At 41.8% G+C, this 72,089-nt stretch overlaps 1 protein-coding gene across 1 annotated transcript; it reads right to left on the bottom strand.

The window, feature by feature from the left end:
- Positions 1-25,157: 25,157 nt before the first annotated feature.
- On the bottom strand, positions 25,158-57,805 carry LOC138802769 (G-protein coupled receptor 83-like). Its single transcript, XM_069986402.1, has 4 exons — positions 57,425-57,805; positions 38,019-38,144; positions 31,937-32,070; positions 25,158-25,779 (listed from the first exon to the last, which is right to left on the bottom strand). Exons 1-4 carry the CDS (start codon positions 57,803-57,805, stop codon positions 25,158-25,160), a joined length of 1,263 nt encoding a protein of 420 aa, XP_069842503.1.
- Between the last annotated feature and the right edge of the window lie 14,284 nt (positions 57,806-72,089).

Genomic DNA, 72,089 nt, shown 5'->3' with positions numbered 1-72,089 from the left:
TCCTTACACAGATGGACACTAATTTCTCCCAATAGAAGAGGGAAATCATCCTTGATGGACACTGGAACACACCAATGAATGGAATTTTTTAGATTGATGGACACTGTTTATCACCAATGATGTATATTTGTAAATAGAGCACTTATGTATAAAGTTGTATAGATTGCACTTAATCACTGAGCTTGAGAAAGACCGTGTGAGACGGTTGAAACGTCGCTTTACTTTGCTGTTCTGCACAATATGAATAAATTGCACGTTTGATTTAAAGTCTCCTGGAGTGCCGTTGGAATTTGTTTGGATAACTACACTGACCCATGGTCTAGGTCCTCTAGCTGGCACCCACCCCCACCTTGAGCTTCGAAGCTGTGCTGCCTACTATCCTTGTGGCTAGAGAGAGAGACAGATAGATAGATAGATAGATATCTTCACTTAATGTATCCGTTCGGAATGGAATGTGAATAACTGTTATAGATTGAACAATATGAAACTATTACACTATAAACTTATTTACCTTTTTCTTTTTCTTTATCTCTTTAGTGATGACTTTTGTAAACAGAAGGGGACTCAAGCAAGCAGTGGTACCAAGATAGACCTGTAGACAACAAAGTTCATTGGATGCTTTACACACTAAGCGGCACATTGCGGTTTTTACAAGGTGAAGTCCAGAGTGGTCCAAGTGGTCTGGAGAGGCCCGGTGAACAGATCAGGGTGTAAAGTGAGTGCGGCAGTTTCTGCTGCATAAACTGAACACCTAGATCACCTAATGAACCCGATTGGTCTTATCACCAAGTTATGTAGTAACTCCGCATATTTTTCTAACAGCCGCGGACGTTCCCCGATTGGGTTATACGTCACCAGGGGTACACCCCCTATGATGTCATTGTGCATCTTTATGAATGAACTTCTTACGCTGGCGCACTGGTCTCAGGTCTGGAGTCCCCAAATTGTCTAGTGAAGTTCCTCTCCTGTGTACTTTCAATGTACTAATGTACTAATTTGTACACCTGTTATAAAAGGAAATAATGTTATTCACGTATTTGTGCTTGAAAATGACAGTGAGAGACTGTCGAAACGTCGCATACTGATTTGCTGTGCTGCACTTTTGATTTGATACACCATATGATGGAATAAATTTGAATCACGTTTGACACGCATTGGAGTTGCCGTGGAGTATTTTTCTGAACTGTAGATAGATAGATAGATAGATAGGAGATAGATAGCGGCCCGCCATTGAGGGTGAGGGCCTGGGTGCAGAGAGCCGCCGGTCCTCACCCGCAATGGGGCGGGCTCAGCTCGTAAGCCCGCTCCATAGACCGGGACCGCGCCGGGGCGTACATTTACATCCTCCTGCCTTAAGACCCAGGCAGCGGGGGCGTAAATGTACGCCCGCGGTCCTTACGGGGTTAATGAGCACCTATCAACATAGTAGATTCCCTAGCGTCCCATTGGCATCACAACGATAGGGGTATTTTCGCCCCTGGGACGAAGGAATATTTAATGAAAACATATAAACTTTAATAATTTTTTCAATAAACCCCTCCCACAGGAAGTATAAATAGATCCTCCTCCCCACAATCATCAGTCTCTTTTTCTTCGTCTCCTCTTAGCCCCAGGGGACCTTACTCCCTCCCTCTCTTATGAGACTATTGTTTTTAGGTGGTTTCTTTAAACTACCTAGGTTTTTCTTGTATGTGGGGATACTCCCTCTTGGGGATATGTATATGTCTCTCTCTTTCTTTACCTTATTTCCTTACAGTTTTTCAGGCTGGATGTTATGGATATGTTCAGCGCGCGTTCCGGGCGCCATCTTGGTGACGCGGTTTGCGTCATCATCGGGGGCGTCGTCTTCTGATGACGCGATTTGAGTCACCTATGGGGCGGCGTAGTTTCGGTGACGCGATTTGCGTCATCATCCTCTAAGCCGGCCCCAGATTGCTATTGGGTGAGGGCGTCATGTGATTGTGATGACGTCACACCCGGAAGTACGGCTGCCGGACACTCCCGGAAGCAAGGTATCTACATTTAAAGGACCTGGGAAGCGAGGTAAGACTAGGTCTGACTTCTGTGAGGTCCTGACACCTGAAGCTGCTGCTGCTGCTACTGCTGTATACTGCTGCTGAATACTGCTGTGCTGGATACTGTGTTATACACAGGCTGTGTGCTGCAAACTGTACCTCTTACAATATGTCTGCTATGGAAACCAGTGATTCAGGGAAAAGAGGAGCTAAGCGTAAACACTTTGCTTGTGCGGAATGTGAAACTCCACTTCCAGATGGCTATGAATATCGTACGAGATTTCTTCTAGCAAATACTAAGGTTTCATCTTGTGTGTATGATATATCTTATATGTGATATATATTTCAGTACGTTGTGCCTCTTGCCGTCCTAAGAACACTGGGGAACCAGATACACAAGATGTCGTGATTTGGGTAAAGGATTTTGTAGAAAAATCACTTGCTGCCAGAGAAAGCCAACTTTCACGTCATAAAAAGAAAAATAAGCGTAGTATTTCTCCTTCTGTTTCCCATCGTGTGAGTATCTATAGTCTAGGGCTGCATTGTTTTTATATGCACTATGCTAAGTATAGTTCTTCTTTAACCCTAGGGGTCTGAATACAAGGTGATTGATGAGGTTGGATCTTCTTCTGATTCAGACTCATCTTCTACTTCCTAAGATGATAATGAAGTGTTTAAAGGCTATTTCCCTGTGGATAGCATTAATAAATTACGTAAAGCCGTTCAGGCTGAAATTCATCCGGAAGAAGTAGAAGATGGTCCCTCTGCAAAAAAGCCTAAGGCTTTTTCGGTGGGGGAAACATCTATGTCTATGCTTCAAATAGAATGGAAGAAACCGGAAAAAGCTCCGGTATTAAGTAAAAGATTTAAAACCTTGTATGTCCTCAAGGAGGAACAATCCAAGGATTGGGCTGAGCCGCCAAAGGTAGATACGGCTATAGGTAAAATACCTAAGAACACTGTTCTTCCTGCAGAGGATGGGTCTAATCTAAAAGACCCTATGGATAGAAGAATAGAAGTTGCATTTAAAAGATCCTATGCAGCAGCAGCAGCCCAAGGGGCAGTTGCTATATCTTCTTTTGAGGTAGCAAGGAGTCTAAGAAGATGGTTGGCAAAAGCTCAAGAGAATCTTGAATCTGGAGTGAACAGGGACAAGGTCCTACGTTCATTCAAGAAAATCAATATGGGAATTGATTTTCTGTGCGATGCAGCATCCCAAGAGACTAGACTGGCTTCCAAGTCTATGGCCTTATCAACAGCAGGTCGTCGTGCACTTTGGCTGAAACCTTGGGCTGGGGATGCTAACTCAAAATTCCAACTATGTAACATGGAATTTCAGCCAGGAAGACTATTCGGTTCGGAATTGGATAAACTAATGGAGGAAGTTTCGGACAAAAAAGGGAAGTAGTTACCTCTAACTTCTGCTAGTGGGTCTTACACAAGAAATCGTGGATCCTTTCGTAGAGGAAGATCTCCTCAACGAGGTAAAACCAGGTATCAGCTCAAAGGGAGAGGCAGATATTATAATAAAAAAGGGTCTGGTAAGCAACAAAAGGATGCAAATAAAAAGCCAGACTTCTGACGCCAGAAGTACTCCAGTAGGAGGGCGTCTTACCGAGTTTCTCCCTACCTGGATAAAATTAATAAAAGACCGGTGGGTCATAAGCATTATCCAATATGGTTACGTGCTTCCTTTTTCGGCGATTCCTCCACCAAGATTTCTTCTCTCCCGTCTTCTAGGTTCAGCAAGACAGCCAATATTAGAAGAAGAAGTCCTTCACCTCCTGGACATAAAGGCTCTGGAAGAGGTTCCTCCCGAAGAAGTCGGATTAGGGATCTACTCTCCGATATTTCTCGTGCCCAAGCCGTCAGGAAGGTGGAGGACTATTATAGATCTGCGATACTTAAACAAGTATATGATAAAGAAAAAATTTCGGATGGAAAATATAAAGTCCGTAAAGAACATCCTCCAGGAGGAAGACTTTATGGCCTCAATAGATCTGCAGGACGCCTATTTTCACATTCCAATTCTGCCTGCACACAGAAAGTATTTGAAGATTGCGGTCCATCTACAGGGAAGGGTAAGTCACCTTCAATTCAGAGTTCTCCCATTCGGCATAACATCAGCCCCTTTTGTGTTCACAAAGGTTGTTTCGTCTATGATGGTCCTCTTCAGACTTCAGGGAATAAAGATCATTCCCTATCTAGACGATTGGTTGATTATGGCCCAGACTCAGACTCTTCTGAGCTCTCAACTGAACTATGTCTTGGACATTCTTCAGCAATTGGGTTGGATAATCAATCCAGAAAAATCAGATCTGACACCATCCAAGAGAAAAAAAAATTTGGGATTCATAATAGACTCATCACAGATGAAGCTGTTTCTCTCACCACCCAGAGTAATGCGCATACAGAGAGGCGCTCAATTTCTGATCCCTCCACGTCAAGTCTCGATTCGGACCTTGATGAGATATCTAGGTCTTCTCTCTTCAGCCGCAGACGCAGTCCCGTGGGCATTGTGGCACATGCGATATCTCCAGAGGGTAGTTCTGACAGTCTGGAATCGCCAGATAGAACATCTAGACACACTCCACGTACTGTCCACAAAAACCCGCCAATCTTTAACCTGGTGGAGACAGGTCAAGCATGGAACAGACATATTAGAACCACAATGGATAACGATCACCACGGATGCGTCAGGCTCAGGGTGGGGAGCGCATCTAGAAGAGATGACGATATCGGGTACCTGGAACAGCCAAGAAGCGGCTCTCCCATCCAATGTACGGGAGCTAAGGGCTATATATCTAGCCCTTCTTCATTTTTCTCAGAAGCTAATACAGATGCCTGTCAGATTCCGTACGGACAACATTGCATGTGTTGCATATATAAACAAACAGGGAGGCACCAAATCTCCCCTACTTCTCAGGGAAGTAGAACACATATTCAATTGGGCGGAACCCAGAATAATGAAATTGGCCGCACTACACATAAGAGGGATCCACAATACATTAGCAGACCGTCTGAGCCGAGGAATGACGATACCAGGGGAGTGGTCGCTTTCAAGGAAAGTGCTTTTCCAATTAACCCAAAGATGGGGACATCCTCAGATAGACCTTATGGCAACGAAAAGCAATGCCAAACTGAGGAATTTTTGTTCCCTATACTCAGCGGACAATCCGACGGTGGTGGATGCGATGTCTATCCAGTGGAAATTCCAGCTGGCATACATCTTTCCTCCGATCTCCATGATCCCCAGGGTCATAATGAAGATCAGGCAGGATCAAGCGTCGGTAATCATGATCACGCCATTTTGGCCCAAAAGATCGTGGTTTGCCCTACTCATGATGATGAGCAGGGGAGAATTTTGGAAGCTTCCAATGATACCAGACTTAATATCCCAGGGTCATCATCTTTGCCAGGATCTTCCCAGCCTCAACCTAACGGCCTGGAGGCTGAAGGGTCTTTATTAAGACCTGAAGAATTCTCGGATAGATTCTTACAGACCTTATCTCATGCCCGCAGCCATGCAACCAACCTATCATATGCCCGTGTATGGAGAATTTTCCAATCCTGGTGCAATTCTAAAGGCTTGAATGAAGAGAAACCTTCTACTCCTCAACTCCTGGAATTTTTCCAGGAAGGCTTTGATAAGGGACTAACTCCAAGTTCCATCAAGGTTCAGATTGCGGCCTTATCAGCCCATCTGAAGCGCAGGCTGTTCCAGATATCGGAGGTAAAAAGCTTTGTCAAAGCCATTACGAGACTAAGGCCAAGATTGAATAGGCATATTGATTCCTGGGATCTCTCTTTAGTTCTACAACAGTTATGTCTTCCCCCATTTGAACCACTAGAGACAGTGGATTTGAAATTCCTCACTCTAAAATGCATTCTTCTTCTGGCGGTGACGTCGGCTAAACGTGTGGGAGAGCTTCAGGCTCTCGGATCTACATCTCCGTACATTTTATTCACGGAAGACAAGGTCACACTTAGGTTCTTGCCAGGATTTATTCCAAAAGTGGCTTCATTTGTAAACATAAATGAGCCCATTATCCTTCCGGCATACTCACCTTCGGATCCATCTCAAGAGATGGATCTTTCTCTATTAGATGTCACTAGAACACTAAAAATTTATTTAAACAGAATGGATCCTTTGAGGAAGGAAGAAAATCTGCTGATCCTTTTCTCGGGAAAAAACAAAGGGAAAAAGGCCTCAAAACCATCTATTTCCAGATGGATCTGTGAAGCTATTGAGGTATGCTATTCTACAGCGGGTAAATCGCCACCATCCTTCACTAGAGCCCACTCGACTAGAGCTGTGGCTTCTACCTGGGCAGAAAGATCTTTGGTCTCCTTAGAAGACATCTGTCAGGCTGCTTCATGGTCATCTACCTCTACGTTTGTTAGGCATTACAGGCTGGATGCTAAACTTTCGATAAGAACAGCGTTTGCTAGATCGGTGCTTAATGCCGCTGTTCCAGATGTCCCGCCCTAGGGGATGATACTTGCTAGTTCCCCTATCGTTGTGATGCCAATGGGACGCTAGGGAAGCAAAAATTATAATGTTAATTTGTTTTCCCTGAGACCCATTGGCATCACAAGACTCCCTACCCTTCATTGTTCTTGTTGATTGACTGATGATTGTGGGGAGGAGGATCTATTTATACTTCCTGTGGGAGGGGTTTATTGAAAAAATTATTAAAGTTTATATGTTTTCATTAAATATTCCTTCGTCCCAGGGGCTCGCAGGGGTGAAAATACCCCTATCGTTGTGATGCCAATGGGTCTCAGGGAAAACAAATTAACATTATAATTTTTGCTTGGCTCTTATATTGGGCAATTATTCATATGGTGTTTTTTGATGAGTATTTTGTAATACACCTAAAAACCACATGTCATTGATTTCAATGGGAAATACACACCATCATTTATTACAACGTATGCTTCTTCTACTTTACACTATGTAAAGCCAGCTTTAGTGAAGAACTTTTTGGCTTTACTAGCCTTCACACATGATTATGTTTCGCAGATCTAGGGACGCAGAATTGGTTATCCAGTGTTTCATATGGGAATGTTTTGCCACGAATGTGTTTCTTTAAAATCTCTAAAGTTAATGACTATCCCACACATTAGGATAGAGATGGAAGTCTAACTAGTAGAGTAGATAACAGGAATTTGCATTAACACAACTAGGTCACAATCTTTAGATTTATATGTAGAAATGATGTGGCAATTAGAAAGGGATCTAATTTTAATTTAGAATCCGCTTATTTCATGTGCACGGCAGAAAAAAAGATCTGGTTATGCGTCACTGATGCAGAGCAGGGAGTCTTCATGTTGCTTAGTGAGAAGCTATACTTAGATGATCAACCATTGCAATTAGACCTAAATAAAATGATAATGTTTTAATGTCTTTTCCCCTCACACTAAGCATATTCACATATATGAGTCACATATACAAATATTCAAATAGAAATGTGGATAAGACAAGTGACATTTTGACTTACTACTTGGCATTTTTATGTAATCTGGCTTTTTAGTTCATTTAGCAAAAACCCTTAACCAGCTAAATGAGAATTGTAGAATTAACAGATTGTGTGTGGGTTTTCTTGCCTTTTTGACGTACGTCTTTATGTCTCTATAGTAATCCATCAAGTGTGAGCCATAGTCGGATTTGTCAGATTCAGAGAGGAGGGCATTTCATTACCAGTGGCTGCAAAAGTTGGATACGGCCCAAGGGAGTCCATAGGAAACTGGCTGCTAATTAAGCATGAGGCTGGAGGCATTGTGATGCTGCAGCTTCATCTCTTGCCTAGTTAACAGGGAAGGAGGATTTTGAAATTGCTGCCCACTGGAGTCTGCTGGACATGATCTAGCAAATTTTAACCAAAATTCTCTGACTCATTAATCAATTTCTCATTCATGTTAAAGTGGTTTTTCCCATATAAGGGTTTTTTTTTCACTCTAGGCCTTCAGGCCTAGGAGTTCGAGTTTTCTCTTTGGGATTTATTTTGTCATACAAGCTGTACACTGACTAATTTACATTGTATCAAAGTGTCATATCTTTAGCATTGTCCCATGAAAAATTTATATTGAAAATTTACAAAAATATGGGGGGTGTTCTCACTACTGTAAGATATATCTGTAATAATGGGTGGAAGTTAGAATGCAAGAATGCCACAGTGACAGTTCTATTGTGATTTTGATAAGGAGTAGGTAAACATGGTTCAGGCAGTGCATTTTCATAAGGCCCTGTTAGGGTGCTTTTACGTGGCCTGATATGGCTGAATGTAGGAGTGCAAACGAGCACTGATCGGCGAGATTGGCATTCACTTGTAGTGTGATAAATCATGCAGAGACGTTTACCCAATAAAGTGAACTGAAGTTGCCGAACAGGGATTGGTTACAAACTTTTCAAAAAGTTTGGTTCACAAATTGACCACATTTATTGAAAATCTTGTATGAACTGACAGATTTCACAACTTCAACCAGGAGAGCTGTTAAAAGTGGTTAAACACTGGAAACCAGTGGATTACTCATTGTACATCACAGTTCTCCTGGGAGAAGTTAAATCTGTCAGGCCTGTTCCTAAACAGTGTCTGGCAGCAGGCACTTATTCTGCTGTCAAACATGGCTTTACAACAGGCCACCTGACGTAACCTGGCAGGTGCTTTACAGGATTAACTTAACTCAGGAGAGCTGTGGACAGTGATAAATCACTAGTGTACACCAGTGATCCATCAATGTCCACAGCTCTCCTGGGTGAAGTTAACCCTGTTCACATGGAGAGAGTATGTTGAAGCAATAATAAAGTTTTGTCATAGGCCAGTTCTTGTAACTCTCTATCTCCTGCAGTGATCTGCCACAGAGGTTGGGGGGGGGGGGGTTAAGTGTAATTGACAGTGTAATTGACAATAATATTTTTTCTGCTGCCAAAGTTTTAGGACAGGCCATCTGAAGTAAACTGGCAAGTGGGACGGATAAGACCCTTTATCTGTCCCTGATACCTAATCAACCTTTTATAACCCTCTCTATGGGTACTATAACATGGAACGATAATCGGCTGAATCGGCCCTATCCGGCCATTTATCGCTCGGTGTAATAAACACAACAATCAGCCGATGACAATGATCAATGGTTGATCGTTGATATAGGTTTGGACCTATAATTGACGGGTGCCGACCGCGCATTGCTACATGTAATAGCAGTGCGCGGAAAGCGGCTGTCGATATGCAAAGTGCATACATTACCTGTCCATGCTGCAGGGCTCCTCTTGCACTCTCCTTCTCCCCGGGTCCCATGCGCTCCAGCTTCTGCCGTGGCCAGTGATTGGCTGAGCAGCCTGTCAGCTGAGACGGACCGCTCTGAAGCTGGAGCGCGTTACCTGGGGGAAGCAGAGCACAAGAAGAGCCCTGCAAAATGGACAGGTAATGTACAGAGTTTAATCAAGGGCTGCAAGGACATCGGTAACGATGTCCATGCAGCCCTTCTCAAACAATTATTGGGCTATGTAATAGGCCCAGTAAACAAGCACTGATCTAGCAGATTGGCACTAGTTTACAGTTATTATCGGAGCCCCATCAGCCCGTGTAATACTACCTTAACCCTGCCTCTACTTATCTCTCTCTCTGTAAATGTATGTGCTCAGTTTAGTGTGCAGGTGTTGAATTGCTCCAATTCACATAGTGAAGGAGTAAATGAGAAAGTGTGAAGTTGTACGCGGATTGGGGGGGTTGCTTTGTAGCAGATTGCCTCGGCTTTTGATGAAATGTAATGTACAGTGTGCAGGCGCCATTTTGTCCAGAATCCATAGAAACTCTTCAAAAAATGTGGTTTATTCACTAACCATACTTTTTGCAAAGTTTGCAATAAATCTCAGTTCGGAAAGTTTCATTAGCTCATCTCTATTAAAAATGTTTAAATTGCCCCATTTTGACCTCTAAAACTTTCATAACTTTTCATATGCAGAGCTGTGTGAGAGCTAATTATTGTGTCATGAACCATACTTAGAGCAGAAATATTGATCGATTTTATTTTCCTTTTTTGTTGAACAGTACACGATTTGAGCATAAAATCATAATTGAAGCATTTGTATTTTTTCCTTTTACACTTGTAGATAGTATTAGGCTATGTTCACACTGCGTATGTTTCCGGGCCGTAGTGCGAACCGCGAATATACGCACGTAGTTTTGAGGTTGATGCGTTCGCTTGAAAGTATACGATATACGCCCGCACAATGCACACTACGTATGCTTACGGCGGGATCTTATACGCCACCGTGAAAAATGAACAAGACCATTGTTTGAGGACGGAAATGTTGAAACTCACAGCCGTGGATTTCCTTGCGATCCCACACGGAGTACTTATTTCAGCCAAGTTGAACTTGATTTTCCGATCCAAAAGGTTCTGTGTGTTTTATTGGGCTGGGTGAAGATTTCCAGGTAAATGACCTGCTTCAGATCGCTTCGAAACAAGCTAGGGAAGCATAACTATACTACGGGCGTATGTTCGCGGTTCATACGCATCCGGCCGCATGTCTATTTTTCCCACGCCCGTAGTTTCAGCCCCACATGTACGGCGGCGTACAAAATGCGGCCGAACTCGTACGTAGTGTGAACATAGCCTTATATTGTATTAGGACATATTTACTGGTGGTGATACAAATTATGTTCACTGTTTTTTTGGTTAGTTTTTTATTGTATAATTGGAAATAGGGGAGTGGGGGTGATTAGAATTTTTTATTATGGGGAGAATTTGTATAGTTTAACCTCTTAAGGACCCATGACGTACCGGCACGTCATGGATCACTGTCACTTAAGGACCCATGACGTACCGGTACGTCAGCCCTTTAAACGGGCGCTGCGGCCGGCCGGGTCCCGATCGGGGGAGATAGCCTGCTATAATACATAGCAGGCCATCTCTCCCTGTCGGCATGGAGGGTTGTTAACCCTTCCCATGCCGACGATCGCCGCTATTGGCTGATAAGCCTATAGCGGCGATCGGAACCTTTCCGGGCCATCGGTGGCCCGATGACCCGGAAAAAAAATGGCGGTCGGTGCTGTCCGAGGACGGCACTGACCGCCATTACTGTAAAAAGTAATGGTGGTCACGGTACCACCGTCCCGATCGCCGTGAACGGCCGGCCAGCCGGCCGGCCGTTCACGGCGATCAAAGTCCCCACAAGTAATAAATACCTGCTCCGGACCCCTCAGCTAGATAGCTGAGGGGTCCGGAGCAGGTATTTGTACATTACTCACCTGTCCCGGGGTCCTGATCGGCGTCTTCCGGGTTCCCGGCGTCCTCTTCATCTTGTCGGGACTTCAGCTTCTTCCGTGAGTCCCGATCGGCTTTTTCCGGCTCCAGCGTCGTCTTTTTTCGTATTTTTCCGGCTCCAGCGTCGTCTATTTTCGGATCTTGCGCTCTGCTGCCCCCTAGCGGCTCATAAGTGTAATACACGTATCAGCCACTACAGGGATGTTCAGAATGTAGTAAAAAAAAATTTTTTTTTCCCAATTTTTTTTTTTTTCTATTTTCCGCACCCTATCGCCGCTGAGTGTTGATCAGCATCGCACGAAAGTGCGCTGCTAATCAGCAACTCCTCCTTTTTGGCGTAGGGTGGTTTTTTTTTATATCCTACTGCCACGGTCTGCTGATAAGTGCCGAAAAAAGTGCGGCATTCATCAGCAACACCATTTTTGGCGTAGGTTTTTTTTTGTATACTTACTGTAAAAAACACGTAAAAAAACACTACATTACACCACACTACATTGAATAAAGTTTTACACTACACCACTACATACCCCATATATCAATCCCTATATAAAAGTGGCCCCCAGGGTGTTTTCGGTGTCGGACGCATACGTTATTATTGCCTCCGACACCGAAACAGCCAGTGAGGATGAATGGGGGGATCCTTCTTTCCTCCATTCATCCTCATCCTCCTCATCATCCAGTGACGTGTCTGGGAGTAGCGTAGTGTACGCTGCCCCCCAGACACGTCTTTTCCGCCAGTACCGTCCCAATAAGAGATGACGGTATGGCGTGAAATTCTACAAACTCTGTGAGAGTACCTCAGGGTACACTTACAGATTTAGGGTACGTGCACACTGCGGAATGGCGAAGGATAACCCTTCGTGCATTCCGCAGCTGGCACCCGCCGGCGGACTGATGCAGGGGCGCGTCTCCGCCCGTGTCATAGACTCTATCCTATGCATGGGCGGATTCCATCATCCGTCATTCCATCAACACGTTGGACGCAGAGCGGAATCCGCCCGTGCATAGAATGGAGTCTACGACACGGACGGAGACGTGCGCCTGCATCAGTCCGCCGGCGGGTGCCAACTGCGGAATGCACAAAGGGTTATCCTTCGCGATTCCGCAGTGTGCACGTACCCTTAGAGTGTATGAAGGAAGGGACACTCAAATCCAGCCCCCAGATGCCCACTCCCCCCCCCCCATCCTCGGAGTTAGTGGGGACATCGTCCGGGAACTGATCTTCCCACTGCTGGATAAAGGTCACCACCTGTATGGGGATAACTTTTATACCAGCACCCCCTCTTCCGGTCCCTCGCTGCCCGAGCTACTGTAGCTTGCGGCACGATCCGAACATATCAGAAGTAGTAATAGAACCCTAATATTTAGCAGCCATGGAGCGGACCCAGCGCTTCTGGATATGAGGGACCCCGTATCGCACCAGGACAACATTTTCCAGGTGACGTCCCCCACACTGGAGAAAGGGAGACCCCAGAAGAAGTGCAGAGTGTGGGGTAACAGGGGGATCAGGAAGGACAACATTTTCCAGTGTGACACCTGTCCTGATCACCCCGGCCTCTGTATACTGGATCGCTCCAAGGCGCACCACACGTCACTGGGGTTCTACATTATCTAAATTCTGTCCCTTATTCCTATTTCAGGGGTCACGTTGATCCAGGGATTATTCTGATCGCCAATATGGAGTCGGGAAGGAATTTTTCCCCTGTGATGAGGCTACTGTCGTCAACACAGGTTGAGTTTGATGGACACCTGTCATTTTCCAACCTTATAAACTAATAATTGCCCTAATACCCCCAAAATAAATTAGAATTGTCCCTTTTCCCCAGCCAAATAGGTATGGCCGCCATTCCCATTAGAGGATGCCATGATGCAATTACAAAGCCTCTGTGCGGCCAGGACAGTAGAAACCCCCCACAAGTGACCCCATTCTGGAAACTACACCCCATAAGGAATCTAACAAGTGGGGCAGCGGGTATATGGCCCCCTGGTGACGGCCACATTTGGGACGTGAAAATGAAAAAAATGGTATTTTTTATTTTCACGGCACATGTTCTACACATGTGCCCATCACTAGTGGGGTCCATATGCTCACTGCACCCCTTGTTAGATTCCTTATGGGGTGTAGTTTCCAGAATTGGGTCACTTGTCGGGGGTTTCTACTGTTCTGGCAGCACAGGAGCTTTGTAATTGCGACATGGCCTCCATCCCCCATTCCAGCCTCTAAATGGCGCTCTGTCCTTTTGGTGACTTGCCCTGTGCCCATATGGCAAATTATGTCCACATGTGGGGTATTTTCGTACTCAGGGGAAACTACCCTACACGTTTTGTGTTCATTTTCTTTTTTAACCCCTTGTGGAAATGGAAAAAAATCAAGGCTAGACCAACATTTAGTGTAATTTTTTTTTAATTTTTACTCTAAATCATTGATCTTGTCTTGATTTTTTCATTTTCACAAGGGGTTAAAAGATAAAAAAAAACACAATGTGTAGAGCAATTTCCCCTGAGTACGGAAATACCCCACATGTGGACATAAAGCGCCATGCGGGTGCAGGGTAAGCCTCCAAAGGGAAGGTGCGCCATTTGGTTTTTGAAGGCTGGATTTGGATGGAATGGATTTCGAGGGCCATGTTGCATTCAAAAGGCCCCTGTGTTGCCAAGACAGTTAAACCCCCCACAAGTGACCCTATTATGGAAACTACACCCCTCAAGGAATGTAACAAGGGGTGTAGTCAGCATATGGACCCCACTGGTGACGGGCACAAATGTGGAACAATGTGGCGTGAAAATGAAATATTAAATTTTTTACACTATAATGTTGGTCTAGCCTTGAATTTATCATTTTCACAAGGGGTTAAAAGAGAAAAAAAAACACAAAATGTGTAGAGCAATTTCCCCCGAGTCCGTAAATACCCCACATGTGGACATAAAGCGCCATGTGGGTGCAGGGCAAGCCTCTGAAGGGAAGGAGCGCCATTTGGATTTTAGAGGTTGGATTTGGCTAGAATGGATGATGAACGCCATGTCGCATTTACAGAGCCCTTGTGCTGCCAAAACACTGTAAACCCCCCACAAGTGACCCCATTCTGGAAACTGCACCCCTCAAGGAATCTAACAAGGGGTGCAGTGAGGATATGGACCCCTGGATGACGGGCACATTTGTGCCATGAAAGTGAAAAAATGAAAATTTTCACTTTCACGTCACATTTTTCCACATTTGTGCCCGTCACCAGTGGGGTCCATATGCTCACTGCACCCCTTGTTAGATTCCTTGAGGGGTGTAGTTTCCAGAATGGGGTCACTTGTGGGGGGTTTCCAGTGTCTTGCCAGCACGAGGGCTCTGTAAATGCGACATGGCCCTTGAAATCCATTCCAGTGAAATCCAGCTTCCAAAAGCCAATTGGCGCTCCTTCCCTTTGGAGGCTCGTCCTGCGCCCGATTGGCACTTTATGTCCACATGTGGGGTATTTCCGTACTCGGGAGAAACTGCGCTACATGTTTTGTGTTTTTTTTTTTCCTTTTATCCCTTTGTGAAAATGAAAAATTGAAGGCTAGAACAACATTTTAGTGTAAAAAATACTTTAGTCTTTTTTCAAGCCATATTGTTTGGAAAATCCGTGAAGCACCTGTGGGGTCTAAATGCTCACCGCACCCCTTGTTACATTCCTTGAGGGGTGTAGTTTTCTAAATGGTGTCCCTTTAGGGGTGTTTTTTATGTTTTGGCACCCCAGAGCCTCTGCCAACCTGAAGTGGTACAGTCAAAAATGACCAAAAATAACGGAGCCATTGAAATTCACTAGGCGCTCCCTTATATCTGAGGCTTGTGGTTGCGTCAAATAGCGCAATAGGGCCACATATGGGGTATTTCTATAAACTGCAGAAATGGGGCAATCAATATTGGGGTGCATTTCTCTGGTAATAGGTTTATAATTATGAAAAATATTGGATTACAATAAAATCTCTGCACAGAAAATTAAAATTTTCAAATTTCTTACACACTTAGCTTTTATTTCTGTGACTCCCCTAAAGGGTTAAAAACTTTCTGGATGTGCTTTTGCAGAGTTTAGGGGGTGCAGTTTCTGAAATGGGGTGCTTCGTGAGGCTTTCTAACACACAGTCCCCTCAAATACACTTTAAACCTGAACAGTTCCCTAAAAATATCTGATTTTGAAATTTTACTGAAAATTTGGAAATTTGCTGCTAATGTTTTAAGCTTCCTATTGTCTAAAAATAATGAAATATAGTTTAATAAATGCCGCCAACATAAGAGACATGTTGCTAATGCTATTTAATATATAATTTATGTGGTATAACCATTTTCTGTATAAGCAGAAAAGTTTTAAAGTTGGAAAAATGCATTTTTTCACAATTTTTCACGCTATTTTGGGTTTTTTCATAAAGATTCGTTATAAGTATCGACTCCAATTTACAAGAAATGTGAAGTACAATATGTCACGAGAAAACAATCTCAGAATCAGCCGGATAGGTAAAAGCATCCCGAAGTTATTAATGAATAAAGTGACACTGGTCAAATTCATAAAATTTGCTCCGGTCCTTAAGGCCATTTCAGGCCCGATCCTTAAAGTGTCACTGTCGTGAAATTTTTTTTTGCAGAAATCAATAGTCCAGGCGATTTTAAGAAACTTTGTAATTGGGTTTATTATCCGAAAAATGCATTTTTATCATGATAAAGCCGTTTGAAGCTCTCCCCACTGTCTTCATTGTTCTCCTATGGAGAGAGCTAAAGAAAAGACCAAAACAGGACAACAAAGAGTTAATCTACAAATCCCTCACGGGATATCTCATGTGACCATCACCAGTGACCTGTCTGAGCTCAGATTACAGCTGTCACCCAGCTCCGTGCCTGTAATCCTCTGTTATCTGCTTTCTGCTGCCGGCTAACTCCCTCCTTCCTCCTCCCCCCTCCCCTCTCCCTAGAACAGACAGGGTACGTCTCCTGCAACAAGTCACAATTTTCAGATTTTTCAGAGTGGATGAAAAAGAGGAAGGAGGGGGGGACCTGGGAAAAGGCTTTTTACATGCAGATAATGGCAGATTTGGCTAATAAACCCAATTACAAAGTTTCTTAAAATCGCCTGGACTATTGATTTCTGCAAAAAAAAAAAAATACGACAGTGACTCTTTAAGGGGTTAAAAGACATATTTGACTTTTTATTTAACTTTTTGGTCCCCGATACATTGCATTGAATTGAATCTACATTTAAAGGGGTTGCCTAAGAATAGAAACAGGAACCATGAACCAGCAGTAACAGGATAGATGACTAAAGCTTATATCCCCAGACAACATCTTTAAAGGGAAACTCCAGGTAGAGGTTAAAAAAAATGAAACTTCTGCAGAAGCATAAAGCATTACTTACCAATCTATTCCAGTTTTGAAACTACCAAAAATCTATTTGTTTGTTCTGTATTGTGTTTCTATTCTTCCTGGTTGAGCAGTTCCCAGAATGCAGTACTGGGTCCAGAATGCATTGCTTTTCCTCAGCTGTTCATTACAGTCCACAGTCCTTGCTGCACCTGCTTCTGACCGGTCAGAGATGGTGAATCACTCAGGGGATTGGAAGATCCAGCCAAGCCTCCTGTGACATTACGCCCTGCCCCCTTATACCACCAATAATGTGCACTGCTACTGTCTAAATGGTGCTGTCAACTTTGAAAATGTCTTTTAAATAGTGATGAGCGAATAGTGAAATATTCGAATATTCGATATCTCCCGAATATTCGACAATTCGATCGAATATTCGATCCCATTATAGTCAATAGGAACGAGTATTTGATTATTGAAAAAACATCTATTCGACCACTTGGAGGTAAAAACCTGAAGCTGGGGGATTTGAACGCTTATCAAACATTTATTGAATATTCGGCGAACTATTCAATAATATTCGATAGATCGAATACCTTTCTATTCGATCGAACAGTATTCGTTCATCACTACTTTTAAATACTTAATAGTCACATTGGTGATTGGCTGGAGCCTGCTTCATAATTGGTATCTTGTCATGGTAGCCCATGGAGTCAAGCATTCTATTTTTATTTCTAGACTTTATTTTTAAACTATAGTGTATTTTTTGCACATTTTCCAGGATAATTTGACTTATGACAAATAAGGATACACAAACATGGTGTGGATCCCGGTGAGGTACACATCTAAAATATATTATAAGGGCATACATTCTATCAGTTATACAGAGCTTTAGCAACAAAAAATATACACAATGATTTAAAATAAAAATATAACAGAAAGGTTCCAGTCACATGATCAGCAAAGGTGAACGCAGGCATACACACACACACACACACACACTTACATTCATATATAGATATGAAAATATGCATACATAAATAGATGAATAGAGAATACATCTAAAAAAAAAAGAAAAGAAAAAAGAAGAGTAAATGTAAGGAGTACTTGGTATATAGATGCAAGCTAATAAGATATCCTTTAAAGGAATCATGTAGCACAGTTTTTATAAATGGATTTTCTGGTCATTAGGTGTAAGTAATCTTTTTGTAATATGCACTTTTTCTGGCCTTACTTAGTGTCTATATCTGTTAAAGTCCATCTGTCGCCCTATAACTGCCCAATGTTTATTACAATTATTAAACAGGTCTGCTGTTAACCTACAGACCGCAAATGAGCCATTTATAATAATTATGTTCCATTGCATCATCATTATGATATCTCTAATGAATAGCTGGCACCTAGCTGTACCTATTTTTTATGTTTTTAACCTAAATGCATTTCCAATTTGTCTTTTATCTTTTGTGATTAATTATATATACTTTTTCCATGTACTGATATATATATATATATATATATATATATATATATATTATAATCTTTTTTGCTGGTCATGTGACTGGAACCCTGTGTATGTAATACTGTATACTTACATGGACTTTTAATAAATTGTGTCTATGTTTTGTTGCTGAAATTTGTATATAATTCACAGAATATATATCCTGATGATATATTTTAGACTTATGCATTTTAATGCCTTTTTCCCCTATGGAAGATGACTTTTTAATTTTTATCTGTCTGGCTTTCCAGGAATTTAAAGAAGTCTATGATTTTCAAAATTTGTCAGTCGGCAGGGGCAGGGGGGGCATAATAAACTACTTACCTCTCCCTGTGCCTCTGCAGCACTGGCTTGCCGCTTCAGGACTCTCACTAGGCTCTGCGGTTTCCTTTCACTGCAACACCATCACTTGGTTGATAGAGTTCCCATTCAGCCAGTCAGTTACTGGGGCGGGTCACCATTGCAGTCACTGATTGTGTTATGGGTCAATCAATCAGCCGTGTCTGAATTTTCCCCCAAAGTCATGACAAGGGTGTCCACAGCCTGTGACCAAGCACTTTGGGGGCGCAGGGAGAGGTAAGTAGTGATTGTTTAATATGCCCCCCCCTTGCCCCTGTTGGCTGATAACATTTAAAATTTGCCAGATTTCTCCTGTAAAAATGTCGGTCTGGTCCGAACTACTATAGCATTTCTCAAACTTGGAAAAGATCTTGAAACGCTTTTCATTGAGATGTCCAATAAATAGTCATGGTTTTTTACATATATGACTATTTTTTAATCCTGTACCTATTTTCTCCCTCTGCAGAACAGTACATCACTGGGATCCACACCGTATTCACCTTGCCTTAACCAGGAGTCTGGCTGGAAGCCCTGGAAGCTCACAAGTGGAATGGCTTGCATAAGCCTTTGGTTCACATGTGCTCCATGGTGTCGTGCCCTTCGAGCAACACGCAAAAGTGTCTTTATCCATTGTAATACTCACCTTACTGAAAAAATTCACCCTATGGTGCAGCAACCATATTTACTTCAGGCTCATACACTTCTACACATAGGATAGAATATCAATCATCAATCTGGGTAATGCTGACGCCTGGCACCCCTCAGATCAGCATTTTGGTGCCCTCACTACACAGTAAACAAGGCTTGAAATGAATGACTCTGTTTGCTGTGCAGGGGTGGTGTCTCATAACTGAGGTTATCACCAGTGGCGTAGCTACCATAGAGGCAGGGAAGGCGGTTGCTTTGGGGCCCGTGGAGGGGGCCCAGGGAAGATAAGAGCCTCCTTTGCACAAGAACAGTTGATGTAGAAAGAGGTTTTTGAGGGAAAAAACTATTGTCCCACAGAATATATAGATGATCGGCAGAGTGCCATCACCTGATTCCCTGCTGACCAACTGTCTGGCGCCCACATTATAGTAAGAATGGAGTCCCCTCCCCCCTTCCTCCCTCTCACCTAAGACCCTCTCTATATTTTATATCTAGAAAATACTGTTATGACTCTGTAACTTATATCTACATTATGTATTATAGTATGTACAGTTTTGAACTGAATCTATAATGGGGTCCTGACCCCTCCCCCCCCCCCCCTCTTTTCTCTCTGTATTCCCCAAAGTATTCTTGTAAAAAATAAAAAAAACTTAAATAAATAAAGATTGAAAAGAAAGCATGGAGTGAGAAAAAGTTGGTTTCTTGCCTTGTGTAGTGGTGGAGCCGTTGTACTGCAGCCTCAGACACTATTCACTTCAACAGAAGCCTAGGCTGCAGTACACCAAAGCTGCAACTACAAAGAAAAAAAGCAACTGCTTCTGGCTCTGTTACAATCATTTTTTAAACCACAAATCATGCACAAAATCTTCAAAAGTAGCCAAAAAACTAAACACTCAATGAAAACAGAAACATTTGAGCAGCAAGGCTGCAATATTTACTAAGAATGTTTCAAAGTACATCAATATATCAATTTTATGAGCACGTATTACATTTTACATGATGTTCATTTATAGATCAATAACTGTGGACTTTCTTCAGAAATAAGAAGTTCATGAGAATCAATCACCTACAACAATAACTGTAAAGTGGATGCCGTTAATAACAAATTACAGATCCAAAGCAGAATTGTCACCTTTAAATTGTCCCTTTAAATACCACCCACCAATAGTTTGTCATACATAATAGCGTGCTTGCATGTTTTCCTCTTATCCAGCTTTGCCCTTGTACCTGGCCTTTTGCTTAGTGTGTAACTGTTCATAAACGCTACACTGTGCATTGTACAACTCAATGTCTAGGTACACATAGAAACGCTACACTGTGCATTGTACAACTCAATGTCTAGGTACACATAGACTGTGTAAAAGAGGAAGGAGGAAAGAGAATGGACCCTGCCAACATGTTAGTATATGTGTACACGCACTTTTGCTAAACATATCTTCAAATATTGTACAAGAGTATAGGAGAAGAGCAATTTTTTAGTCCTTCTAGTGTAAAATCTTGTACATGCATACAGTATAATGTCATAGAAGTTTTGCTGTTCGTGTGCCAGTTTGTCGTTGGGTTCGCAGTCGCATCATAAGGACACCGATGGATCATAGTACTGAGATTGGCAGAACATTGAAAACTCACTCATGACACTGATCAGAGCCCTTTGTTAATTGCAGAGCTGTCAGCTGGGGACAACCTGCAGTATTCCTGAGTGTTGAGGTCAGGTAAATCTGTTTATTAGTAATAGAGTATCATACAAAAGAAAACTGCTGAAAAACATATGAATATCAACCATGTCATGGTAACAAATATAAATACCAAGGTATAAACATAACAATGTAGGCTCTGTTCACATACCATTAAAGGGGTTATCCTGTGTTAGAAAAGCACTGCTCATTTTCCTCCTTATGGTGCGTTTACACGAAACGATAATTGGCCCGATCGTACGATTAACGATGTCGGGGTAACGATTTTTTTTCATAACGATATATCGTACGGAAAATTCATTTTGCGATCCTTAAGCCTATCTCACACATTGGTTAAATCGGCTAATGACTGTTCACACAGAACGATCTGCGTTTTTTTTTGCGAACGACAAACAACGATTTGATAACATGTTGAAAGATCAAAATGAACGATTTCTTGTTCGTCATTTGATCGTTTGCTGCGTTTACACGTACGATTATCGTTCGAATACGATCGTTATTGCGCAAATTCGCACGATAATCGTTACGTGTAAACGCAACATTAGACAACACAACTCTTGTCTCCAGTTCAGGTGTGATTTGCAGTTGAGCTCCATTCATTTCAAAGGAACGGAGTTGCAAAACCATACCCAACCTGGAGACAATGCTAATGCTGGTTAACCCCTTTAAAGCCCTTCATTTGATGTCTTCCCTGTGCATAACATTTATTAACATTTGTGGTGTTATTAGCCAAATAATAGGCTAAACTCGAAGCCAACTCCGAGCTAGCATAGATTAGCCTGCCCCGCAGCATGTTATCTTTATCAGGAGGCGTGCGCCTCTAGATAAATCTAGTGGTGCAAACCAAGGGAAATTTAAAATGCCATGGCCTCAGAATGTTTCATTTATATACAGTAGCAATCACTGGGTGTCAACACATGAGCAAATACAACATACACATCTGCTCATACACAGAATGTCACCAATCCATGTCATACATCTCAGGTTATGGTGAGTTCAGAAATAAGAAAGAATACGATGAAAGGAGACGTGATGTGAACAGAGCTCTACCATGACAATTTACCTAGAATTGTGTGCTCCACGTCCCTGAGAATGTCATTACTAATCTATTTACCATAAATGTATTCCATCTGTTAACCTGTCACATTTATTTCTCATTTTTAATACTGAATAGTTTTATTCTTGTTTCATATTTGCATATCCATATGTAAAAATGTTCTGAAATCTTCTTAAAAACATATACTACATCCAGAAGAAGCTCCTTTTTGATGCTCTTTGTTTTGCTTTTTTTATGTTTAAAATGGGACAGATTTTTTATCTTTTTTTTTTTTGCTTGACTTTAGACCTTATCTAGTCCGAAATAAAAATGTTCCGATTGGCATTAATTCTGTAAAGCAAAGGAAGAAAATTAGTGTTAAAGAGAACCAATCATGGGCTGATATACAATTAATTAATTTTAAATTCTAAATATAAATCATTATTTTTGTGCCCCCATATATGAAGTATTTAAATTTTTCTCTATGGGCTCGCGCCTTCTCTTTTCAAAAGAGTCTTTGCAAGCCCGGAACTTGCCGACATGCTGAGTGGCGAGATGGGATGCTATGATCCCTTGCCTGCCGCTTAATCAACACATAGTGATCTCACGCTATCTAGCGTAAGATAACTGTGTAATACTGTGTCCCTATTATGTCACTATATGTGTCCCTAAATCTAACTTTGCAGTCTCTATCTAATACATAACCTAATCCTCTGTTCCCTGGCTGTTCTGTCAGACGTCGCTATCTTGGCGACGTCACTGTGTTCCAGCGCTGGAACGCACCGCTGGAACGCAGTGATGTCACCAAGAACGGCGCACCCAACAGAACAGCCAGGGAACAGAGGATAAGGTAAAGTATTACATACAGACTGCAAAGGCAGTCTGTTTCTTTAAAGTTAGATTTAGAGACACATGAAGTGACATAATAGGGGCAGCAGATAAATAGGTGATAGGTTCTCTTTAAGGCAAATGAAATGAACTCCGCTCCCTTGTATGAGCATGTTTCCATGGCACATATAGCTTCATGCAATTAAAACTATTAGATAAGGTTTAACACAATTAAAAGACTATACACAGTATAAATGAAATGCCTTTAGGGCATCCATGTGCATGGAGCTTGTGTGGTGTGATATGGGTTACTTTCTTTCTAGATTAGGTTTCTTTCTATTTTGGCTATTTAGTTTATTTTTCCATATTTTTTTCTGTGATACTCGGGCTTTATTTGATTTTTATGTTAGTACATTGAACTTTTTTATTGTGTGGATATTTAATTTATTAGGAACAAGTGCCTGGTTTTCATTTATTTTAGTATTTTTATTTTCTACTAAAAAAAAATTCCTAAAAATTGTGTGGCCTTTCTGTTATAGTTATTTCCATTTAAAGGGAAATGGACCCGTTGTTATTTGTTCTATTTTATTTTATTTATGGATTCTATGTATGTATATTATATATGAATAGTTTTACCGATGTGCCCCCTAAGGTCAAAAAAGATCTTTGGTGAAGAGAATGTTTAATGTAATAATGCATTTTATATACAGTCAAAAAAACATTTGAAAAGTTGTGGCGAAATATAAAAAGTTTTGATCATTTGTGGCCTGTATGTTCAGATTCCTTTTGATCTCTAGAGAAAGCCAGAAGAAGCAAGTAGTATAAATTCTGCACAAGAAGAGCTCCATAGACTTATAATAAAACTTGTCATGTGCACCAAGAGGTAGACTACAGCAAGCTGGGGAATGAATAGCATATTTTTAAGAAACTATGGAATAGTACCTCATATTATAACAAGTTTAAAAAAAAAAAAAGCTCATGCACATCCGGAATTCATAGCTTCTGGTTCAGTCAGGCATCTATAAGTACAGTTTTAGAGGTCACTGTTACGCCATGTGTATCCATATGAATTGCACTATAGTCTCCCAACTATAGATTCAATTCATATGGATACACATGGCATTACAGTGACGACTAAAACTGTATCTATAGATGCCTAACTGAACCAAGAGCTATGCATTCCGGATAAACTTGTTATAATATGATTTTGGTGTTGGGAACACTGTTTATTGGTGGATCTTAAATAACCAAATTGAAAGGTATATTTTAGGCACTATTCCATATTTTCATTAAGATTTGACTTGTGGGAATAGAATCTCATCTAGAGATGAGTGAATCGCTCATCTAAACAAAGCAAAGCACTTTGTTAGATCAGTGCTCCGCTCAAGCCGGCGGCCTTTCAGTGCTTCTCTGCTCCCTGCCACTCCACTCCAGGTGCCTGGGAAAAACCGGATCCAATCCTGGGAAAGTAAGAAAAGTTTGCCAGAATTGGATCCAGCTTTTCCCGGCATCCTGGGAGGAGTTGCAGGAAGCGGAGCAACACTGAAAGGCCGCCGGCTTGAGCGGAGCACTGATCAAATGAAGCACTTCATCTAGATGAGCACTTTGCTCATCTCTAATCGCATCCTTCTCCTGCCATATGTATATAGAGACTGATGGGGGGCAGAACATTCTTTTTTTTTTTTTATAATGACAGGGATGCTTTAGGGACCCCAATTTCTTATCATACAAATTGAAAACATGACCACGACATACTTGCCAAGCTGTGAGGAGACTTAAAACCACCTCATGACCATCGGAGGGCCACATATAGACACAATTAGCATAAACAACCCCTGACAAAGTATTGGGAATTCATGTTTTATTTTGAAAACTGATCTCATACCACTCATCCCAGGATAACTTGATCCAAGAGTAAAGGAAGGACACATTTGTATAGCTCTACTGGTCACTTGATAGCAAACAGTACTACAGTAACCAATATTTGCATACTGTACTATAATCTTCAATAGGCAAACAGTACAGGACTGATATTATAATAATATTCATTAAAAATAAGTGACAAATGTGAACACAAATGCATCTTGAACCATATTCATAAGCAAAAAGTAGGGATACACCTAATAAAGATAGAAGCACTGATATTAGACCTTTGTGTAATTAAAAAACAAAAAGTACAAAAACACTGGTAAATAGGAGTATCCCAATGGGGTAGGCACTTATCATCAGCTGCTATGTCCATCTATAGAGGTAAGTCATTTTAGCTGTAGGAATCTCTATTGGCCAATGACTTGTAAGCCAATTCAGCCATTATTGATATCTTATGGAAATATGTGATATCATATAGAAATGTTCACTGTCTTGGACAAACATTGGCCACCAAAAAAAAAAAAAATAATTCTAAGTGCTTTCTTTTCAGATAATTTAGAAAATAAGCTGAGAAGGGCCTACTCCTTCTGATCTATAATAAAGAGATGAACACAATGCAATAAAGACATCAAGTATGCCCTTAGCTGACTGTAACAATGGGCTCCACGCTAGAGATGTCGGTTCTCCCTGAGGTAATATTTGTAGCAGATTCGGCAGTCTGAGAGCTGTTACCTTGTTTAAAGTTACAGTTTTCAGTCCAGGCATGACGGAATGGGGGTGATATGGACTGTAAGGCATGGCTCTGGGCGGCACTTCTCCTCCGGCACACACAAAGCAGTGCCTTAAGTTCTGAGCGGAAACTCTCATTCAGCCAGCAGTAGATAAATGGATTGTAGCAGGTGCTGCTCATGGCAAACCAGTGGAAAGCAAAGTATAAAGCATTGTTGCTGCTGATGACTTTGCTGGACATCAGGACTAGGTAGCAGTTCAGTGGAAACCAACAAACTGCAAAGACCACAACAACCAGCATCAACATCTTGAGAGTCATCTTTTTCTTTCGTCGATGGGCATAATACTGTTCCATTGTAATGTCTCCTATGGCATTCCTCAGCCACAGTTTCTTTGCTACCATGGTATAGGTGATTGAAATAACAATCAAGGGCAGAACATACAAAAGCACAAATGTGGCCAAGTCCAGATACTTCCAAAAGAGATCAGCTGGATATGGGAAGCTGGGAAGGCACACCATTCTTACTGTGTTTCTGGAAAAAAAAAATATATAACTTAGTTATTGGGAAAACAAGTTTTTTTTTTCTCTCTAGAACAAACAATCCCACAAAATAAGTAAATGATTATTTTTTTTGTATAATATGGCCTTAAGTTCTAGCCTTACCACAGACGTAATCACCTGAACTAGCATTAGAGCCATGTTCTGATCAGGACTTGTGACACTATGGACACAAAAATGTGACTGTATTATGATTGTCCGAAAACGCCCTTAAAGTTTTACTGTTGTAATAACTTTTAAAATCTAAATCAACAGGGGGTGTGAATTAAAGCATGTTTACTGATCTGTGCCAGAAGTTTTATATTGTGCCATCGTAGTGAAACATACAGTAAAGATGATGCATTATGATAGCGATCATATCGTCATAGCGTCTCTGACTGGCTGAGCGGACCTGAGACGAACCGGGGACCGGAGCACTGCGATGTAGGGCCCACCGCTAGAACTGGGGGGTTGATTAGACGTTGTTTCCCTCATCCACCTCCTCCCCGATCCCAGGAAAAAATGCCCCCCCCCCTCTCGCTGGAGTACCCCTTTAATCTTTTGACTGTTGAATGAATTCTTCACATATTACATTTGAATATATAGTAGAAATTACATTCCGTAATTCAATACCAGTAGAAATCTCATTGAAATGAGTAGCATCTCAACTTTTTACTTAACTTTTTCCCAAAAAGTTGCATTGTGTTGTAAGGCTTGTGTCTCATAAGAGTATTTCAACTAATGAAAAGCATACAAGTGTCAGGATGGTATCTTTGCGGAGCGTTATGCGTCCCTCTGCTCGTGCTGTGCGGCCGAGAAGGCGCTGATATTCTCTTATTCTGTTCTGTGTTTTGTTTTGCTGTGTCTGAACACTGGTTTATTTGCTCTCTTTGGGAGACACACCCGACTTCACCTGCTGAGTTCTGTCTGGCCATGTCAGGGTTAATCTGTGTTCTGGTTCTGCTGTGACTGACAGGTCTTCCTGCCAGTGGATCTGTGTTGTTCTCAGCTGTCTGTGCTTGGAGATCAGGGAGATGGTCCAATTACGTTCTGGACCAGAGCCCTGGTCTCCTATATAACAACCTCAGTCTGTGCACTTATTGCTGGTTATTGACTTAGTCTCTGCCTGCTTGTGGATTCTGTTTCTTTGCATCTCCTGACTACTGCTTTGTACCTCTGACCTCCCTTGCTTGCTGCCTGCCCCTGATCATATTGCCTGTTTTCTGATTACGCCTTTGGATCCTGATTTTGTACTTTTGCTGCCCGACTGTTGTGACCCGGCTTGTGGACTATTCTTCATTGTGTTTGTCTGTCTGTTTTGTATTTGTGTTTCACCTAGGCAGTGCAGGGACTGCCGCCCAGTTGCTCGCCGCCATCTTAGGGCGGATAGTGGCAAGTAGGTAGAGGACAGTGGGCGGGGCTGAGCTTAGGGCTCACTGTCTTGTCTTGTCCTGCTGTCCGGTTCCTAACAGAATAACCAGCCCTACTTTTTTTTCTCTCTCTCCCCACCTGACTATGGACCCCGTGAAAGCTCTTGTGGAGCAAATGCAAAGTCTCAACCAGCTTGTTCTGGACCTTACGCAACGGGTGCAACAGGTAGAGTCTTTCCTGGGCCAAAATGCTATGCTATCTGCTGCTGCTCCCCCAGAACCTCTAGTGCAGCTTCCTGATAGGTTCAAAGGCGAGAGAAAGGCCTTTCGAATCTTCAGAGAGGGATGTAAGTTGTTTTTCAGACTTTGTCCCCGGTCCTCTGGGGATGAGAGCCAGAGAGTGGGCATAGTTATGTCGCTCTTACAAGGACCTCCGCAGGAGTGGGCCTTTTCTTTGCCTCCAGATGCCACTGAGTTATCTTCTGTGGATCAGTTTTTCTCTGCATTGGAGTAACTCTATGATGACCCTGACAGGGCAGCAGCAGCTGAGAGGCAGTTGACTACTTTGAGACAGGGCAAGCGACCGGTGGAGGAGTATTGTGCTGAGTTCCGCCAGTGGTGCGTTCCATCCGGATGGAATGATCCTGCACTTAGATGTAAGTTTAAGCAGGGGTTATCTGATGGCATTAAGGATGCCTGGACAGGACACCCAGATCCTTCCACCCTTAAGCAGGCCATGAATTTGGCTATTCGCATAGACCGCTGGCTCCGTGACAGACATAGGGAGAGAGTAGGCTCTGACTCTTCTAAAATATCTGTCTCCTATTCTGTCAAAACCCCTCTTGTTACCCCTACTATTCCTGAGGATGAACCCATTCAGCTGGGACTATTGGATGCCAGGACCAGGCGAGAACACCGGAGACACAATGGTCTATGTTACTACTGTGGTGACAGTGGCCATTACATCAGCTTCTGCCACAAGCGTCCCAAGCGGCAAGAAAACCTGCACCCAGATCATCGGCGTCCAGGTGACTCCCAGGAAGGTCACTTGGGCGCACAGGTACCCTCCGGCGAAATTAATATTTCTAGTTCTGTTGTACCTGATTTGCCTGTATCTGATGTGAATTTAACATGTTGTTCTGCTCGTCCTGTCAGTAAGCCTGTTCTCCATGCCATGGACTCTTCTTCTGATGAATGGGAGTCAGATGGCAATCTTCTAAGTGAGGTTGAGTCCTGTGAGGGTCCTGAGGCCCCTCATAAAAGGGGGGGTACTGTCAGGATGGTATCTTTGCGGAGCGTTATGCGTCCCTCTGCTCGTGCTGTGCGGCCGAGAAGGCGCTGATATTCTCTTATTCTGTTCTGTGTTTTGTTTTGCTGTGTCTGAACACTGGTTTATTTGCTCTCTTTGGGAGACACACCCGACTTCACCTGCTGAGTTCTGTCTGGCCATGTCAGGGTTAATCTGTGTTCTGGTTCTGCTGTGACTGACAGGTCTTCCTGCCAGTGGATCTGTTTTGTTCTCAGCTGTCTGTGCTTGGAGATCAGGGGGATGGTCCAATTACGTTCTGGACCAGAGCCCTGGTCTCCTATATAACAACCTCAGTCTGTGCACTTATTGCTGGTTATTGACTTAGTCTCTGCCTGCTTGTGGATTCTGTTTCTTTGCATCTCCTGACTACTGCTTTGTACCTCTGACCTCCCTTGCTTGCTGCCTGCCCCTGATCATATTGCCTGTTTTCTGATTACGCCTTTGGATTCTGATTTTGTACTTTTGCTGCCCGGCTTGTGGACTATTCTTCATTGTGTTTGTCTGTCTGTTTTGTATTTGTGTTTCACCTAGCCAGTGCAGGGACTGCCGCCCAGTTGCTCGTCGCCATCTTAGGGCGGATAGTGGCAAGTAGGTAGAGGACAGTGGGCGGGGCTGAGCTTAGGGCTCACTGTCTTGTCTTGTCCCGCTGTCCGGTTCCTGACAACAAGGCTGTATGACTTTCCACTACAGAATGAATGAAGTTCAGAAACCTTTAAAGTCAACACATAAAAGCTTAAAGACAAGATGAAACACAAGGATATTTAGTATACCATTTCTGCTCTTGCATACTAAAAGGCAAAAAAAATCATGAAATTACTTCCTTTAGATGATCAGCCAGCACTTTGTAGCAAAAGCATAAATCCTGTATATGAAATAATTCTAGCTGAAGGAAAAATATATAATTAAATTCACTGAATGTTGGGAACAAAATTCTGGAATCTTAAAGTCCTAATTTGTACTATGTTGCTCCTCCTCAATCTTTTATGACATCTGGAATACTTTAAGGCATGGACTTCCTCAACCATAAACAATATTCTGCAGGAAGCAGCTCCCAACATTCTTACAGAGCATATGGCAGGTACATTTTGCAGGATTGAGTCTTGTTATGAACCTTCACACCTTCACTAGGACACTATGGAAACTTTGCCCAGGCAAGGCAATTTCTATGTCCGGATGTGACCCATGTATTTCCTTATGGTAAAACACACACCAAAATATATGTCACAGATGACTAGTTTAGAAAAAAACATACGATTGCACTAGTGTGTATTGTAGTACAGTGTATTTACTATATAAATCCATGAACAGGCAAAATACACATGGCAGCACATCCATATGCCTAACACCTAACACTGATTGTTTGCTTCCCAGCACTATTAATACTAACTGTAGGAATAAGTTACAATTTGATACACTTTGTTAGTATAAAAAAATGGTGCTGAGAAGCAAATGACCAATGTTAGGCATATGGATGTGCTGCCATGTCTGTTTTTCCTCTTCCTCTTTTGTATTCTTTCCTCTTTACTTTTCTTGGGGTCCAGCACTCCTCCCACACCCAGGTGTTTTTAATTTAAAATTCTTCATAGGGTCTGTACCTACAGTAGCACAATCTGCTTCTGTTTGGTGTGGTGCCATGCGGCGACCATTATTGCTGCAGCCTAGTGCCTGTGGGGTAGTGGGGCCAAGGGTGTAATATAAATTGATGGGCATTGCAGACTGTTTAGAATTTTGCTAGCATAACACAATATTGTGTTGAATTTGTATTATAGAATCATTCAATTCAAGGAAAGGTAGGATTAGAGGCATATATATTTCTGTTTAGTGTCGTATGACATAAGAATTGTTATTTTCTCTATTTCTTTACTGAACATACAACCGCACATCGTAAATATGTAGGGAAATGTCATTGCTATCATTGGGCTGGAGGCATATATATACCTGTTTAGTTTCTGATGACATAAGAATTGCTATTTCCTCTACTTCTTTACTGAACATGCAACCACACATCATAAATATGTAGGGAATTGTGATCGCTATCATAATGCATCATCTTTACTGTATGTTTCACTATGATAGCACAATATAAAACTTCTGGCACAGATCAGTAATTCATCATTGAGTATCATTTTCTTACAATCCTCCACACTATGTGATCACTCGTGGTTATTCCCATGTAACCTTTTTTTCTTCCCTGTATTTAGTGCAGGTTTTTATTTGAAACGTGTAAATTTAAATATTGAAATCAGAATGGTTAAATTTCATCATTTTTGCCCGATCCCTTACCGCTCTGTCACAAACTTAGATTCCGGTTTCTGCCCTTCTTGGGTTGCTGCACGTTTTTGTTTATTTTAGGAAATATTGCTTTGAGGTTTCTATCCTGATACTTTGACATCTTCCATAGTCTATCCATATATTTTTTTTTTTTTTTCATTTATAATTTTCCAGTTTGTGTGTGATTGCACAAAGATTTATAACCAAACCTTTTTCAATACTCAATGCTGAATCTGCCCTGAAAGGTGTTTTATAATTGTTTCTTCTGACTACTCTCTCTTGTTGGGGCCATGTTTTCTATCTATTCGCCAAGTCTGGCAGCCTGGTAAGGGCTATAAGTATTGTTACATTCAACTGCAAGCTAATTTGCATTTTAAGACATGTGTTGGTATTTGTTTTAGAAATGCAAATTACAAGGTGATCCCATCCTTTACTTTATCGGGAGAACATATGGTATTAATTAAAAAAAATCCCTTTCATTTGTTTGAGGTATTCTTCACAAAGCCATGCCAGTAAGCTAATAAAATAGGTTTGTGTTTATTTTTGGGATTTGTGTATTTGTAATGAAGTATGAAAGTTTCATGGCCATTCTCTAAATATGGTGATAACGGAATTATTGCCAGAGTTGTATAACAGTATATTACGACACGGCTTCCAGGAAACTGATGCTTGTATCTTTGAAATACACTGAAAAATCAATTGAGATTAAATTATACATTTTATGTTAAATGCCATTTTTCTTACAAAGAAGTCATAGTGATCTAATTTAGCTGAAATGAATACCTGTCATCAAGCAGGTTTAGTCCTGATATTGTAGCTGTCATATACTGTATATACAAAGCAAAAATTAATGTACAGTTAGAGATGCCCCCAGGAAATAACTGCAGGTCTAGGTTAATATTCTGAAAAATTGAATCTTTTATTTCACATAACACTCTATAGAATTCAAACATTTCAATTGACATTCTCTTTAGTACAACTGTTTCTATTAAAGTTTACCATTATTCTACAGAAAGGTTTTTCCTTTTAGCTTTATTGGTAGCTGAAATTACTGTATATTGAACAATAATGTTTATTTTTTGGTTTTTTTTTTTAATGGAATACTAAACTACAGTATGGTGTTTTCTATATTATACAATCAGTGCAGCTCTGAAATGAATTATATCCTGCTCGATAAAAGAATAATGGTGGAGTACTCTTACCCGATATAAAACTGTTCTAGCTTCTGGTAGACAGCATGAGGTAATGAAAATCCACTTGCCATAAACCAAATAACAATAATACAAATGATTCCTTTCACAGTGGACATTCTGGGCTTCAGCGGGTGCATTATAACCTAGAACAAAAGATATATTTTATAATAGTAAATTATATAGAAATACCGGTATTACTAGCAGTTAAGATTTCACTTCAGTATTCCTTGCTTTTGTTGTTGTAGCTAATAGAGTAGTTATATGTTTGGGATGTAAATTGTTTTGTGTGAGATATGTTTGATGGTCGGTTCAATTCTGGTACAGTGTTTTTTTTTTAATTATTATTAATTATTATTATTATTATTATTATTATTATTATTATTATTATTATTATTATTATTTCACTGGTTTGTAATTTGGTTTCCAGAAATGTTATTTCAGTAAATTAATAGTTGTGTGTTACATTGTTACATATCACCACTGGTGAGATGCCAAACGTTTGCACATGAGAACCAAGACATTGGGGGGGATTTATCAAACATGGTGTAAAGTGAAACTGGCTCAGTTGCCCCTAGCAACCAATCAGATTTCACTTTTCATTCCTCACAGAATCTTTGGAAAATGAAAGGTGGAATCTGATTGGTTGCTAGGGGCAACTAAGACAGTTTCACTTTACACCATGTTTGATAAATCTCCCCCATTTTCTTTATTTACTGTGACTGCGTCTATATTAAATTAGAATTTTTTTCATAAACTAAAACCCTTTCAGACCAGTTGTACCTTTAAAAAGGAAGCATTCACTTTATGTGTCTCAGAGAATAAATAGCTAAGCATAACCAAGTTTCTGATGTATCTATATGTTATGAATAAGGAGTGGAGGAAATGCTTTGTACAGACAATGCAGCCTTATTGCCTTATAGAAAGCTACTTTTATGTTCAAACAGACTCAGGCCATTTCCCTTCAAACCATCTGGTCTAAGTTAACATGTATAACCTGAAAAGGCTTTGTCCTGCAGGCTAGAGTCTAATTATAAGAGACACATGGTCTGTCTCACAGGCTGCAGTCACATGATTAGGAACTTTCTCACAGGCTGCAGTCACATGATTAGGAACTTTCTCACAGGCTGCAGTCAAAATATTTTAGTCAAATTCGTACGAATATCGAATATTTCACTATTCGCTCATCACTAGCGCCATTGTAATGTTCATACAACTTTTTCAGGCTATGTGCACACTACATAAGTTTCCGGACGTAGCGTGTTCCGTGAATAAGCGGCCGGAGATTTACGTAGTTTGCGTACAATGGAAAGTATACGATCTACGGCTGCACAGTTCACACTACGTAAGAACTTACGCCAGGATTGTACGCGGCGCCGTAAAAAATGAACCAGACCATTGTTTGAGGACGAAAATGCCGTAACTTACGCCCATAGCATAACATGCGGTCCCGTACGTAGTGGTGATTTCTTCATTTTTGCACTTTTCTTTGCCGATCCAAAAGGTTCTATGGGGTGTCCGGGGCTAGCCGAAGATTTCCAAGAAAAAAGGCCACTGTCAGATCGCTACGTAGGGCGCTCGGGAAGCGTAAGTAGACTAGGGGGGTAAATTAGCGGACCATACGTAGCCGGCCGCAACTTGCGTAAATTCCCAGCCGGAGTTTAACACTCATATGTCCAGCCGCGAAAATATGCAGCCGGACATATACGTAGTGTGAACATAGCCTTATTCTGTTTTTGAAAGACAGGGTGTACAAAAACAGTACTAACTCTTTTTCTTAACAATATTCAATATGCATAATAGCAACACCATAAGGCTATGTTCACACATAGTATTTTGTTTGGTCTTTTTGGCCAAAAGCAGGTTGTCGATAAATATATCGTAAATTATAGAGATAATTCTCGTTAAATCCTTTTTTGCACTTCGATGGGAAGAGAAGATATGCAAAATTGTGAAATTATTCATATTTCTGAATAAGACACTTTAGTCCATCACCACCAGAATTGTTAAGTTAAAAAAAGAACCCTTAATAAAGACTGTACTGAGTAGAGAGGTTAGATTTTGCTTTATTATATATATGGTAGACCAAAGTAATCTTGAAAAGATTGCAAGGTACCTGCATGTAGCATGTCATAAAGGTTGAGTACATCTTGGGAAAAAGCAATATAGGTATTGTGATAACAGATGATTGAGGCTCTGTGGGTCCTGGGAGTAATTCCAAGAACATTTTTATTTGATATGCAGTGGGCAGTCCTCTGAGTATATTACTGAATTAGTGATTTGAATGGAAAGGTAATTGCATAACAAAAGTAAGTAATATAAAAACATTTTCTTATAATACCATCAATATATCAGCTTTGTCTCTACATGTTTTGTTATTTTGTGATTATTTGTAGTGCCTAGCGGGTATTGTAGAACATAGCGTGCCTGATGTTTTTTGGAACCACTTTAGCATCTGATTATTATTGTTTTTCCAAAGGCAGGTATTATAAATCCAAGAGCTCCTGGTCATGGCTGAGACATTTATTTTTAAGTAAATGCTATTTCTGTACAAATGTTGCTGGGAAACCAAATTGAGCGAACTCTATTTTATTGTGTTAAATTGTCAGCAATGTTTGGTATTACAGTGATAGGCTAGGGTCAAACATAGTAAGAGACCGGGCGGTCCCAGAAAAGATTATCCCGGCTGGTACTGCAGTACCGGCCGGATGATTTTTAGCACCCCTGAGCTCCCCACAGCACACAATGGTGCGTGTGGCCGGAGCCACTCGCTCCATTGTGTGAACTGACAGGGTTTTCTGTGGCCGCTATTTATTGGATAGTAGCCGTAGAGAACTGACATGTCAGTTTTCTACGGCACCACTAGGGATCCCGGACGGAGTGTATACTATGGGGGAAAGTTATCAAGCAAAAAAGTTGTATTTGTTGGCGTAAAACGGGCAGACGCGACTTAATTTATTTGCAAATGGCCATTTTGCAAATAAAATATTCGCATCTGGCCATTTTACGCCACCTTCGCCAGTGGGGCAAGGAGGGGGTGTAGAGGGGGAGGGACGGGGGACGCGGACTCTGGGTCCGCTACATTTATCATTTTTGTGACAAAAAATTATACTGAAACCTACGCCAGCTCTAAGCATGGAGAGGCTCTGTGAAATTGGGATTTATGTAGAGGCAATGCACCTCTACATAAATCCCCGAGCTCCGGAGCTGCTGGGACATTTTTAATAAATGTCCCCCAATGTGTATACACTCCGGCAGTGATTCCCTCAGCCTGCATGCAGCACTATGTAAGTACCGCAGAACGTCCGTGATTTCTGCGGAACTTACGTAATGTGAGCATAGCCATATTCTGTATATTAGGTGGACTCTTTCAGATCAGCTCCCTACATTTTTGGTCCGTAACACAATTCTCATAATGTAGCCTTGTAATCTCTTTTACATTTGGAGCCTCTACTATATGCATTTTTAATTGGATCTGTGGACTCTTCAGACTGGACTACAGCATTTATCTTTATAACCAAGTCTTTAATCTCTTGCCACCAAAAAGTTAATTACAGCAGATGTCTCACCTCAAATCTGCTATGTGCTGCAGGTGTGAAAAGGAAGAGGGTACACGTCCCCATAATCCGGTGGACATGTAAACTCATTACCCCTTTCTGGCCTGCTTTGAAACAACTGTATATTCAGGTTAGTGGGCACTCACTGGTCCCTGTAAGTTTCTCCCTTTCTATCCTCCTTGGTGTGGTATATGTGCAGAACAAAAGCATAGTTAAACTTTTCCTGAAGGCCGCTAGATTAGTTATCCTTATGGTGCGTTTACACGTAACGATTATCGTACGAATTTGCGCGATAACGGTCGAATTCGAACGATAATCGTACGTGTAAACGCAGCGAAAGATCATACGACGAACGATACATTGCGCATTTTGATCTTTCAACATGTTATCAAATCGTCGTTTGTCATTTGCAAAAAAAATCGCAAATCGTTCCGTGTGAACAGTCGTTCGGTGATTTAACCAATGTGTGAGATAGGCTTAAGCGTTCGCAAAACGATCACACAACGAATTTTCCGTACGATATATCGTACCGTCTAAATGCTGCTCGTTATAAAAAATAATCGACATAGTTAATCGAACGATCGGGCCAATTATCGTTACATGTAAACGCACCATGAGACACTGAAAATATACATGACTTTTTTTCTGGTTGGCTGAAGTTAATTGCATTAAGCGGATGAAGGAATTCCTCCCTGTAGACCTGTTAACCGAGAAATAAAAAATATAATTTCATTCGGAGATGATGAAAAATATGTAGAAAATCCGCAGCCTTCCAGACTTTTATTTTGAATGACTTACAATTTGTTCTTTCTCTATATTATTTCACAATGCAGTGTTTCTCATAATTTCCTGATAGCTCGGTTGCCATCCATATTTTCTTACAAGGTTGTAGATCCTTGTTCTGCCTTGTATTCTGATACCTATAAACCCTTGTATTATCTTGCAGTTACACATTTTAAATACTACATTAAAGAGGTTGTTCAGGGAAAATTATCTAAAGTAAGAGATAGCAGCTAGCAGGGGATCAATTCACTGTACCCCTGACGATCTCTATCAGGCCCCTGGCCTCTTTGTTTTGAATACTTACTCGGCTCTTTTCAGTGATTCCATAGAAATGAATAGAGCCACGGATCACGTGCCGGACCCGTGGCTCTATTCATTCCTATGGAGCCGCCGAAAAGAGCCAAGAGGGCACTTTTCAGTTTACTCTGCTCTTTTCGGCAGAGCTGACACAGAGCTGTGTAAGCCAGACCTGTGACTCAAAGAAGCCTGATACAGAGAATGATAAGACTCCACACTCTGGCTATGTTCACACAATGTCAAAAATGGAGAAAAAACATCCGATTTCGCTATTTAAAAAATGTCAGTTTTTGCAGCAAATTAACTGACTTCAATGCAATTGCATTGAAGTCAATGGGAAGACGGACGTCCTATGCACACAATGCATTGAAAAAACAGACGTTTTTGCCGCAGACGTCAAAATAATAACCATGAACATTATTTTCGGACGTTTTTTGCAAATAGCGGACGTTTTGTATTAGTTGTTCACACACAGTTCTTCTATTGTCACCGTTCTTTCTCTGTTTTTACTATTAAATTCAATGGATTTTTCAATTAAGCCAAAACTAAAGGGCAATTAGTAACCCCAAACTAAGATAATGTGCAAACACCTGTCATTGCACTAAGGGAATACCAGGCTTCAGGTCTTATAATGCCAGACACTAAGGAAATAAAAAAGTCCCACAGCATTAAATTCTCAATACTGTACCTCAAAAATTAAAAGGTTCTTGATTCATGGGACAATGCCTCAGAAATCCCTTCCTGCAGTACACTAGCCCTATTCTGTCCCTTTCCCTAAACACAAGGCCTTCAAAAAAGAGGTGTGGATCACTGCGATTAGATATATGCCATAGTCGCAATTCACACCCAGCAGAACGCCTCACGAGTTTCCCCCCTCAACAAGTAAAGTGTGAGGGGTTCATCAGGAGGCTTGTATACATTATCCTAAGGGTCTCTATATGTAGCCCAACTCAGGAACTGGCGCCATAGATGTAAGACAGCTGTGATCCACCTCTTTTTTGACGGCCTTGTGTTTTGGGAAAGGGACAGAATAGGGCAAGTGTACTGCAGGAAGGGATTTCTAGGGTGTTGTCCCATGAAGCAAGAGCCTTTGAATTTTTGAGGTACAGTATTGAGAATTTAATACTGTGGGACTTTTTTATTCCCTTAGTGTCTGGCATTATAGGGATGGAGAGCATTGAAGACACCAAACTGTAAGTACACACCTATTTATTATCTTATGGTTGCCATTTGTCCCTTTCTACAGGCCTGTCAAATGCCGCTGTCTGGCATGGTTACATTTTGTTATAGCACTTACTCTTTATTACATGTTTTAAGCCAGTACATTAAAAGTTATATTTTAGAGCACACCATATTTCTTTTGCAGTGATATTTCATTAGTGTAGGAAGATGCTGACACTCACAAACCCCCTATCTACAAGGGTGAAAGTACAACTCCTTTACAAATGATAACTTACCTGGTGCCTGTCTAGAGCAATAGCTGTGAGGGTAAGGACAGAGACGTGGACTGAACAATACTGTACAAATCTGCTCACATGGCACATGAGTTTCCCAAAAACCCAGGTACTGCTCACAAAACGAACCTAGGACAAAGGAAAGTTTCCATAAGTAGTGTGGGAATACAGCAGTTTTTTCCTACATCTGTGGTTATAAAATACAGCCTATCAGTATTTTCTTTATGTGCGCAATAGGGGGGAAAAAAACTTTTCCTTTTTCTGATAATGGAAATTTAGATACTGTAAGGCCAGTGTTAGAGAAGGAAAATTTCTAGATAATTTTGATTGCATTATGGTGACATTAAAAAAGACACCCCAAATCAACTATTAAGTAAGACTGTACTCAATTCCTCAATTCTCCTACATGAGGCTGATGATTTGTAATCCCCAGTTGTAAGGTACCCCCAGTGGAAATTATATTTAACAGAGTGGCTCTCATGTTGGTATGAACAGTGCATTCTAACGTCTAATGCTAAACCAGGTTATTATGTAAATAATATTCATACTCGTAAATAATATTGTCGGAATTGTCATGACTGCTTGTGGAATTATAATTCCTCCTTACAAAAAGCCAGCAATGGTCCTAAGAAACGCAGCTCCTTCTCGTACATTATCATCCCATTAGAATGCAGCATGTTAGAAAACAAATTCTTTTACTTTGTTGTAAATCTAAGCATTAGAATCTGCCTGTGTTTGGCTAATTTAGGTTATTTATTGTTACCATGGCATCATATACATCATTAAGCTTTAGCCCCCTTCTTGCTTAACCATCATTCACTCTCAAGATGAGCATATCAATGATTTTTGTTTACTGGTTACGAATAATCTGATCTGTCAGCGAGGTAGATGGCTATGGATGGGGATGGGGGGGGAGAGATTGGAGAAGAGCACAGAGAAAGGGAAAGACAGTAGACAAAAGACAACTTGCAAAATAGAAATCTGCTAAAAAAAATAAAACCAATAAAAGATAAATAGACATGAGCGGGTACTAAAATGCTTGGGTGCTCGATACTCGAGACAAATATTTCCTGATGCTCGGGTGCTCGTTTCGAGTAATGAACCCCATTGAAGTTAATGGGAAACTCGAGCATTTTTGTAGGGGACCAAAGCTCTGCACAGGGAAGGTTGTGTGAAAACCTGGAAACCTCAGAAAATGATGGAAACAACACGGAAATGGACAGAAAATAGCAGGGGCAGCATTCACGGTGAGGATAGGTATAGCTGAACTACAGATCCCAGCCAGCGAAGAGAATGTCAGCAACAGGACAAATTGACTACTGACAGCTGCACTACAAGTTCAAGCCAGCAGCCAAGAGTGGCAAAAAAAATGCTTTAAAAATTTTAAGCCCTTAGAAGGACTGTTGGGTTCTTTGTGTCAGATTCCTGCCTAACCGCACACTAATTCCCTGCCTTACACTCTCCCTGACAGACAGCAGCTCTCTCCCTATGCTCATCCAGCCTGCGTCTGAAGCGAGCATCGCGGGACCTGTATCTTATATGCCCAGGTCATTTGATCTGGCCAGCCAATCGCTGCTATCGACATGTAGGGTTCCAATGTGATGGTACGAGCTCCCAAAGACTCTCCTGCATGATGATTGGCTGAAAAGAAGCCGCCAAACATGCAGGAAGAGGAAGATTCCATTGTCTCGATAATCGCAAGATGCTCGTCCGAGTAACGAGTACCATCGAGCACCCTAATACTCGAACGAGTACCATGCTCTATCATCTCTAAAGATTACCAATGAACATGTATAATGTTAAAGGGGTTATCCAGCGCTACAAAAACATGGCCACTTTTCCCCCTACTGTTATCTCCAGTTCAGGTGCGGTTTGCAATTAAGCTCCATTTACTTCAATGGAACTGAGTTTTAAAACCCCACCCAAACTGGAGACAACAGTAGGGGGAATAGTGGCCATGTTTTTGTAGCGCTGGATAACCCTTTAATGTGCATATCCTATACTGAAAAGTCACTTGAAACTACAGGCACGCTTTAACAAACCTTAGGAAATGAGATGAAGTTGACCAGTAGATAATTCCAGTAGAGCTCATTTGAGAGTCTGCTCTTCTCTTATCAGTAAGTGGTACTGAATTAATGAATGGTACTCCTATAAGAAGAATGCTTTCTACAGTCTGTAATTACATATTTTTTCTAGTCTTTTGTTCCGCGGCTGGGAGAGTACTTACATGGTAACTTAGCTTAGAAATGAATTACCAGTTTTAAGGTTCCATCTCCATTTTTAGATATAGGAAAACAAAACAATTCATGTATGCATCAAAATACATCTGTAACGGATTGGATATTACATAAGATCAGAAGAGTTTAGACCCTAATGACCAAGCATTTTTTAGCTCTATTCATTCTGTTTTCTATGAGCCATAGCTTTATTTCCATAGTTTGTTATATACTAAACCTATTACTAGAGAGGAGCAAGTATACTCTTTCCAGCTCACTATTCGCTCGAGTATGGTTGTACTTGAAAGTATTTGATACTCGAACAAATACTGTGTGGTGCTCAAATGAAATTTATAGTCTTGTCCCTGCATATGTGGAGTCTTTAATCAGCCAATAAACATGAGGAAAAGAGATTGGAAGGTCCTGCTACATAGCAGCTTTGTTGGCTGCTGTCAGCAGTGACTGGATAGCTGCATAAGGTGACCTGGGTCTATATAGACCCAAGTCACCTGATGCTTTATTCACTTGCGATCTGTTAACTGAGAGCAGGGACAGACCAGGTGTAAGGCTCAACTTATATAGTTAGGTAGCTTCCAAACATACCCAACAGTCCTTTTAAGGACTATTAGTAGCAATTAGTGAGTGTGACTGAATGAGCTAATTATATCCACATCCCACAACTATAATAAAGTCCTTTTTAGGACTAGAAAAATAGAAAAAGAGTCATCTACCATACAGTATAGTACTAGTGTTATCCAGTCTAACTATTGTCCTAGTCCGATCTTGTAATGAGAATTAAGCTTACTCCGCTGTATGTTGTTTTATTTTTTAATGGGGTTCATTACTCTAATCGAGCATCAGAAAGTACTTGACTTGAGTAATGAACATATTAGTACTCACTCATCTCTACACATTAACCATATTACCTTAGCTTTACTTTAAAGGTCGGTTCAAGTTTAGCAATACCACAACAGTATTTTACTATTTTTTCACAATAATAATATAGGGGGAAATTTATTAAAGAGGACCTGTCACCCCCCGTGCCGGGGTGACAGGCTCCCGACCCCCTGTTAGACCCCCCTATACTTACGTGATCCCGCCGGGTCTCGCTTCCTGAGCCAGCCGGGTCCCGGAGATATCAGCTCCCGAAGCCCGGCCCGCGCACTGAGAGATGAGCCCGATGCCCATAGAGAATGACGGAGCATCGGACTCCCTATTCATTCTCTATGGGCGTCTGACTCTGCTGTCAGCGCACGCGCCGGGCTTCGGGAGCTGATATCTCCGGGACCCGGCCGGCTCAGGAAGCGGGACCCGGCGGGATCACGTAAGTATAGGGGGGTCTAACAGGGGGTCGGGAGCCTGTCACCCCGGCACGGGGGTGACAGGTGTCCTTTAAGGCTAATTTTTAGGTGAATAATTGGATTATTGATTGAAACAAAAGCGGGGCCCGTCGTTTGGTTTTATTACCGCAGCTGAGTGTATTAATGTGTTCTCGACTGCAGCGGCATTGCACCTTATGGGATATCATCGGAAATTTCAATTACGATCCAGAGGTCTTGGCTATTAGCATGTCTATCGAGTCCCTATTCCCGGGTCTGGCGGAAAGTTGTCCCGTCCGGGAATAGAGAGACCAATATATAGGCTTGCTGTCTTTACTATTTTCTGCATGGGTAACCGCCCTCTATCTTAGAGTTATAAGCGGGGTTGAGCCACATACTACAAGGGCAATCTGAGCTTTAGAGGCTTAGTGTGGAAAATCATGCACAGCTCTAAGTCTGGCTATGTCTGGCCATGTGCTCTTTAGCTGATCCTGCTTTAACTGCGTGTGACTAGACATCACTTAAAATACTGACTTCTATACTTACAGCCTTTTCGTCCATTGGGAACGTGTACAGATATTGATAGTGTATACTGATACTGTTCACCTTTATCTGTATTACTTGGACCTATAGGAACTATATCAGTTGTATAAGAATACTATTCTTGATTGTCTATCCACACAGTGATATATATCCGTAGACACAATTTGTATATAACTGGAGAGCGTGGAGCGCCCTGACTTCTATTGCCTCAGCCCTGCATCACATACAGTATATACATTGTGTATGATCAGCTTCCCATGCAGATATAGATAGAGACACCATCTTACTATTGGTATCTATCTCTAATACAGGAGCTCTAATTCCGCACTATATACATTAATGACTTATTGTAACGCCTGGAGTAGTGGATCCACTGGACCGTCACCAGCGATGGCACTAACCTCACCAGGGAGCGGAGTCTAAGGGGCCGCTGGTTTTCACCGGAGCCCGCCGCAAGGCGGGATGGACTTGCTGCGGCAGGCGACCCCCAGGTCGCTACCCCTGGCTTGGTTGCTAGCAACGGCAGGCGAGGCGTGGCGGGAGCAGTAGGCAGGCACGCTATGGGAAGCATGTAGAGGCTCCAACACCTGGAAGGGGGCAGAGCTGGAACTTATAGGGGAGTGATTGACATGTGGACCAATTAGGAGCGCACTGCCCCTTTAAATCTGAGACAGCCGGCGCGCGCGCCCTAGGAGGCGGGGACGCGCGCGCCGGCTGGCACAGTGAGAGACAGGAGCGGAGGAGAGGTGAGGCACCCCCAGGGGCCGAACTAGCAGCAGCGCCGGGTCCCTGCACAAGGACCCCGGCGGCTGCATGGGGCAGGAGGAGGTCGCGGCGGCGGCCTGGAACACGGGACGCCGCCGCGGCCGTGACAGTACCCCCCCCCTTTGCCCTCCCCCTCTTTCATGCCTGCAGATGGAGGCATCAGGCAAGTCTTGGTATTCCGCCGGTAGGCCGGATAAAGGCTTGGCGGGCTCGGGTGACAACATAGAGTACTTGGGCTGAGGTGACCTCAGACACTGGTTGAAACAGTCCTGACCCCAACTAAGAATCTTCCCGGTTCTCCAGTCCAGCTTAGGGGCATGTAATTGCAGCCAAGGGAGTCCCAGGAGGATGGTGGAAGAAGAATGGGGCAGGACGTAGAAGGAGATCTTTTCCAGATGTGAAGTGCCCACCTGGAGGACTAGAGGTGCGGTCTGGTAGTGCACATGGTCGGTAACCCGTGACCGAGGAGATAGTCAGGGGTCTGGCTAGCGGGGTCACGGGTAGCCGCCATCTCTGGACCAATGTAGCTGCAATAAAATTGCCTGCTGACCCAGAATCGAGAAAGGCAGTAGTCTGGTGAGTTTGTCCTGAGGGTGTCTGGATGGAGACTGGCACAGACAACTTTGGAGAGGTGGCATTCACACTTAGGGAGACCTCTCCCACCGGACCTAGGTGCTGGCGTTTCCCGGACGCTTGAGGACGTTGGGGACATCTCAGCCGAAAGTGATCCGAACCACCGCAGTAGAGGCAGAGATTCAGCTCCAGATGACGAATTCTTTCATCAGGCTTCAGGTGAGCCCGTTCCACCTGCATAGGAATCTCAGGAGTCGACTGGGACACCGGAACGTCAGGATTCTGGAAGACCGGCGCCAGCTGGTGATGGCGACGGGACAGGCTTAGTCGCCATTCATGCCAGACCTCCTCCTCTCTCTCAGAAAAACGAGTATCGACCCTGGTGGCCAGTAGGATGAGTTCGTTCAGGGAGGTAGGTAGGTCTCGGGCGGAAAGCACGTCTCTCACCCGACTGGACAGGCCCTTCTTGAAGGTGGCTATTAGAGCGGCCTCATTCCAGTCTAATTCTGCCGCCAGGGTGCGGAACTGGATGGCGTAGTCACCAACAGAGGAGCTCCCTTGAGAGATGCCGAGGAGAGCAGTTTCAGCTGAAGAGGCACGGGAAGGTTCCTCAAAGACGGAGCGAAACTCAAATAGGAAGGTTCGGAGATTGGCAGCAACAGGATCATCTCGGTCCCACAGCGGCGTGGCCCAGGCCAGAGCTCTACCCTCCAATAGGCTGATGATGAAAGCCACTTTAGAGCGCTCGGTGGGAAACTGACTACTTAAAAGTTCAATATGCATGGTGCACTGAGTCAGGAATCCTCTGTACAACTTGGAGTCACCAGAGTATTTGCTTGGGAGAGCCAGTCGAAGTGTAGAAAAAGCAGCAGGAGGTGGTGTGCACTGGGCTGTAGTATGCTGCTGTAAGGCGGCAGTGAGTTGCTGGATCTGCTGCGACTGTTTATGGATTTGTTGCGCCTGTTGGGCGACCACTCGGGCTACTTATCAGGCACCTCGCCGGGATCCATAGTTGGAGCCTACTGTAACGCCTGGAGTAGTGGATCCACTGGACCGTCACCAGCGATGGCACTAACCTCACCAGGGAGCGTAGTCTAAGGGGCCGCTGGTTTTCACCAGAGCCCGCCGCAAGGCGGGATGGACTTGCTGCGGCAGGCGACCCCCAGGTCGCTACCCCTGGCTTGGTTGCTAGCGACGGCAGGCGAGGCGTGGCAGGAGCAGTAGGCAGGAGATAGTGCAGGCAGAGGACTGTAGACGTGCTCGCAGGTGGCGGACAGGACTCAGGAACAATGGGAAGGCAGCGGGCAAGGACTAGGGACAAGGACTGAAGACAGGAACAAGGGACAAGGACTAAGGTCAGGAACAACAGGGAGCTGGGCCAAACGCTATGGGAAGCATGTAGAGGCTCCAACACCTGGAAGGGGGCAGAGCTGGAACTTATAGGGGAGTAATTGACATGCGGACCAATTAGGAGCGCACTGCCCCTTTAAATCTGAATCAGCCAGCGCGCGCGCGCCCTAGGAGGTGGGGACGCGCGCGCCGGCCGGTACAGTGAGAGACAGGAGCGGAGGAGAGGTGAGGCGCCCCCAGGGGCCGAACTAGCAGCAGCGCCGGGTCCCTGCACAAAGACCCCGGCGGCTGCATGGGGCAGGAGGAGGTTGCGGCGGCGGCCCGGAACACGGGACGCCGCCGCGGCCGTGACACTTATCCTATCTACACTCAACTGCGTTTTGTATTTTTTTTAACCGTGTGCTTTAAATGATACCCATTTCTAAATAAAGGTATTTTTATTTGTTACTTTGCTTTTGGACACTTGGTAAATTTAGAGTCTAGCTTCCACTGGTCTTTTGGGTCTAATAATTGGATTTTTCAACCATTTTTGGTCTAACTGCTATCTATGAACCAGTATTTGACAGGTGAATATTTTTTAGATGCAACTTTTTTTAATCTGCCTGTTTTAAACATTCACCCAGAAGTTCACATAATCCAGGATTAGCAACCAATTTATCATTTGCAACTTTTTAGAAAGTCGCACAAACAGGTACAAGCCAGGTAAATATGCTTGTGCAATTTTTGCAATTTTTATTTTTATTTTAACTTTTTACTTAGATACATTCACTATTGCAATGCTATATTTTAATAAATCAGTCACAAGATATTGGAACAAAATATACACCAACCCTCATTAGAAGAGTCAAACACTTAAATGTCCCCATAGTTTCTAAAGGAAAAACAGTACTCCATTGTATTAATCCGTGTGATTCCCACAGAATATTTTAGGCCAGTTACTTTGATCTGTATTTTTACCACAACCAGGAGTGGAACCAACATACAAAATGATTTTTATTATTTTCTGTGTTTTAGACCATCTGCTCATTTTGGTAAAAAAAAAAAAAAAGATCAAAATAAGGTTTAAAATACTAATGTGTGAATCCAGCCTTACAAACAGACAAGTCAGAAAAATGCCAAGGTCATGGACTATAAGGCATGGTCATAGTCATTGATTGGCTAAGAGGGCAGGTCTTGTGGAGTCAGGGTGACACAGAATCGGAAAGAAACAAACACCAGTGGAGGACTGTGAGTATCAGCGCTGCAGCTGCAGGGGAACAGAGGAGCTTAGGATAACGTGTTTGTTATTTTCACAATACTATACTTCACACTACAGCTATAAAAAAACATTTTCCTGGTCAAGGAAACAGAATTTGCTAAAAATTTATTTGTAATGTTTTATCTATGTCTTAGTATATTGTTTTAATAGCTTAATGGCTAAGCACACAGATTGGCTTGAAACTAATATATTACAAAGCATAAACATTTTCTCTATAGGTCTTAAAAATGTATTTAGTTTTTCTTTTACAGCCTGTGCCCAGTAGGCAAGATGGAGCAGAAGTAGTCAACGAGACAGCTGTCCCTGCATGTGGCTCATCAGAGCTTTCGTCCACTTAACCTGTGAGGGCTGTCGTTGGTTGTCTCTTGTTTCTTTATATGCAGTTTTAGGCCACGTTGACGCAACATATATTTTAAATTAATCAAAATATTTTTGATTAATTCAAAATATGTATTGTGATGAAATCAATGGAATCCTGGCCAGAGTGTATACACATAGGGGGACATGTATCAACGGGCGTACAGGGGTTTTTCGGCGGAAAGTGCCGATTTGCGCATTATTTTATTTGCAAATGGGCGATTTGCGAATAAAATATTCGCAAATCGGCACTTTCCGACGGGTACGCCGGGGGGGCGGGGAGGGTGTGTGAAGGGGGCGGAACGGAGGGCGCGGACTCAGAGTCCGCGCGATTCACCACCCGTTCCGCCAAAAGATAAGCTGAAAACCTACTCCAGTCCTCAGCTGGCGTAGGTTTTCACCCATGCGCACCGGAGCGCACGGGATTTATGTAGAGGCAGTCTGCCTCTACATAAATCCCCGTAGCGCCGGAGATGCGGGGACATTTTTAAGTCCGGCGTAAAAAACGTCGGACTTAATAAATGTCCCCCATAGTATACACTCTGGCCGGGATCCCTAGCGTCCGCAAGAAAAACTGACATGTCAGAACTGTCAGTTCACACAATGGAAAGTACAGCTCTGGCCGCACTCTCCGTTGTGGCATAAATTCTACAGCTTTGCAAAATTTGGATTTAAAACTTTGATATTTGTATAAGGTTCTATAAAGACAGAATATATTGCACTAGACTGGCAGATGGTGTCTATACCTGTATTTTAAATGGGGTCAATGACAAGTTGGAAATTATGTCTCCAGCTTCTAAGCTTTTCAGGAAAAGCTTGCTTTTATAACATAATAAACGGCTGTCACAGGGAAGGCGGTAGTGGCTATCCTCCGCTGTCCTCATCATATCGCTATTTCCTTTCATCACCATATTTCCCTGTACAAGTTGATCTTCTAGCCCCCTCACATATTACTCATGTAGTAATTACAAACATCTTTTCTGTCCCTTTCAAAATTCACTTTTTTTTGCTTGTATCTCCTTCGCCTCATTGAACCCTATATCATTTAAAGTTTATTATCGCTGCCCTGCAGTTTATATGCTGAGGGGAGAATATGTTTATGCTCTTACAGCTCCCAATTATGCTCCTACATTTGTACCTTTCCACCCACCTCTCAGTCTTTCCTTTGTCATCTCCAAAGTGCATCTTCTTCCCCCGCAGACCCTCTTTCAGCCGTGTTTGCATTTAAAACACAGTAGTACCAAAGTAAAACAAGGTAGACATAACCACCCATTACCCTTCTGTGAATTTTAGGGACACCATTTTCTCACTGTACAAATTACATTTTTCTGCTTGTTACAACATGCTAGTAATACCCTGTAAGAGGCTGAAACTCACATTACGACAATTGGGTACCCATACAGAGATGGGCGAATCAGTCTGAAATTCGTTTCACGTATTGCGGCCGCCATGTTTAGCGGATTTGCGAAGCGAATCTGGCAAATTCACAAATCGCGATGAGGCAAATTAAACGCCCGATTCACTGCAAATTGGAATTCGTCAGATTCACTTTGATTATCTCTACTGAAAACATCTCCAAACAGTATTCTGAAATCATGGTTTGTTTTTTCTAAAAATGAACATTATGCTTTCTTTTTAATAAGAAATAAGCTCATAGACAAAGTCACAAAATGCCAAAAAATGGTGAGTTGGACATGTAACAGTAAAATACATAGAATAACAATTCATCTAAAAATACCTCTACAAATAACATAATATACAAAAGTGTTGAGACCCCCACTAAATACTAAAATGAGCAGGGAGAAGCAAGCATTTATACTTCACTCCCAGTCCAGATTCTTTAGACTACACTAAAGTCTATTGGTCATTTAGAGAAGCTAGATGGAGATTACTGTGAGTCGAGGAATAAAGTGCTAGGCACTCACTTTCTCCAGCTCACATCACTCCTCAGTGGTGACTGTAAGGCTGCATTCACATGTTCAGTGTTTTTCCCGGTCCGTGATTGTGGTCCGGCAGCTACCTCCGTGATCCGTGCAAAACAGTCCGTTTTTCATCCGTTTTGCATCCGTTTTGTATCCGTGTCCGTTTTTTTCATGGATCTGTGTTTTAATGTGCATTTTAAATTACATTGATTACATCACATCCGTGTTTTTCACAGATGAACACGGATGTCACATACGTGTACATCCGTGAAAAACACGGATCTCATTGATTTCTATGGGGAATGCTTTCCGTGCATCCGTTCCGAGTAATGACATGTCCTATTTTTTAACGGAACGGATCACGGATCCGTGAAATCACGGAACATCTGAATAGCCCTATAGAAAGCAATGGGCTGTAAAATTGTCCGTGCGCACGGATCAGTGAGCACGGACAACTTCCCGGAACGTGTGAATGCAGCCTAACACTTACACCCAGGCCAGTTAAAACTTTTGCCATTTTTTTAAATGACAAGGACACTTTACTCTAATCTTTGACTAGAAAGCCTAATAACATAGTATGATACATTTCTTTAAACAGACTGATACTTTGATCAATCAGGCTCATTCATATACTGTTAGGTCTTAGGTTATACTGTAAAAGAATGACTATTTTTTTAAATATGGGTCATAATTAGGGATGGTCCCAACCTGGTTCGGGTTCGTACGAACCCGAACTCTCGGAAATTATTCCCGCTGTCTGCCCGCTCCGTGGAGAGGGCGGATACAGCGGGAGGACCGCCTGGAAAACTGGGATACAGCCATAACTATAGACTGTATCACAGTTTTCCAGGCGGTCCTCCCGCTATATCCACCCACTGCACGGAGCGGGCAGACAGCGGGAATCTGATGCCGAGCGATCGGGTTTATACGAACCCGAACCTCGGCAGATTCGGACCATCCTTAGTCATAATGCCCATAGCAAAAGAATGAGATAATTGGAATAGCAGGTTCCAGTCAATAAGAAAGTATACATCCCAGAGGAGGCAGTTTCAAACACCACCATTCTTATAAGTTGATATTTTTCTAACCAAATTAGGGACAATTGGGGACATTTATAAACATTCTTGCAGGGACGTACACCAGGGAGAAGGCACAGATTCGCCCTCTTCTCCCTGGCGCACGTCTGCCCTATTCCCTGCTCACATGATGAGTGAACAAGGGGAGCTCGGGGGCGTGGCAAGGTGTGGAGGAGGAGTGGCCTTCTCCCACGTCTCATTTATCATTTACGCCTGCTCACAGGTGTAAATCGTGATCTAAATCTACACCTGCTGGAAGCAGGTGTAGATTTGGTAAGCCAGGCATAGGTTCGACTACACGGCCAGATTCACCAAGAGGCATGCGCCTCTTAGTCAATTCAGCCAGGGAAAAGGGAACAGGCCTAATTTAAGACTGGAGAACAAGTTTGCCAGTCATGATAAATCCCCCCCAATATGTTTTACGTTTGACTCTAAATAAAGCTGATTAAACAAAAAATGGGATCAGATCCTATTGTATCACTAACATAGTTTTCCTTATTAATTGTACAGTACTTATCAGCTGCTGTATGCCCTGCAGGATGTGGTATATTATTTCCAGTATGACACAATGTTCACAGTTTTGCCACCTCTGTCTGTGCCTGAAACTCTCCAAAGCAGTGGAGCTTTTCTATGGGGATTTTCTCCTGCGCTGGAAAGTTCTTGACACAGACAGAGGTAGCAGCAGAGAGCACTGTGTCAGGCTGGAAAGAATACACCAGCTGCAGGACATACAGCAGCTGAAAAGTACTTGAAGGCTTGAGATTTTTTTTAAAACAGAAGTAATTTACAAATGTGTTAAATTTTCTAGCAACAGTTAATTAAAAGACATTATTTTTCTTCTGAATACCTTTTTAAAGAAACCCCTATGTTAGTGTAAAAATCTTCTAGATAAATGTGATGTCCTCTTGTTATTGTAGTTATAGTAATAAACTAATAAGGGGAATGGAGCATCTTAGTTATGAGGATAGATCAAGGAAATTAAATTTATTTAGTCTCAAGAAGAGACATTGAGGGGAGATATGGTTAAATTATTTAAATATATAAATGGCCCCTACAAGAAATATGGGGAAAAGATGTTCCAGGTAAACCCCCATTCAAAAGACAAGGGGGCACTGGCTCCGCCTGGAGAAAAAAAGAGTCAGTCTCCAGTGGTGACAAGCCTTCTTTAAGTTGATGGACGTGTCTTTTTTAAACCATACTAACTATATATCTGTCCAATAGAATTGAATCTACCTGCAGCCATCACAAGTGGGACCTATCTACATATAGATTCCTAAGTGGCTTCAGTGAGAGCGCCATACATCTGCATACAGTAATCCGCACTAGTATCAGCTGCATAATTTTCTAACATATTAGCTACATGAAAGAAGCAGAGTTTTAAAATCTTTAATAGAAAGCTTGAGCAACGGCTATTGAAAATATATAATACTCAAAAAGAATGACCCAGCGCTGCCCAAGTATGAAGTGTTTGTCCTTTTATGTGTTTATTGGATTTTTTTCAAGAGTTCTTGGAAGGTCAATTCATCCTCTTGCTGTTATTTTCAAGAGAAAATTGCTAGTAGCCATATATCCCTAAGGCATTTATACACCGTTAATTTAATTTATAACCTCATACTAGCCAAATTGGTAAACCATTGTCCCCATCAACCAATCAGATTTCAGCACTCATCTTTCCAAGACTCCTTTAGTAATCTGATTGGTTGCTTTAGACAATGACTTTACTGTGCCCTTCTACCTGGGATTATCTAGTTTAATGGACTATCAGCTATTGTCAAATAAAAACGTAAAACATAACAAAAACCATCAAACTAGAAGCACTGGATCATGGAGACTGTACGAGATGAAGGCTGAATTAGCACTGGTAAAATACAATCACCACAAATCCTGCTGTTTGATGACTGGTCTGGGGACCTAAACTATCAGCATCACAGAATGTGTCTGGTAGCCAGTTGGTTGGCTGGTACTGGTCACCCCTCCCAGAGACTGAGCTCACTAAAGCTAGCTCAGAGCAGCTTTCTGGCAAGGCCTCTCCTCTGCCAAAGTGCAGTGACGACACAACACTCTAGGTTTGCACATTGTGTGGCCATGAAGGCTGAAGAGGGCTAAAGAATTAAATAAAACGAGGGTGATGACATAGATAGATAAATATACATAGTAGACAACTGGGTTATGCTTAGGTAACAACTGAGTTAGGGATAGGTAATAACTGGGTTATTGAAAGTAGTTAAAATAGTAACAACTTAACTAAACTAGAATATAAAAACTTGCTAAAATATAACAAAAAATTAAGACCTCAGCACAAAAGGGATGTGGTCCTGGTTAGAGATGAGCGAACTTTTCAAAAGTTCGGCCTGACCGGACTTTCGGATTTTTTCGGGAAGTTCGGTCCGACCGAATTTTGGATTTCTTCGGATTTCATAGTTTAAAGCATCTATATGATACGGGGGAAGTGTATGTAGTTGAATTTAGGGCTCTACATGTCAGTAACATCATTATATTTTCGATATCTCAAAGTCAATTTTTTTTTTTTAGACTTCAATATTCACCATTACAGGGTCTATGCAGAAAATTCACCATTACAGGGTCTATGCAGGAAATTCACCATTACAGGGTCTATGCAGGAAATTCACCATTACAGGGTCTATGCAGGAAATTCACCATTACAGGGTCTATGCAGGAAATTCACCATTACAGGGTCTATGCAGGAAATTCACCATTACAGGGTCTATGCAGGAAATGCACAATTACAGGGTCTATGCAGGAAATGCACAATTACAGGGTCTATGCAAGAAATTCACCATTACAGGGTCTATGCAGGAAATGCACCATTACAGGGTCTATGCAGGAAACTCACCATTACAGGGTCTATGCAGGAAAAAGGTCACAAATGCAGTGAAGGAGCAGCAGTAGTCATTGGAGGCCAGTGGAGGTCCAGCAATAGTCATTTGAGGCCAGTACAGGAGAAGCAGTAGCCAACATGGAGGACAGGCAGGAGCAGCAGTAGCCAACATGAAGACCAGATCTTTCGCCCTCTCTATATTTCTCTCTCAATCACTTGATGTTTCTCCTCTCCGCTTTCCTAATCTCTCCTTTCCTTTCCCACAATATCTTCTCAGTAGTCTGTAGTACACAACAGCAGCTTGCTTCCTCTCTCTCTCCCTCTACACACTGCGTGGTGCTGTCATGTGACCGCTCCTTTTAAAACAATACCGACATCACACAGGGGGTGGGCTAGTACAAGATCCCTGCTGATTTGATGTGTTCCGGGCATCATGGGAAAGCGCTTTTCCCGCCCGGAACACTTCCTGCCTTCTAGAATGGCGGCTGCCATTTTAGAAAGCAAGAAAAAAAAATCACAGCGGATTTCCAAAAATCCGAATCCGATCTGACTCGGATTTTTGGGAAAATCTGAATCGGATCCTATACCAGGCGAACTGGTTTGCTCATCTCTAGTCCTGGTGTATCAGCAACACCAACAGTAAGAGGGATCTTCACAGTGTCCTAGGAATGCATTTAGCTTTTCATCCCCCAATGTCCATAAACGCAAGTAAACGCATTCACACCCACAAGCCCTGGTTCTGAATGGGACGGATTTCCTTTAGTACTAAGAGTACTCCTCTTTACATTTTAGCTCCAACCTTTTCCGAAGCATTTTATTATTCTAGGTGATTCCCACCAGCCACAATTCTTAGGTGTGCCATCCTTGCCTGGCTTCAACGGGTTTTGGAGAAAATAAGGTGTGTGTGCTGTGCAACATCAGTGGCAAGGTCCACATAACCACCAATACATGGACCAGTAAGCCCGGGCAAGGACAAGGCAAGGCAAGGCCTCAGGCATGAAGACTTTTGGTGCTTGTCCTACATTCCCGGACTGGCAATCTGGCACACTGGCAAAAACGTGGTCTGTTTTCATGGTACAGCTCACAGAACCCACTGGTAGGGCTCCCTCCCGGGGATGTGATAGTCATGTGAGTATGGGGGGGGGGGGGGGCATACAGTTTCCTGCTAAAGGACCTCTATGAATCCTAGCTATGCACCTGGACCAAACTTTGTCACCAGCCTCTCATACTTTTCAGCTGTGGTTATTCTCATGCAGCATAGACTTCTTTTTGCAATACACATACTGTATTTTTCCCCTCTTCTTCTGTCTCAATGATGACCTGACAACTACCTGCTCCTCAGCACAGATGATCCCACTTTGTCAGTGAACTTTTTCAGCAACCTTTCCCTAGTGTGAACAGGGGTGTGAATCTGTGGTTGCTTTTTTACCAATTCCTCCTTTCTCACAACCCCAGTGTTATGCAGTTATTAAACTTTTTTAACCTTTTACCTAGTTGTTCTTGACTGCAGCACCAACCTCTCCCTACACTAACCAGAAGCAGAATGGTGTCAGGACGCATGACCAGCATTATTACACACCAGGACACCAGGTCAAAGGTCCCATCTGACAAATACCAGGGCAACCGTGACGCATACAAGCTTGCTGATTGGCTGCTGTATTGTCAGCTCAGGAGCCTTTCAAAGAAATTTATTAAAAACGATGAACAGACACACAAACAGACATGTGACTGTTTGGATGTCCGGTCGTTACTCGAGCATGTGGATTCGGGCATGAACTCAAACTCTTCAGTTTGAGATCGCTTCTCCCTACTCAGGACTTTTACAGAAACCTTCCCGGGTACCTAATGTACCTACATTCAAAATTTCAGGTCAAACAGTGCGTCTATATTTTTTTATTATGCCTGAAGTTAAGTAAAACGTAAATTTTAAAATAAAAATACGGAGTTTGTACCCCTTTGCAGGTGTAACAGCTTCCACTCTTTTGGGAAGGCTTTGTACAAGATCCTAAAGTTGGTATGTTGGAACTTTTGCCCATTTCATTCAAAAGAGTTTTTGTAAGGTCAGACTCTGCTGTTAGAAAAGAGGGTCTGGTTCCCAGTTTCCATTCTAGCTTATCCTAAAGATGTTTAGTGCTGTTAAGGTCAGGACTCTTTGCAGGTAAGTCAGATTCCACCACACCAAACTCCAAACTGTTCCCATAGAGTTGAACTGATTGTTAAAAGGGTATAATGCTCAAACATAAGTTTTCATTGGTTGCTGCACATAGTGAGACTAACAATTTATTCCATACTTGTCATTATCTGTTCAGTCTCCTCCCCCCTCTGCTGAAGACACAAAAATTGTATGTGAGCTGTTCAGTCTGTGTCTATGTTCACACAACGTCAAAACTAAAGAAAAGGCGGCTGATTTTGATATTTAGAAAAACGTCAGTAACTGACAGCAATGGCAATGTATTGAAATCAATGGAAAAACCGATGTCCAATGCACACAATGTATTGAATAACGGACATTTTTAACGAGGACGTCAAAATAATGAACATGATGATTGTTTTCGGACAACTTTTGCAAACAGCGGATGTTTTTTATTAGTTGTTCACACACAGTTTTTACTATTAAATTCAATGGACTTTTCAATTAAACCACACCCAAATTCCAATTAGTAACCAAACTAGAATAATGTTCAAACAGCAGTCATGTTGAGGGGGAGGCCAGACAGCTAAATGACGTCCGTTATTTTAGACTCAAATTGACGGACATCATTTTAAATGGGGCTGAAAAAACGTGTGAACATAGCTTTTCTCTGTTCTCTCTGTCTCCCCCTCCTCCTTTCGGAGACAGCTGATGTAAAAGTCCCCATCTGAAACTTTGTAGCTACCTTTTAATGCCTGGAGGTATAATCACAGTAGGTTCATCAATAACTTGACCTCAGATTAACCCTCCCAGCATTACTTAGAAGCTACAACGTTGCAAATAAAGCCTGCCATAAAGCTCCCAATAAATCAGTTTTGTGGTGACCTTAAAGGGGTAGTTCACCCCAAAAGAAATTTCTTTGAAATCAACTGGTACTAAAAAGTGTCAAATATTTATAAGTTTCTTCTATTTAAAAAAAATCTCAAGTCTTCCTTTACTTATCAGCTGCTGTATGTCCTGCAGGAAATGGTGTATTCTTTTCAGTCTGACACAGTGCTCTCTGCTGCCATCTATGTCCGTGTCAGGAATTTTTCAGAACAGCAGCAAATTCCCATAGAAAACCTCTCTTGCTCTCCAGACTGGAAAGAATACCATTTCATGCAGGACATACAGCAGCTGATAAGTACTGGAAGATTTGGATTTTTTTTTTTTAAATAGATTTAAATTATAAATCTCAGCTACTAGTTGATTTGAAAGAATTTTTTTTATTGTGAATTATTCATTTAATGCCAGATCAGGTTTAAAACTCTGCAATCACTATGTGAGCAGAGTGTTGGCAACTTTTAGGTGCTATGCTCCTTTGCATTCAGTGACTCTGCTCTGTAACTTTATATAATTTCTTTGGGTATGAGCAGTAGCGGATTATAATAGGTCAGGCTCCTGGGGGACTCAAGGCCACCCAAAAAGACATACTTTTAGTGGTGTAATGTCTTATGGTTACAGTTCTGCCATGATTTGCAAAAAATTTTGCACAATTCAGGGCATCATGATATTATCTATTCTGTATTATTAACTAGTGCCAGTACTGCCATAGTCACAGTGGGTTGGGGGAGGGGCAGGCTTGGGGAACAGCCCGGGGCCTATGGTAAAGTTAATCCACACATGGGTGTGAGTTTCTTTTATTCCTATGTCCACTTTGTAATATTCCTGCTCAAAACTAATCATTGGAGACTTAGAAATTTAATGAATACCCCTTTAAATATAACTTTCATTTAAGAACTATTTAATAGTATTATTTTAGCACTATAGAAAGGATTGGCAACACAAGTGGGTTCTGTAATAATTAGGAACCACATAATATTCAGGCACTTTTGACACTGTATGTCTATGGCAGTATTATATGAGCCATGTATTGTAACAGAACGTGCACAATATGTGGGAGTAATCACTGAGCTCTGTATTTGAGTTTTCTATGCACACTCTATTCTATAGCAGCATAATAGAATTATATTGTAGGCACAGTGCAAATATATTTTGTGAAAAAGTTATAAATGAAATATTTGGACGCTGTACTAAAATATTCACATAAACAAGTAACAACTACCATACATTTGTATTCACTTTGTGCTCAAAACAAGTTGAGTGCAACGGAAGGGCACAACAGTTGTTTAGGGCAGGGTCGGTATTAACTGATAAAGATGTGGCTACAGTATGGGAACAGTATTAGGATATCACTAAAGTAAAAAAAAAATAAAAACATTGCAGTTATAAAAAATTTAAAAACAATGTTCCTTACATCAAATTCCATTGTCACTTTAAGAACCCATCCCCCTCAATTCTCTACACACTTTATTTTATGTATTATACTTGTTGACTCATGTAAGTTAATTACAGATCACTGTCGAGCTTCTAATACCCCATTGTGCCTGTGGAGTTAGCTGTTAATCAGAAGTTTCATTGTGTAGTCCCAGAGTATATAGGAGCTCTGCGCTGTCCATGGTGCTGATGCTATTGTACTAAATGACTAAGAAAGCTTTTTGGGTAATATAGTCCCAGCTATGTCTTTCCATGTAATAACTAAGAAGATATTACTTTAATGACTGTGATTCCCATAAGCTTATCTAAGCTATGTGATTCATAACAGCATGAGTCACAGGCTAGCTAAGGATATAGGATTGTTGTAGTCCTCCACACAGCACATACCTGTATATAGACAATGTCACTTTTTAGCTATGCATGCAGAAATCCCCTATACAAGGTCCACAAAGCAGTCTTACCCTATTTTGCACACAGTCTAGAAAAGATGATTTTTCAATAGTACCCTGTTAGCTTTGCACACAGAAAACCTTTAGTAAAGAGGAGGGTGCAATGTTGTCTTATTCATGCTTTGCACACAGTCTAGAAAACATGAGTATGTAATGTTCCCTTCTTTTAGTTTTGAATACAGACACCCTCTATACAAACTAGATGAGAGTGGACTGACCCCCTATTTTACCTTTGCTATACAGAACCCCTTATACCGCCACCTGTTATACTGTTACCCTCTCCCCAATGTCTCACCAGAGTGAAGGGGGTGTTGAGCAGGGTTATCATTATATCAGCTACTGCCAGGTTGACTATGAACAAGCTGGTGGCCGATTGTATCCTCTTGTTCTTAATGACGACATGGCAAACCAGAATATTTCCAAATAAAGAGATGATGAAGATGAAGGAGTAAGCGACTATCAGTAGGGTTTTCACAGTGGAGCTCTGAGACTCTGCTTCATACTTGGTGTTGTTCTCAAAGTCTCCAATGTCATCAATATTTAGCCCTCCATTGAAAAGTGATGAGATGTTAGGAAACCCATAAAATGCTGAGAAAAGATCAGAAGAGTTCACAAGATCAGTTCTCCTAAATGGCTTAGAAGAGTATGGTAGAGAGAACCACATATGCCTTGTCATGGTAGCATCAACTCTCTCTAGATCACTTAGGTGGTGTGATATTCCATGAAGCACAATGCAAAAGTTACCATGTAGCAAGGTTGGGTTAGTGTCTTCTGAATGCCTGAGCTCATCCCAGTGTTTTCAGCTCCTATTCAGTATCACAATGGAGAAGCAAAACTTTCTTCCTGTTTACAGGTGGATGAACTGTATGTAAACTTTCTCCATGCCATTCACACAAAAAAAAATCACAGCAAGACTAATGATTAAAAACTGCAGGATGAATCACCTCTCTGTGTGTGCAGTATAAGAGTCAGAGCAAGAAGCCTGGCTGCTGTGTTATATAGCGAAACTGAAGTGACGTGCTCCCCTAGCGACCAATAGAGACATATGCCTGCATGCTGCTGCTGATACTCTGTGCCTATTATGAGCAATTGTTTTCTCTGCCTTGCTGAATTACTAAGAAAACACGTTGTTGGAAGCGTCAGTGTTATTGCCTGGTTAGTTGTAAGCAAGTCAGGGAAGAGATATGTCTGTGTATGGATTGGGACAGCTAACATGGTAACAAAAAGTGAATATACAACAAGCTCAACATAAACCTAATCTGCTATTGTGTTGTAGTATTATTTTATTTGTCAAATAACAATTATTTGTATAAAATATTGACAAACAATAGTTTATTTTTACAGAATAAGCTTTTTCTAGCAGCTAAAATCAATGGTCATATCAGAAAAGTCTCAGACACAGAAGGAAAGGAACATTGAGATACAGTGTACTTATTTTCTGCCATTTCTGTGACTATACAGTATATCTAGCATTACTTAGTGTACAGCTCAGTCCTTTCAACCCACTTAATTATTTTCAGGGACATATATTATGTGCTGCCCTGACTCATCTCTATTGTTTGATTCCAGATAGGTTGACTACAAGCAGTAATTGTAATAACTACTTTAAGAAAAGTACAGCAGGTTCACTCTATAGACTGCAGATAAAGATGTGCCAACAGTTGTCTCTAAACAATTTTTCCCACTGTTTGGAGTACTATATGTAGGGGAGAATGCCTCTAAAATATTTTATGGAAAAAAAAAAAAAAAATATATATATATATATATATATATATATATATATATTTATTATTATTATTATTATTATTATTATTATTATTATTATTATTATTATTTTTATTTTTTTTCATAATAATCGGACAAAAAAAGAAATCTCTCCTCTCTATGCATCTGTATACAATCAAATGCATATGGAGGTAAAGTATATTATATTATAGCTCTGTGTAACTCAGAGTTATATTACAGCTCCAGTACTATGCTTGTATGTGCACACACCCTAGTGTCAGCCTATTGTGAGGCTCCATGGTCAGATTGTATGGATGATAGCAATTTCAATGTCACGTTTTTCCATTGCTACAATGTATGTTATTTGTAAACTGTTACTATTGAAGCTGTAGATGCAGAGTTGATATTTTTAGTCAGAACTAGTTTTTTTTTTTTTTTCTCAGAAGCACTATAATGGAAGATAGATTCCATTATATGCCGTTCACAGCGTATTTCCACCTTTACAGGAGCACTAAACATGGAAATAAATGATAAAAGTCAATAGAAAAATAAGCTTGAATAATGTGTATAAGGTGGCACACCCTCTCCGAGAAGAGCAAATATGATATGAGAAATCCAGCACTGGTGTAATTGTCCATGTGTCCTCCAAACTGAAAATGTTACAGCATAAATAGGTATACAGTACACGGCCATCACATCTTTCATTAATAAACAATTATATTTTTAAAAATTAAAGAGTAAAAAAAACTTGCACTAGAATATTTTTATGTTCTTGCATGTATGTCAATTTGAACACACGAGACAACATAAGTCTGCTCACACTGTTTACCAGTCTGCAGGATATTTTGCATGTTCTTGATACCAGGGTAATGCTGATGTGTTCCATATTTGTCTGCGGGATCTCTGAGAGGGAATGATCAGCTAAATTTACCTAAACAAACCTGTTCCCAGGTCAGAGCGTGCAGCCATAGCATTAGCCACCAGCGAAGCCAGGTTTCTAGGCAACCTCTCCTGTCCTTTCTCCGGTGCTGACTCCTACTTGTTTACACGTTTATGTCTACACGTGTGGCTGTAAGCGGTTATTGTGCATTAATCATCGAGGGTCACACTGCTCTTACGGTTTTATATATTTCCTATAAAGAAATCTTCATATTTGTACTTTATGTCAATATCATCCATGTTTATATCTCATTTTGTTTATGTGTTAGCTGCATTCTGGGCTGTTTTGGGCAGTTTGCAAGCAGTCTACTCTTCACTTAAGGCCTAGTGATGAGCGAGTACTAAAACGCTCGGGTGCTCGTTACTCGAGACGAATATCTCCAAATACTCGAGTAATGAACCCCATTGAAGTCAACGGGAGACTTGAGCTTTTTCGCAGGGGACCCAAGTTCGGTAGGGGGAAGGTCATGTGAAAACCTGTCAACCTCAGAAAATGATGGAAACACCACGGAAATGGACAGGAAACAGCAGGGGCAGCATGTATGCATGCCTCTGAGGCTGCCTAATGGCACCATTATGCCTAATTCTGTGCAACAGCCTGGTTAAAACAGAGGTAGGCATATGGACCACCCAAAAACTCAGCCTGACACAGCAAGACAGTGAGAACACAGGGAACCATTAAAACAGAGGTAGCATATCATGAACCAGCCAAAAATTTCAGCCTGACACAGCATGACAGTGAGGACAGAGTGAACAAGGTAGAAGCGGTAGCCAGTCAGCCTTTCAAAAATTATACCAGACCTAGCATGGCAGTGAGCACAGAGAGAACCATTAAAAGTGAGGGAGGAAGCAAGTGAGCCTCCCAAGAATTAGGCCAGACACAGCATGGCATTGAGCACACAGAGAACTTTCGGGAGCAGCAGTAGCCAACATAGATGCCAGTGAAGGCTCATCAGTAGTCAACATGGATGCCAGTTAAGGCCCAGCAGTAGACAACATGGAGGCAAGGACAGGCACAGCAGTAGTCAGCAGTAGTCAACATGGATGCCAGTTAAGGCCCAGCAGTAGCCAACATGGAGGCAAGGGCAGGCACAGCAGTAGTCAAAATGGATGCCAGTAAAGGCCCAGCAGAAGTCAACATGGATGCCAGTTAAGGCCCAGCAGTAGCCAACATGGGCAAGGGCAGGCCCAGCAGTAGTCAACATGGATGCCAGTAAAGGCCCAGCAGTAGTCAACATGGATGCCAGTTAAGGCCTAGCAGTAGCCAACATGGATGCCAGTTAAGGCCCAGCAGTAGCCAACATGGAGGCAAGGGCAGGCACAGAAGTAGTCAACATGGATGCCAGTAAATGCCCAGCAGTAGTCAACATGGATGCCAGTTAAGGCTCAGCAGTAGCCAATATAGAGTCAAGGGCAGGCACAGCAGTAGTCAGCAGTAGTCAACATGGATGCCAGTTAAGGCCCAGAAGTAGCCAACATGGAGGCAAGGGCAGGCACAGCAGTGGTCAACATGGATGCCAGTAAAGGCCCAGCAGTAGTCAACATGGATGCCAGTTAAGGCCCAGAAGTAGCCAACATGGATGCCAGTTAAGGCCCAGCAGTAGCCAACATGGAGGCAAGGGCAGGCACAGCAGTAGTCAACATGGATGCCAGTAAAGGCCCAGCAGTAGCCAACTGCGTGGAAGACTGGGTGGTGGATAAGTTACTGGACACATTATCTGCTATCCACGTGATCACCTGTTCACACTGCTGCGGTTTCAATATCGGTCTACCATGAGACCCCGTAAGTTGGGCAAAGGTGCTAGGGAGTGGACATCTGCGGTGTGCCACTGCTACCTCCTCAACAGGTGCTGCTGTGTCACCCTGCCCTGAACCACAGCCTCTGGCAACGGCATCACTTGGAACCCCACGCCCACGCCCTCGACCCTTACCCCTGGGGTTCACCATTTTATGTACACTGCACAGTATCGAACTTAGATAGGCCTTGCATATGAAATACAGAAATCAGGAAAAATACTTGTGCTCCCACAAGTTTTGGGGGGGCTGAACGGTACAATCTGGTAGTGGTTGGACGTAGACACACGCTGTGATACCCCCTTACAATGAGCAGTTAAGTTTTATGCAGGTGTACTACAAATCCCAGCAATACAGTGTAGTACCCACTAGTTTAGGGGGGGGGGGGCTGTACGGTACAATCTGGTAGTGGCTGGACCTAGATACATGCTGTGATACCCCCTTACAATGAGCAGTGAAGTTTTATAAAGGTGTACTACAAATCCCAGCAATAGTACATCAGGACCACCAGCCCCAAAATCAAAAAATAGTACACTGGGCACTTCTTAGGGGTGTGTATGCAACACCTAATGTCCCCTTTCTGCCAGCAGCCGATCACCACAGTGTGCTGGTTAAATCATGGTAGCAGCACTGCAAGTCCCAGCCAGCAGTCTGTAGTAATACTATTAAAAAATTATTTGAAGCCCTGAAAAGGTCTGTTTGTTTGTATTGCTAGTATATTCCCTGCCTACTGGAACGCTAAATCCTACACTGACACTCTCCCTGACCAGCAGCAGCTCTGTCCCTGATCTCTCACAGCATGCGTCTGAAGCGAAGCACTGCCGTCTGCGCATTTTATATGGCAGGGTCATCTGATCTGGCCAACCAATCGCTGCTATCGACATGTATGGGTCCCACGTGATCGCAGGATGTACCAAAGAGTCTCCTGCATGTTTATTGGCTGAGAAATAGCGCCCAAACTTACAGGAAACGGATTATGAGATTTTCTCAAGTATCAATCGAGTACCAAGCTCAGACGAACATGCTCTCTCATCACTATTAAGACCATATTACACAAAACGATTATCGGCTGATGCCAGATGCAGGATAAACGTTATCTTTTAACAGACAGAAACAATCAGCCGGGCAACAATCTGCTGCTGTTGCTCCCATGCTCTTTCCTATTAGCTCCCTGCTGTCACTCCGCTGCTGTTTCCTATTAGCTCCCTGGATGATCTGACGATCGCCCGGGCAGCCCTCCCGCAGCTCCCCACAGCTGTTAACATTTCCTCAGCGCTCACTGTCAGGATGTGTAATAGCGCTGACAATAGGCAGGGGAACGAAGAGCAAGCAAGCGCTGACCTGACAGGTCTGTGCTCGCTTGCTCTGTACATCCATGTGCACCCGCATTCCAATTCACCATCTCGCACAATGGAGAGTGTGGCCAGAGCCGACATGTCTGTGCAGCTGCTATTCATTGAAGTCAGTTTTTTGTGCGGCCGGTTGGAATCCAACCGTCCGGAGCGTATACTATGTGTATTCGCTCTGGCCTAGACTCCATTAATTGAAATACAACGTACGTTTTGCATAAATCACGGCTGTTGTTGCAAAGGGCCGGTGAAGTTGCCTCATGTCATGAATGAGAGCTGCTGTTCCCACATTAATGTCCGAATGGCCACAGCATATTCTTTGCTTGCAGAAATTGTACAATGTAAACACTTCATCACACTGTGGAGAAAAATCCCCACCTGCATAATACCCCCACAAGAATTAAAAATGTTACCACCACCTGAACTTTCTCACCATCTAACACTTTTATAGCTTAAACCTCCTGCAGCAGTGACCCCATCTTTTGTGAGACAATTGCAGTTGACTGAGCCACGCCAGTTTTTGATCTCTTGGCCATGATGTGTTATGGCTTGCGTTTTTCACCTCTGCCTGCTGCTCCTCCTCTTTTCTCATCCAACACATCAACACAAACTATAATTGTCATGAAAGTCCTTTTGAAGAATATAAGAAGTCCCACTGGGGAGCACAGATTGAGATGAATAAGTTGCTAGAGGAGACTGTGAACTTTTCTGGGGTGGCAATTCAACTTTTAAGGTGAAGGCACAAATTTTCAAAATGTCCATGACTAGAAAAAGTTTAATTAGAAATCATCACTTGTGATGGGAATCCACTTTGCATGAGGCTCAAGAATACTTAGTCTGCCCTTATAATAATTTATCTATGTTAGGATATATATAGCTCAAAAAATATAACAAAAATAACCAATCTACCTGCTCCCAAGCAACATCAGCCCCATGGCACCCTTTTTATTGGCTGTTGCTCAATGGATGACTTTATGGGGATTAGGGCAATGGTGTCCAAAGTCACATGATTCACCATCTAAACATCATGCACCCTCAAAGTAATGTAATAGCTGATACCATAATAGCCACATTACCTGATGCAAATTACAAAATATTCAAGATCGGAGAAGCTTTGATATTTCAATAATTCCAGTTTTATTCTGAACAAATTGATTTGCTTGACAGTACTTGGATCGTTTGTATATCTCTAGTTAGTACTATTACATACACGGTGACACAGACACTGTTTGATGTATATACTGTACTTATAATAATTATTGCGGTGAGAGAAGGATTACCACAGTTACAGTACATGTGGGTTGGCTTGAATTTTCTTTGAAGCATCGTAGTTTCTTTCATCTACACAGTGTGTATTGTTGTCATTTAGAAGTAGTAATACAACCTGGTGTAGGAATGCTTTCAACTAATCACAACCTATATAAGTAGGTAATAATTGCACATAGGGGTTGATTGTTTGTGCAGTAAATCTGTGGGTTTGGTGCATTCACCAAGACAGAACCTTGAAGAAAGTTGATTCTGCACCAGTGTATATGTGGTGATTATAAAATATGTCATACTTTAACTATTTCTGCCCAAAATCATAATTTTTTAAAACTCTGTACCTTGCTATTCCTCAGTTTGTAAAACAAGGAGTAGCTCCATTGTATTTTATTGGTTGTGTCCCTTAAGAGATTTTCCAATAGGGTATGATTGAGGGCTGCTCCGCCTTGAAATATGTTAGTTATGTTGGAATAACAATACTGAGATGTTTTAAATAGATAAAAATAAAGTCAACAAGTTTGTGATTTGGCCCCGATCACAACTACAAGTTCTCTTGGCTGGTTCTGGCTCCATCTATAGGCTGCAAAAAGTTGCCATAACAAACTCTTTTCTTGGATACGGCTTTTCTGGTAAAGAAGCTGTCTAAATCAGGGATGGGGAACCTTTGGCCCTCCAGCTGTTGCTGTTTTTTTTTTTTTACATGAACAGACTGGTTCTTTTTTTTTTAAACACCATCTGATTCCTGCGCATGGCGCTGGTCTATTTCCAAGCACCAAAAAGGACACTGATTGATCTTAAGGAGATCAACCAAAACATTGCTGAGACACCATCACGTGTTTCAATGTTAGTGTATCTAGGACATTGTCCTTTAAGAAATTTAAATATGCAAAAGCACTACAGAGACACCATCACATGTCTCGACTTCAGTGAGCTAGCCAGACCCTCCTCCATAAAAGAAGAACCAAGCCAAGGTATTTCTCCAGTCAAGGAAACCGCCCAAGCAAGGTATCCATACACAGACAGCTGTTTCAAGGTGTTTGCCCTTCATCAGCGTGGAGAAGGATTCTGGCCAGTGGGAGCAACGCCTAGTAAAGGCATGCAAAAGGACTCTGGTTGACCTCAGGGAGATCAACCAAAACACCACAGAGACACCATCACGTGTCTCTGCCGTCGAGACATGTGATGATGTCTCTGCAGTGTTTTTGCATATTTTATTTCTGAAGACTGGCCCGGCATAAAGAACTGGAGGCAGGCCTGTTGGCCCCCACTGTGACAAAACCCCTTCCTCTCTGTGGCACAGCTCCATTAAAATCAATGGAGCTGCATCACAGAGGGTAGGTGAGATCGTCACACTGGGGGTGGGCCTGCCTCCAGTGTTTCATGTCGGGCCCGCGTCCAGAAATACACCTGTGCTGTGCGCAGGAAACGGGTGGTGGTTTAAAAAAAGGACCGTGCTGGTGCTGGTCTGTTCACTTTTTTTTTTTCCCTTTAAAGGAGTTAAAACATATTGATGCAAAGATTTATTAGGTAATGAAACAAACAAACAAAAAAGTACAAATTTACATCTGGCATAATTTGGCCATAGCAACCAATCACAGCTGAGCTGGAAAACTGAGCTGTGATTGGTTGATATGGGAGATTTAAATTAGGTTTACTTTTAAACAAACTGATAAATCTCCACCTGTGTATGGAAGGTGAGGAAGAAAGTAAACCTAAACAAAAAAAATCTAAATTTGCAGGGTTAATTTTTTTTGTCATTGGTTATGCAATTTGCAAATCATTAGTCGGATTACTATTCAGATACAGGTTCTATAATTATAAAACAATAGCCGTCGTATAATTACTTTAAACAATTAAAGTGAATGCCATCATCTATTACATTCAGTTTTTATTTAGGGTAGAAAATGAAAAAATATAAAAAGTTACAATAGTTTTATTGTTCAAATAAATCTTTTTATAATGCCTCCTTTATACACCCACACAATGTTTCTTTGAAATCACTAAAACATGCAATTTAAAAAAAAAAAAACATCTATAATATCTTATTGTAATGTAGGCAACATTGCTTATAATAAACATAAGCTGCTTTCAATTGCCAACTGGATATAACATATAAATGAGACATGTAATCCAATTGGATCCAGTTTGCAGGCACAGTCAGTCTAACAGTTGCAAACACAACATTTGGCTGGGGACACTTTATGCGGTATAGGTCTTAAACACATATTCCACTTAAAGATGTAGCTGGAGGAAGTACTTGCTTCACTTCATGTACAATTTCACCTATCCTATGGCAGCGTGGCAGTCTGGACCTCCGTCTATCCGGAAAACCTTACTTTTGGATGAGCATTGTCTTGGTACTAGGATTGCAGCAATTGATCTACCACAGTGTTCCCTAAATCCAGTCCACCAACAGGTTATGGTTTGAAGATATCCCATGCAAAGGGATATCCCATGTACTGACTTATTACTGACTACTGTACTGACTATTATCACACATGAAATACTAAGGAAGTCCACAAAAAATTACCTGTTGGTGGTGCTTGGGGACTGGAGTTGGGGAACAATGGTCTAACAAGTGCGACGGCTACCAGGCATTGAAGTTTGTGGTGCCTAGTAGTGGCACATGTTCTTTCTCCTTCCTAGCAATAGCCCAAGCAACTCAAACTCTTCCTCGCTCAGTTCCCTCTTTAAATATGTATGGTATCATCCTCTGGGAAAGGCACAGCATTTACATGTTTCGTGAATGCGGTCTGTACATGCTGCGGACCAAAATCATGGACCTCCCCAAATCATGTGTCATTATAATGCTGGGAGCTCCTAAACAGTTTACATGTTCACATTACTGTACGGATACAACCATGCAGTTAGTTAGGGTCCTATAAGACAAAGCAATTTTTAAAAATTATCAATTAACGATAAACGATCACAAACAAGATTGTTCATTGTTAACCTGAAATCGTTCACCATATTAGACCGAACAATAGTTGTTAGTTACGATCGTTTACTCCATCTGATTTCAGCAAAAGAAGGAACGATTTGGAATTACACTGAACGATTATTGAACGATTAACGATCATTTAAGGGTCAGATCTAAATGACCGATCAACAACACATGAATGATTTTTCGATTGTTGCCTCGTGTTCGCCGAACATTCACGAACAAATAATGAACTTACAGTAAAAGCGTACGCTTTGGACTACACACATGCGTACAAATTATCAGGTAAATTACGCAGTTGCGTATGCATTTGCGCATGCATTTGGTGTACGCAGTTGTGTACAGATTGCGTATGTTTCGGTGTAGAGTTACGCACATGCGTATACATTATCAGGTGCAAAGCGTAAATTACACAGTGGCGTATATTTGCAAGTTTGAAAATGATTGTTAGAACCGTTCCGATCATCTAACAAATTGTTCGTGATCGGCCAACACAAACAATTAGCGTCATGTTCGTACGAACACACGAACATTTACATACATGTTCGCTCATCACTACTCCTGACTGACTAAATACATATATTTCAGCTCTGATTGGATGACAAGCAGTATAGGGATATGCCCCCAACTTATAACATCCAGATGGTTATTGAGTCATACGTTTTTTACTGAGAATAACAGAGGAACAGCACATCACAGAATTTTAAAGATGGGTGATTCAGAAATATTATTTCATCTGTAATTTCATGAATTTACTAAAACAAACATGGGCAAGGAGTGTTAATGGGTCCTCATTTAAAATACCAATTTATAGCATCTGTTCAGTGTTCTTTGATGTACGAGACACTCTAAGTGTTCTCATAAATGTGTACATTAAAAGGGTGTTGCGGCATACATACTGTATAACGTTATCACCAATAGTATTAGTGGCTATTGCTTGCTTCACCCCTGATAGGAAATGGAAAATATAGGAACGACATAATGCCTTCAGCTTACCGACTTCACCCTCTCTCCTTAGACAACTCATCATCCTCTCATGTCACAGGAGATTTGACTGGATCTTGGATAGTAGTATTGAGCAACTTCTCAACCAGGAAGTACAGAACTAAGACCCCCCAAAATGGATTTGTGGTGGTTTCAGAACTGGGACAGACAGGTAAGCAATGCTTCTTCTTCAATGTGTTTTTTTTAACCTGATTCCTGATGTTAGTGCACCCCTAGGGCTTGTAATCATGAGTTGGGCTAGGCATGGTCACAATCCCAGGTACTTGTGTCTTTTTTACAATGTTGTGGGTGGTACATCTGAATTTTAAGAGGACTGCGTGGGCAAAACCCCTCTTTACTCTGAAAGGAAAGGTTGATTCTTTTGATAGTTTCATGGTTTACGCGCCTCAAGCAAGACATTTTGAGTTAAATGTTTGAATTCTCCTTAAATTTATATTGAGACGTGACTTCTTTGTGGATGTGTTTGTATAAAGAATCTCAGTCCTGACCCATTTATGTAAGTTCATCTCCGGAACACAGCGTGATGTTATACACTATTGAATCTCAATTCACGCTCATGAAGCAGCCTTGGCACTGAATGTTATTTCTTCCATCACTTATACCTGCTCAGGAATAGCTTCATCTTCCTCTTCCACACTGTTAAAATACTGAACTTGCTCCTTAACATCCGGGTCTTGCTCCAGCAATTTAAACCATCCTCCATAGTTCACAGAAATTTCAATATTCAGGGGTTTTTATTTAATGTCCCTCTTCTTATTTTTGATTGTTGTCCACTGCCAACATGAGTAAAACAAAATAGTCATTCTACAGAACTTTAGTGTTTTCCTTCTCTCCAGCCAGACTAGCTGTCCAGCTCCTCTTCAATTCCTTCAGTGAAGGTGTGGCCAACTACATCTTCTTCCCCCTAATCTAATGCAGGGGGAGATCCGAGCTTGCAGTTTCAGAGGGCTGTCTAGCGCCCAGATTTAGTGCCCTGTCTTCAGCTTCTTAGGATCTTGCCTCTGCTCAGAGTTGTATTTTTTTCTGCCATTTGCTGCCCACTCCTCTCCCACCACTTTGCTCTAGTTGTATTTGTGGTTGTCACTCTCCCCTTGCAGGTAGTAGAACATACCATACCTGCTAAATTATCAAAAGGGGATGTGGCTGCAGGAGTCATCTCCTCTGCCTAAAACTACTGTAAGGGTACGTTCACACTGAGGAAATCAGGCGTAAATTCTGTGCGGAACCCCCACTATGTCAATTCTTTGAGCAGAGAGCGTCGAAGAGTGGAGGCGCTATACATCACATTGAGAAACTGAGACATGCAAATTTCCGAGCTGAGTCCTCAGTGGGGGTTCCGCACAGAATTTTTGCCTGTTTTCCTCAGTGTGCATGTATTGGAGAACTCTTCCTGTATTTTTCTGATGGGAGCCTAAAGGTGACATATGTAGTTGTATCATCCATATGAAGAGTTCTTCTAGAATATCAAATAAACATATGAAAAAATGTAAAAACATTTAAACAGAGCCTTAAGTGATCACTGTCAGAATAATGGCTGAAATACACTATTTCCTGTCGGGATGAGAGAAAATTCTATTCCTAACAGCTGAACCATTTAGTCATATAATGAAATCTTGCACCTGTAACCATTATAATCCTGCTGACCACAGCACTAAGTGATTTGACATAGGCAGGGGGTTTATCTATAGGCCCATTAGAACCGTGTGAGGTGATGAAAAAATAATAGTTTATCCTAAAGGCCCACGTTGGCCTGTTCTTAAGGGTTTAAATTCTTTTTGTGTAAAAAAAAAACTACAAAAAAGCTACAGTTAGCTCTGTATACATATCTTAGAAAAATACAACTATTCGGCAATTCTTTAGTATATAAAATATCATATATAATAATAAAATAGCTGCATGAAAATTCTTCAGATCCAAATCTAGTCTACTCATGTATAAGATAAGAGCACACACACATTATGTCAGATCTTGTCTTCCGTGAAATAGAAATAACCATGGTAATGTTAGCATTTTATCTGTCTTTAAATCACTGAAGATAGTGTGAAATGGAGCTTACCAGGGCCGGATAGTCTGTGAACTACAGGCAGGATCGGCTTGACAGGTATTTAATTAAACCGTAGAACCGCATGGAGGTGAAAGCAGTGAGCGGTGGGAGATTAATGACACGCATCGAGCCCAATGGTTACCTGACTTGTGCAGGATTTAGTTACTTAGATCTAAATGTACTGCAGCAGATGAAAGAGAATGGAAACAAGACTGGAAACTTTAGTATAAAAGACTTGTCATGTGTTTAGTAATTAAAATATCTCTAAGGCTGCCGTCACACAAGGCTTTTAAAAAAAAAAAAGTATAAGTCCTTCCTTTATAATTCCCATTTCCACTCTTAGTCTTGGCTCAAAAACTGCATTGGCAGTGTTCCAAAAAAAAAACAAACCTGCAATTTGTCATGGCAGCATTAGGGTATGTTCACACAACATTTTTTTAAGGTGAAAATATGGTTGTAAATAAAGAGCATGATTGTCACAACTGGAGTTGTGGATCCGCTGTACCACCACTAGTTTGGGGTTAACCACTCCAGGGACCTGAGTCTAAGGGGCCACTGGTCTTCAACATGCTGCGGCAGGTGACCCCCAGGTCACTACCCCTGGCTTGGCTTGCTAGGCAGACAGGCTGGGACACAGCATGACTCACAGCTGGTACCGGAACAGCAGTCACCGTCTGGAACCACAGACAGGCAACAGAAACCATGGGCAGGGAGCAGGGAGAGGTGAGGTGCCCCAGGGGGGCGAAGAGGAAGCAGCACCAGGCTGGGCATGTGGGCTCCAGCATCCACAGAAGGAGAGGAGCTGGGAGAGTGAGTGTAGCGACCCAGAACATGGGATGCCATAACAGCCCTAACAATGATCATTATTTATGGAAAATATGACCATATTTTTACCACAAAAAATGTTGCGTGCACATAGAATTAAGATACTCTTACACCCAGGTGAAAAAAAAGAGGAATGCAGTAGCTACAACAGCCACTAATAAATGTATGCCATTTACTGTGCAATAAAAAATAACATCATTTTATTCTTCAGGACAGTAGGATTACCATGATGTCTTTTAGTACTTAGGCCATGTTCCCAAACAATATTTTTGCTCAGTATTTTGCAACCAAAACCAGGAGTGGATTGGAAACACAGAAAGGCTTATTTACAAGGACCTATGCCATTAAATTACGACCATCCACTCAATTTCAACAGTGTGTTAACATAGTCTTTCTGTGTTTTCCATCCACTCCTTGTTTGGGAACATAGCCTTAAATAGTTTTTTTTTTCAACTTTTCCTAGTCTAAGGCTATGTTCACATGACGTTTTTTTTTCTGTCCTTTTTTTTGTTCTCAAAATTATGTCTATCATTTACCGTTTTTGGCGGCCCGTCATTACAATGTATAATATATATTTGTACATTATTCTAGTTTAGGCCCTTTTGGGTGTGGTTCTTTTTTGAAGGTTCAACAACATCCGTTGTTTGCAAAATAACATATGAAAATAATTGTCATAGACATTACAGTTATGTTGCAGTGAAAATTTTCTTATTTCATATCTCAAAAGGAGCTCAGTTCCACATGCAAACAACCATGCTAATGGGATCTGCTTCCCACCCAGTTAGGTGTTGTTGCAGTTACACAATGAAATATAGCTTGAGATCTGGAACATGCCCAATACCTAATGGCAAATATAAAACTGCATTAGGTATCATAATTGAAGACGTAAGCAAAAAAACAAAGTGAGGATAAACTCTTTTCCATTATAAATATAAAATATTTCTCTGCATCTGAATATATAAACATCAAGTCTAGAGATGAGTGAAGCAGATTCATTACTTTAATGTTCTTCAACAGTGGAACAATATGCAACTTTAAGTAACCTGAAATATTATTATGTAAAATATTAGTTCCT

Source organism: Dendropsophus ebraccatus, chromosome 10 (assembly GCF_027789765.1).
Source record: "Dendropsophus ebraccatus isolate aDenEbr1 chromosome 10, aDenEbr1.pat, whole genome shotgun sequence".
NCBI lineage: Eukaryota > Metazoa > Chordata > Amphibia > Anura > Hylidae > Dendropsophus > Dendropsophus ebraccatus.
This window is presented reverse-complemented; position numbering and strand designations above follow the sequence as displayed.

What these genes read in the sequence shown, in the direction of transcription:
- LOC138802769 (XM_069986402.1), bottom strand. Translation starts at nt 57,805, where the DNA reads ATGACAAGGCATATGTGGTTCTCTCTACCATACTCTTCTAAGCCATTT. An exon ending in TTGCTCTAGACAGGCACCAG is followed by an intron (nt 32,071 to 38,018) that starts GTAAGTTATCAT and finishes CTTTTGTTCTAG; the next exon opens with GTTATAATGCACCCGCTGAA. An exon ending in CTAGAACAGTTTTATATCGG is followed by an intron (nt 25,780 to 31,936) that starts GTAAGAGTACTC and finishes TTTTTTTTCCAG; the next exon opens with AAACACAGTAAGAATGGTGT.